Genomic DNA, 72,089 nt, shown 5'->3' with positions numbered 1-72,089 from the left:
AAGAATAAATGTAGGATTTAAAAATTAAAAAAATTAACTCTTTCATTCCTTTTGTCTTTTACCGCCCAAAAATATTAAAAGTAGGGATTTTCGTCCGTTTTGTCTTTATATAAGCAGTCGCCACCAGTACTAGATGAAACAAAAATAAAATAGAATAAAACCCTAATGGAAAACGTGAAATGTAATGAAAATAACTAAAAATTATAAAAAAATACACACTATTTATGTGCAGTATTAAATCCAAAATGTTATGCCATTTTCAAAAAAAGCTTAGAAGGGCAAACTCATGCATCTTGCAAGTAGAGCGTTGACTTATCACGCAAGGGTGAAGCTCCATTGTAAGCCTTTGATCATTGGTCGTTAACCTTAAAAATGGTCCTATTGTCTATATTTTTTATGTCGATAGTTCCATGAGGGTAGACGTGGTGCACATCAAAGGGTCTTGAACATCTTGACTTGAGTTTACACGAAAAGAGACTTAACCTTAAGTTGTAGAGGACCACTTGTTGACCAACATGAAAATGTCTTGGCAAGAGAATTCGATCATGCCACTTCTTAGTCTTCTCCTTGTAAAACTTGGAATTTTCATATGCTTGAGCCCTAAACTCTTCCATTTCATTGAGCTCAAATAATCTTTGCTCTCCAGTTAATTGTGCATCAAAATTGAGCTTTTCGATAGCCTAATAAGCTTTATGTTCTATCTCGACAGGAATATGAAAGGCTTTTCCATACACCAATTTGAAGGGGCCATCCCTAGTAGAGTTTTTAATGTAGTTCGGTAAGCCCAAAGTGCTTTATCGAGCTTCGGGAACTAGTCCATTCTTCTGGGGTTCATCACCTTCTTGGGAATCTACTTAATCTCATAGTTGGAGACCTCAGCTTAGTCATTTGTCTGGGGGTGATATGCCATGGCAATTTTGTTTCACACCTCATACCTCTGCAATGCCTTGGCAATTATCTTGTTGTCAGAATGGGTTCATTTGTCACTAATGATGGCTCTAGGTGCTCCAAATCTAGTGAAGATATTTTTATGTAGGAACTTGAGCACAATCTGAGAGTCATTCTTCAGTGTTGCAATTGCCTTGACCCACTTAGACACATAATTCACGACCAGCAAGATGTATAGATCTCCAAAGAATGATGGGAAGGATCCTATTAAGTCAATTCCCCCACAAGTCAAAGAGCTTGATCTCCAAAATATTTTTGTAGCGGTATTTCATGTCGTCTGGTAATGTTCCCAGTACGTTGGCATTGATCACAGGACTTGCAAAATTTACGAGTGTCTTTGAATAGTGTAACCCAGTAAAAACCCGATTGAAGGACCTTTGCAGCAGTCCTTACACCTCTAAAGTGACCTCCACATGGGGTTGCATGGAAATGGTACAGGATTTCCTTTTGTTTCTCCTTAAGGACACATCAGTGGATAATCTGGTATGAACAATGCTTGAACAAATACATCTCATCGCAAAAATAAAACTTGGCATCATGCTTGAACTTCCTCATGCCCTGGCTATTCAAATCATAAGGCAAAATTCCACTAACATGAAAATTAACGATGTCAACATACCACAGAAATGTCGCGACATATAAGATTTTCTGGCCAGGGAATTCCTCTTGAATATCTAAAATTTCATGGCATTTTGAATTATTTTCTAGCCTAGACGGATGATTTGGAACTTGATTCTCGGTTCCTCTCCTATCTACAACCTCCAAGTCAAATTCTTGCAGTAGTAGTATCCACATAATGAGTATAGGCTTGGAATCCTTCTTGTTCACTAAATATTTTATAGATAAGTGATCAGTGTGAACAATTACTTTGGTTCCTATTAAGTATGGCCTAAACTTGTCAAAGGAAAATACCACAACAAGTAGTTCTTTCTCAATGGTTGTGTAATTCAATTGTGTTTCATTTAAGGTACAACTAGCATAATAAATAACATGGAAATTTTTACCTCAGCATTGCCTAAAGCATAACTCCCACGACATAATCGCTCGCATCATACATCAACTCGAATGGTGAAGTCCAATCGGGGAGACAACAATGGGTGTTAAGACAAGTCTTTGTTTAAGCTATGTTAATACGCCATGACAAAGTTTATTAAACACAAATGGTTAGTTTTGTTGAAGCAAGGTGCACAAGGGCTTGGACATCTTGGAGAAGTCCTTGATGGATCTCCTATAAAAACCAGCATGCCCAAGAAAACTTCTAATGCCCTTGACAGAGGTCGACAGAGGCTACTTCTCAATAACGTCAATTTTGGCTTTGTCTACCTTAATGCACGTATGCGAGATCTTATGGCCCATCATAATTCCTTTAGTCACCCTGAAGTGAAATTTCTCCCAATTAAGTATAAGGGTAGCTTCCTCACATCTCTTTAGCACTCATGTCAAATTGCCAAGGTATTTCTCAAAGTTATCTCCAGAAACAGAGAATGCATCCATGAAAATTTCTAGAAAATCCTTAATCATGTTAGAAGATATATTGTATGCAGTGTTGAAAAGTTTTCAGGCTATTACATAGTCTAGATGACATCCTTCGGAAGGCATAAGTTCCATATGAGTATGTGAATGTTGTCTTATCTTGGTCCTATAGTGCTATGGAAATTTGTTTGTACCCAGAATATCCATTCAAAAAGTAATAATGTACATTGCTCGCCAATCAATCTAGCATTTGATCGATGAAAGTAGAGGAAAATTGTCCTTCATGGTACCTTTGTTCATTTTGCGATAGTCCATGCATATCCTCCATCCTGTGACCGTGCGGGTGGGTAGGAGCTTATTTTCCTCATTTCTCACCACGGTTGTTCCTCCTTTCTTGGGGACGCATTGTACCGGGATCACATATGAACTATTGGATATAGGGTAAATCACCCCAGTATTAAGCCACTTAATGGTCTCTTTTATCACCACTTTCTTCATAATAGGGTTGAGCCTTCTTTCTGGCTTAACAGAATTACCATGGCATTCTTCCAACATAATCTTCTACATGCAAATGGTGGGACTTATCCTCTTCAAATTTTCCATGGTCTAGTCTAATACTATTTTATTTTGTGACAAAACATTTAGCAAACTACATTCTAGGTTAGCAGTAAGGTTAGAGGAGATAATCACAGGCAAAGTATCATTACCACCTAGGTAAGCATATTTAAGATGCTCTGGCCTCTCATAATCTGCCAGCTGTATGAAATTATTGTGGTAAAATTTATCATCTTCCCTTCTATCAATTAATCCACTTCATAAATGCTCTAACATTATTCCATGTCATCAACAAATTTGAGAGTACGAAAGACATTCACAGTCACACATTGGTCGGCCACTTTCATGGTGAGTTCACCCTTTTCACAATCAATAAGGATGCAACTAGTGGCTAGGAAATGCCACTCCAAAATTATAGATGCATTAGTATCAACCTCACAATCAAGTATAAAGAAGTCTAGTGGGAACACAAATTCATCCACCCACACAATGACATCTTCGACTCTCCCTTTGGAACGAACATGGGAACGGTGGGCTAGTTGCTAAATAACAAAGGCAAGTCTTGAATTTCCTATCCCAAGCTTCAAAAATATTAACTTGGGCATTAAGTTAACACTTGAGCCAAGGTTACAAAGTGCCTTTCCAACATAGTTATCTCTTGCGGAACATGGAATGATGAAGTTGTTTGGATCTTTTTACTTTGGTGACAACTTGCTCAATGCATAGTAGTATTCTTTTATTGTCACAATTGTCTCGTACTTCCTAACTTTCCTCTTCTTGGTCACGATTTCCTTAAGAAATTTAGCATAACAAAGCATATGGTCAATGGCCTCCAAGAGTGGAACATTAATAAATAGTTGATTGAGGATATTAATAAACTTCTTAAAGTGAATACCATCATTACACTTCTTCAGTATTTGATGGAATGGCGGTAGGGGTTTGACTTCCTCTATTGAAGGTGTAGGGATAACTTTTGTTGTGGCATTTTTGGTTGCACCCTCAATAGATCTACCTCTTGAACCATCATCCTTGTTCTTCTGCATAATTTTTTTTTCTTGCATCTCATATTCAACTTGCTCAACTATGGAGTTAGAATTATCCTTCTTCCTTCCTCAAACTTATCTTGTTGATTGATATGGGTGCCACTTCTCAGAGTGAGTGCACTATATTTTTCCTTGACATGAGCTTTAGTGACCTCAATGTCATTAGGCAGACATTATGGTTGGCGTTCTTTGTAATACCACGGTAATTTGACCAAGTTAGCCCTCCAAAGCTCTTAGAGACGAGCTATGGATTTGCAGTAAAGCTCATCGACTTTGAAGGGGAACACCTTGATTCTTAATAGTAGTGGCATGTTCTTGTAGTATGGTCTTGGTCGTTGTTATAAAATCTTACATAGTGGCCTCCAAAGAATTTTCATTTGACGAAGATGGCGCCCCTTGTTAGAATTATGACATGGTATGTTCGTTTGATAGGTTGGAGGTTCATTGGAGTAACTAGCATTATTGACTCCTTGATTTCCCCATGAAAAGTTAGGATGCTGACGTCATCTTGGGTTCTAGGTGTTGAAGTAGGGGTTATTAAATCCTCGGTTCAAATTTCCCACAAAGTTGATGGACTCGTGATTTTTTGGGCATTCACTCTCATAGTGATTGCCATGGCATAAAAAAATACTGAACTAGCTACCTTCACTTCTTTCACCTTGTTGGAAAGTTATAAGTTCTTCAACATACTTATGGTAGCTAAAAGTTGGGCTGACATTGATTCCTTAGCATCTAACTCATAGGTCTCAGGTGCCTTCCTCCTTGTTGCAATCCTTGAAGAGGGAAATTGGTAATCATTGCTTGCAATCCTATCCATAATGTCAAAAGCCTCTTCAGGTGATTTGTCTAGAAAGTCCCATTTGTCGAGGCATATAGCATCATCATCGTGTGTGCATTAACTCCACCATAAAACATCATGACTTGAGTCAAATCTTAGAACCATAATTTGAACACATGCGAAGCAATCCCTTACATCGATCCCAACACTCATACATAGACTCGTCATCATCTTGACAAAAATATGATGTCATTTCTAAGTTGAATGTTCATGTTCGGCGGATTATACTACTACAAAACACTATTGCATGGATCAGACCAAGACTCTATAGAACTAGATAAAACTCCACTCAACCAAGCCATCGCTTGGTCACGGGAAAAAATATGGAAATGACTTAGGCTTTAACATCTTCAAGCACTCTTTGTTACCTGAAGGAATCACATACCTCCAAAATGTTATGAATGTGTTGCTTTACATCGTCATGGGGCATGCCCCAAACTGCCTATAGAATTCAACATATTGAACATGATTGGTTTGATCTCAAAGTGTGCTACTTGAATCTCGAGTGCCACAAGACCAGGATTTAGATCGTCTAAAATAGGATTTAAGTGATTGCGAATAGCACGAGGCCTAGCAACATTTCCAGAAATTGGATTTACCTCGACATATTGATATACCTGATCCTAATCTTGGCCAACACTTTGGTTCTACAGTCTATACATATTTTGATGATCACGTATCCTACGTCTAAAAAGTCGTTCAATTTCATGATCAATTGGTGTTAGGCCTTCGGGATGTCCTCTGGTCATACACCAACAAAACCTAAAAAAGGATAAAGGAAATCACAATTAAAACTATACAAAAAAATAAATAAGTAAAATACAAATGCTATGACAAAACTATTAAACTTCCAGTTGTCAATCCCCGACAATGGTGCCAAAAACTTATTCATTTGTAAGTGCTTATAAATTTACAAAAAAATATCTGCAAGTATACACAATCGAACAATTAATATAGAGTGGGTGAGTATCGTCTCCACAGGGATTAGAGGAGATTACTAGTTAAGTCAAAGTAACAAACTACTTTATCTAAGTATAGTTAATGGTATGAACAAATGTTTATGTCGAGGCAAAATGAAATTTGTATAGGTGGGGTAGAAATGGTAGTGTGAGTGGGTGGTAAATGAGAATGTAATGGAAAATGTAATTGTTTAAAGTGCATTGAAATGAAAATGCTAAGGTAAAACAGATTGATAAATTTGGAATTAAATAAGATGACTTGATAATCTTCACACAACAAGCTATTACGGGAATGAATGATGGGGTCACTTAGGAATCTCAATCTCTATATTTTAGGATGATTTAAACTTCTATGTCTTATTTGCTCGATAGAGTATACTACGAGTATCCCTACGCTATCTCTAGTCATGTGATCTGATAGATGAGAATGCCACGACAAATCTTCTCGTCTTGATACAATGACATCTAACCTATCGTTCAGCACTACTCATTTTAGTCGTTGAAATCCTAACCTCATCTCTGAGAGTGGATTAGGCTCTAGTTATCAGCAAAAACCCATTACTTACTTCAATATTCCTTTAGTTTCTCTTGAACACTAAAGATCATTAACTTATTTCTCTCAAACTCTAAGAGGTATACTTAAGAAAAGGCTACTCTCATAGATCCTACAATCTTGAGTAATTAAAAATAATAAGTAAAACAAGTAATAAACATAGAAATACCAACCATCCATTAAAGAAAAATACTTAATCATCCATGATAAACCCCACCAAATAAAGCTATTTCATGGTGGGGTTCAAATAATCCATGAGAATCATCTGTTCCTTAAAACCCATAAGATATGAATGAAAATAAAACATAAGAGTGGAGGAAAAACTAGAAATGCACATTGTCAAGCTCCCTCGGCCAACATGAACCACCTTACCGGTACTAGATCCTCTTGGATGCCTAGTTCGCCACTCCCTCAAACTTGAAAATGGAGGAACGCCACGAAAGGGATGAGAAAAAGAAAGAAAGTTAGAAGCTTGTTGTTGTCTCCCTTTTTTTGTTCATCTCACTTTTCTCCCAAGAAGATCATCCCCCTTTAGTGGTGTCTTAATTTATTTATACCAAGGAAATATAAATAAGGTTTTGTCTCAAAATGATAATGGTACCCTAAGGTACATCCCCTACACATGAAAAGGTGGTAGTAGTCCCCTCCTAGGTTACATGCAGCAGGAATCACATGATGGCTGGACAGATGGCTTTTTTATAAAAATATATTCATCTTTTTTTGTCTTTTTCTAGGCCCATAAATGCCATCCTAGGTGCCGTGAAATTTTCATTATGCTTCATCATCTCAGTTTTCCAAGGCAATTCTCCTCGCACACCCTTTTTCTTTATGACCTGGACATCATCATCCAGACACAAACTTTCCCGTAAAGCGACACCAATATGTCACGGTAAATTAATTCCACCAAATGCAACTACATTATCCTAAATGCATCTATATGGTCCTAAATGTTCCTTAAGACAATCAATAACTTGAGTAAAAAAGCCCTAAATATAGCCTTTTTACGGAGTTATCACCCACCATATTGCCTCATTAACTGTAGCATCTTAAACATGATCGGCTTCAGCTCAAAGTTTCATGCATGTATTGCTGGTCTTACTATGCCCAAATGTAGATTGTCAAGGGTTGGCGCTACATGCTATCAAATGGATCAGTTGTGATCACCCATATTGTATAATTATTGCAGCCCCACTCTATTGCCAGCCGATAATTTCTCTTCATCTCCATGCTATAGCAGTGGCAAAGCATTGTTCTTTTGTCTAGCCATAAATGCTTAATTTTTGGAAATTTCTTTTCGGCGACTTCAAATTGTTTATTTTATCTCCAGATCGAAAGGCTCTAACTCATCCCTGCAACGTGGCATAAATAGATGGAACTAAAAAATTAAGTACCTATAAAAAGAAATAACCAAATAAGTAACCATAAAAGAAACTCTAAAATAAAACCGATGTACCCCAACAACAATGCTAAAAACTTGACGCTACGAATTTGATACATCATTCAACGCAAGTATGCGTGTTACAAATCAAGTAATAAAGTGGTAGCAAAATATTGCTACAGATATTGAACCCACAAGGACCAGAAATTGTTTACAATAGAGTTTAAGTATAAAATATGTAGGAGATAAATTTTAGAATGGTTTAAATGATGAGATGATCGCTCCTATTTTTAGATTGAAGGGTAGTCCTTCAACTAATATTCTTTCACCACGATTCAGGTGATTCTAGAGCCTTTGACAGTTGTCCTCTTTTAACTGTTTCATCTAGAAGGTTCTATAATCTTCCAAATGATTCATTGGATGCTATAAATTAGCTCAACAATCAGCATAACATCGTAGCGTAGCAATTCTTACAACATCAAGTAATGCCCTTAGCATCAGTGCACCAAATCCAATCATAAAACATAAAAATTCAGTAAATATCTACCAACTTAATACATCTGTGAAAATGATGTAAAATAAGTAAAAATGATCTTAATAATATTCATAACATGCTTAAGTTCAAGATTAACCTAGGTAAAAAGATACTAAAAATAACTCTTTTGGAGAGTTATCATTTCCAACATGTTAATGGACTTATTATGACCTCTATAATTTGACATAACACTTTAAAAACATTTAAGGACCTCAGTAGGAATTATAGGAGTGTTGGGGAGGTATTTTATTGTCCAAAACAAAGTATTTATAGGCACGAGTATTAGTACTAGAAGAACAGTACCAATATTGTTCTTCAGACTTTAAAAAATAATAGGGTTTTTAGGTTAGAAGTATCGATACTCATGCAATGGTTATCGATACTGCAGGTGAGTTATCGATACTTGTAAGGTTATATCGATACCAAGTTCACTCAACAGATTCCAGTAGCCATTTTTTATATCGATACTCATAGCAGTATCGATACCAAGGGTAGAGTATCATACTCTCCAATAGGGGTATCGATACTTCGGTATTTTTCAAAACATCAAAGCCAAATTTGGTTATAATGCTCAGGAAAGTATCGATACCTTAGACCATGAGTATCGATATTAAAATTAGAGTATCGATACCATCCCTTTTCTATCAGCCTTTAGTAAGTCAGTAGTATCGATAACCAGAGGTTACTATTGATACCCAGAGGCCAATATCGATACTGAAGGGCTTAGTATCGGTACCCACGAATAGTTTTTGGTAAGAAACCCAAGGGTTTTTAAGGGATAGATTTGAGGGACCTAACAATATCGGAATGCCATGAAATAAAACTAAAAGTGAGAATAGTAATAAACCTATAATAGTTAGAAACAATAACAGCTAGGATGACATAAAACTAGTCTTGCATGATGCTGAGAAACGGTCAGGAAAATCGAGTTACTTTAGCAGATAACGATTGTACAATTTGGATATCCCAGTCAGTGCTAAGGCATTTCAGCTGCCAATTGGGCTCAGATGCCCCAGGACCCGAAGGAGTAAGTTGGTTTGGTATACGTTTTCGATTTAGTTTTGAATCTCACCCCAGACACCTGAGAGTATTTTAGAAGGCTGGAGGGTGTGTGAGCTCCGAGATGTAGAACTTCCAGCCACACCATGATGCATATCTCAGTATGGCATATCATTATTTTCTTATCTTCATACCTATACCACTAGAATGATCATTTAATGAATGCATGTAGTATAGTACATTTATTAGTGTGACGTTGAGCTTGTAAGCGCAGCGTTCAGAATGTGTTTTCGCGCATAGGTTTTTAGGAGGTCGTATGTGGAGCGTTATCGTCACCAGATATTCCAGCTCAATAGAGATCTTCAGAGTATGTCTTGATTTTTATTAGAGGGAATATTCTATTGTAGACCCTATTTATATTCTATCATAACTCTATTTTTATTTAAACTCATTGTATTGTTTTGGATTTGGGAGCTCACTAATATTGTAAAACTCAGATTTACTATGTTTTATTTTATATCACTTTGAATGGTTATTTTGTAAGGTTTACAGTTTTTTTAAAAAAGAAAAATTTTAGTTTAGCCACTTCGATGGTCTTGTGTGACATCATAATCTATAGATCTTTGGGTGAGAATGGATTAGGGTGTTACACTCGTCGATAAGTCAGTCAGTAGAGGAAGAAGCTCATGTAGTGAGGGAGATATCATTCAAGGGGGGAGGTCGTCTTGGGGAAGGTAAGGGAGATTGAAGAAAATGCCAAGAGGAACATGTACGTTATACTCTTGGTTTCCAAGCAATTCTGGGTAATTAGTGTGCTATGTAGGATTGATTTTTAATAGTTACCTGGAATGTGAGGACATTAGGAAGGAAAAAGAAATTGAGAGCATTTAGAAGGGTGATCTCTACCTAAAAACAGATAATAGCTCTTCTCTAGGAATCAAAGTTATAGTAATATAGATATGGCATTTTCCGGAGGCTTTGGCATAGAGCTAATTGTGGGAACATCTGCTCTCGTCTATTGGCTTGTCTAGAGGACTGTTATGCTTGTGGGATGAAGAAAGATTTGGGGCATTAAAGTAGTTGATTTTCCAAAGGTTTATAGAAATTGTTGGCATTATGAAACCCGGGAATTTCATATGTGGTTTTGTGAATGTGTACGGACCCTCCGTGGAATCTCATAAGAGATTCTTTGAAGAATTACTAAATTTATTGGACAATCTAAATGTTCCTCTGGTGTTAGGTGGAGACTTCAACGCAGTCTTATGTTTGAAAAAAAAGAGATGCCTAACTATTAATTGGGCGTCAATGGAGATCTTTAGGAAATTTATACATGATGCACACTTAGTAGGCCTCTCTCTCAAGGGCGGAGCCTTTAGTTAGAGCAATCAGCGTGTCCCTCTCACTTTAGTAAGACTCAACCGTTTTTTAGTAAATGGGCAGTTCTTATCAACCCATCCTAAAATCGAACAGATTCTTCCCGCAAAGTCAATTTTGGACCACAATGCCATTACTCTGGTAAACAATGGGTTTGATGGGACCCCAAACCAATCAAGTTATTCAATTACTTGTTAGAAGAGAAAGGTTTTGTGGAAATGGTTAGCGAAAGGTTTAATAGTCGAGGCAATCAAAATGATAAAAAGATAATGAAACTTCTCAAAGATACAAAGAAAACAATAAAAGACTGGTGTGCAATAAACAAACATGGAGGAAGAGATGTGATTTCAAACCTAGAAAGTAATATTGAAGTTGTATAAAAGAATTTTTAGATGGGGGTGGTGGATTATAACTCGCTAAGTACGCTAGCTAATTTGAGATTCGAGTTATGGAAGAAATTGAGAACTGAGGAGAGAATCTAGCTACAAAAGTCTAGATTGAGATGGTTCAAAGAATGAGATTGTAATACAGGGTTCTGCCACCTCTCGGCTTCAAATAGACACGGGAAATTCGTTGAAGTCCATCCAGGTGAATGAGACTATCATCTATAATCCAAAGGAAATTAAGGATTATGCATACTATTTCTTTGTTAGAGCTTACAATACCAAGATTGCATTAGAAATTGATGAAATAAATTTAGATTTTAAGAAAAATTTACGAGGATCAAAGTGTGTTGTTGGAAAGGGCCTTCTTGAAGGACAATCGATTCATCAGACAATAATAAGGCCCCATGGTCGGATGGGTTTAACATGTTCTCTTAAAAAATTCTGGCCCCAACTCAAGCCCGCAATTTTTAAGTTCTTTGCATATTTATTCATGGAAGAATATGGGAAAAGGGAGTGAACCACTCCTTTATCACCCTTATACGAAAAAAAAAGATGAACCCGAAGAACATTGAGGACTATCAGTCAATTAGTCTAGCTAGGGAAGTCTACAAAATCTTGTCAAAGGTGTTAGCCAGAAGGCTTACGTGTTGAAACTATATCAGCGATGTTTAATTTACCTTCATTCTAGATAGACAAATCCCAGACTGGAAGTTTATAGAAAACGAATGTATTGGCAATCTTATTAAGAGAATGGCGAAAGGCATAGCGTTCAAAGTGGATTTCATGTGAGCTTATAAAATTTTTGAAATGTCCTTAGTCCGAGTAATGAAAGAAATAAAGTTCGGTGAGAGATGGTGTGACTGGGTATTAAGATGCATATCCTTCAGTTCTATTGTGGTTTTAATCAATGGAGCCTCATCCAAAAGATTATCAATTTACCGAGACCTTAGACAAGGATGCTCTTTTTCCCACTTCTTTTCAACATTTTGGGTGAAGGATTAAACTATATGCTTAGTAAAGATTCCAGTGAAGGCCTATTTTCGGGGTTTATGATGGGGAATAGTGAGGGTTCAACAACTATAACACATCTTCAGTTCACGGACGATTTGTTAATCTTCTGTGAAGCTTCACTTGAGCAAATTATAAACCTAAAATGGATACTGAGGGTCTTTGAATTGGTATCAGGCCTCCAGTTGAACATGAGAAAAAGTTAAATCTTTGGGATTAATCTTCTGGTAGAGAAAGTATCTTCTTGGGTAGGTGTAATAGGCTGTGACATTGAGAATTTTCTGGTAGAATAATTAGGTCTATCTCTTGGGCCCAGTAGAAATTCCCTTTCATTATGGGAATCGGTAATATAGAAGGTAAACGATAGATTAACAAGTTGGAAGGCGAAAGTACTCTCAATGGGTGGTCGTTTGGTGTTAATTAAATCCGTTTTAACGGCTCTCTCAACATACTTCATCTTAATGTTCAGAATGCCAGAAAAAAGTGAATAGGAAACTATCATCACTGTTGTCAAATTTCTTATGGGGTGATTTATCCGAGAGAAGAAAATCCACTAGATTAAATGGTCTGAAATTTACAAGCTGAGGAAGCTAGGAATTCTTGGAATCTCGAATATCACAGTGTAAAATAGAGCTTTATTAGGGAAATGGGCGTTGAAATTTGTAAATGAAGGAAGTTTATGACAGAGGATTATATATAACAAATATAAGTATAACCCCACTTGTATCTTTCCACCCCTTCCAGGTAGAGTCGAGCATTATGGGTTTAGAAAGGAGTTGTAAACTCCTTTTACGCTAAAGATGAAATTGGGACACACCTTAGGGATAATCTTCATTAAAAGTAGGGGATGGGAAATCTATTTTATTCTGGGATGACCCATGGCTGCTTGATATCCCTTTAAGACTGAAATTTTCTCGGATTTATGCACTTTCTGCTTAAAACAAGGATACATTACAGATTTGGGCTCAAAGAATAGATACGGATGGACATGAAACGTTAATATGAGGAGATAACCTTTTGACTGAGAACACTTTCAATGGTCCGAACTTCTTGCTGCACTGAATGAATTTAAGGCGGTGCCATTAAGTAGATACTAGGTTTACTGGAAGGGATCAGATGACGACAAGTTTACATCAAATCCTTCATAAATTGATTGTTCAGTTAGTAAGCTATGGATTGCGAAATAATAGTGTGGCTCTAAATCCTAGTGAAAACTGAATTGATTAAGAGAGGAATTTTCTCGATTTCGAAAGCTTTATTCCCCTTGTGTGGATCTTATTTAAAATTGGTACCACATCTGTTATTTTCCTGTAAGGTTTCTTGGTCCATTTGGATGAAATTAGCAAATTACTAGAAGTCGTCCCTTCTGCTTCAGGAAAATCCGAAAGAGTTTCTACAGGCCTAGTATGAGGTTAACATCTCTTTCTCTGCATTGTCATATGTCATACTATCCCAGTTGCAGACTTATGGTAAATTTGAACCCTTAGGAATTGATTAATTTTTTAAAGTAGCAAGTTGGATTCCCTCTAACTTTTCTTTGTAAGGAAATGTTGTCTAGCTGTTTGGTATAAAGCTAAGCACCCTGAGGCTAAAATCTCCTTGGAAGATTTAATCGCAAATCCTGCACTGGTTGATGATGTTTCGGAAGACAATAAAGGTATTCAATTGAGACCTGGGAAGCTCCTTATGCGGGCTTTATCAATTTAAACGTAGATGGGAGGAATTAGGGAATATTAAGGAACGAGAGAGAGGAAAGTCTTGGTTCTTTCTCGGAAAGAATTGGGCATGGTCCAACGATATTGTTCAAACTATTGGCGTTAAAGCACGAGTTAGATTTGTAATTTTTTCTTAATAGTGGAAACATTTGTCGTCTGGTTGTGGAATGTGATAATAAGGTAGTAGTGGAGTGGGTTCAGAATTGTGAGTCTTGCCCTGCGTTCTTCATGCTGGAAATAAAACACTCACACAAACAACTTTTATTAAAACTCAAACAAATATTACAAGAGCACTCTCACTCAAAACCAAGAACTACAACTCACTCTTATAAGACTTTGCTTCTTCACTCACTTAGAAGCTCTTAATTTTTCTTGATGCTTAAAACTAAAATGGGGAGGGGTATTTATACTACTCAAGAACAATCCTACACCACATAAATAAACTAATTTAAACCATTACAAATTCAACAAATACCTAACTCTTACCTAACTAAATTGATGTAAGCAATGACGACATTACTTAAATGATGTAAATAATGACATCAATTTAGTTTGGGTTTGGGTTTAGGCTCCCATAATGGATCAAGTTTATGATCCAACACCCCCCTTAAACTTGATCTTGTGACCCCTAGTAAGTTCCTTAATCTTATGAAGTCTTTACTTTTCAGTGCCTTGGTAAAAATATCGGCAACTTGATCTTGTGACTTCACGTATTCAACTTCCACATCGTTTCTTGCAACACACTCCTTATATAGTGGTAGCGAATGTCGATGTGCTTGCTTCGATCATGGAATACTAGATTCTTTGATAAGGCAATGGCTGACTTGTTATCGACACAAACCTTGGTAGGCTCTTCTTGTATCAAACCTATATCCTTCAATAGATTTCTAAGTCAAATTACATCAACATATTCCGCTTCACAAGTAGGCAATGTGACAATCGGTTGTTTCTTGGACATCCATGTGAACGCAATATCTCCCATGAAAAATACGAATCCAGTAGTGCTCCTTCGATTATCTATGTCTCCACCCCAATCACTGTCGCTATATCCAACACGCTTGTAATCACTAGAAACTAAATAGAACAAGCCAAAGTCAATTGTACCTTTCAGATAGCGAAGAATTCTCTTTGCGGCTTTAAAATGAATGGTTGTTGGAGATTCCATGTAGCGAACCAATCCAACTGCGTGAAGAATATCGGGTCTCGTGCAAGTTAGATAGCGTAGACTTCCTATCAAACTTTTGAAGAATGTTGGATCTACACTTTTGCCTTCTTCATGTTTGGTCATCTTGATCCCGTATTCTGTCGGTGTGCTTATTGGGTTACAGTTCTCCATCTTGAACTTCTTCAGTATCTCCTTTGCTTAGCTTTCCTGTGAAATGAAAATTCCATCCTTTTGTTGCTTAACTTCAATGCCAAGGTAGTACTCCATGAGCCCCATGTCTATCATCTCAAATTCTTTCATCATCACATCCTTGAATTCAATAAACATGCTTGGGTTGCTTCCGGTGAAGATCAAATCATCCACGTAGAGGCACACGATCAAAATATCTTCATCTTTGATCTTGATATATAGAGCATGCTCGTAGGGACATTTGTTGAAGCCATTCTCTTGGAAGTACTTATCGATTCGGCTATTACATGCCCTTGGTGCTTGTTTTAGCCCGTAAAGAGCCTTCTTCAACATCAATACCTTGTCTTCGTGCCCTTTGACTTCAGAGCCTGATGGTTGCTGAATGTAAACTTCCTCTTCAAGAACTCCATTTAGGAAGGCATACTTTAAATCCATCTGTTGTATCTTCCACTTGTTTTGAGCTGCCAAAGAAATGATTAGTCTGATAGTCTCCAATCGAGCAACAGAGAAAATACCTCATCATAGTCTATTACAGCCTTTTGACTATAGCCTTTAGCAACTAGCCTCGCCTTGTGCCTTTCAATCTGTCCTTTGGCGTTTTGCTTTGTTTTGTACACCCATTTGACACCTATCGCCTTATTCCTTTGGGAAGTGAGGTAAGTTCACATGTGTCATTCTTCTCGATGGCCTTGATTTCTTCATCCATTGCATCTCTCCATTTCTTTTCTTGTACCGCTTCTTGAAAGCTCACTGTTTCACAATCGGCAAACAGAAAAAATAATGTAAGATTATCTTATCGTTCAGTTACCTCATAGAGATCTCTAAGGCTTCTTGTGCGTTGCACAACTCTTTCACTTTGACTCCCACTTGACGATGACGAAGGTGATGAGTCTCCTTGAGTGGTTGATGTTGGTGAAGTGGGTGGAGTTGCAAGCTCTTGTTGAGATTCATCTAGTTTTCCCTCATTGTCTGCTAATCTTCTTTAAACTGATGAAAGAAATTGAAGTCATTTGTATGAGAGTTAAAATCCCATTCTCCTTCTTCGTTGAAGACCACATCTCGACTAATCAAAAACTTCTTATTGTTTGGATTGTACAACTTGTAGCCCTTCGAATTAGCATCATAGCCAATGAAGATAAAACTCTCGCTTTTATCATCAAGATTCGTTCTTTTCTCGTCTGGTCCAAAGGTTCTCAAGTGGGAAATGTCAGGCTTTCTTCCACTCCATGCTTCTTGTGGTGTCTTTCCCTATACACTTCTTGTTGGAGATCGGTTTGTCAAGTAGACTGTACACATTACTGCTTCCGCCCAAAATTCCTTGGGTAGTTTCTTTGTTTTTAGCATGCTTCGTGTCATGTCGAGGATTGTTCTGTTCTTTCTTTCTGCCACACCATTTTGCTGGGGGGATCTAGGAACTGTCATTGGTCGACGAATTCCATTTGCTTCACAGAACTCTTGAAACTCCCTGGAAGTAAATTCTCCACCTCGATCAGATCTCATGGCTTTGATCTTTCTACCGCTTTCTCTCTCCACTACTGCTTTGAACTTCTTGAAGACTTCAAAAACTTCTGACTTCTATTTCAAGAAATATACCCAGGTTTTTCTTGAAAAATCATCAATGAAGATAAGAAAATAGTTATGTTACCGAGAGAGCTTGGCTTGATCGGTCCACACACATCGGTATAGACGAGCTCAAGTGGCTTCTTGGCTCTTGTCTCTGACTCCTTTAGAAAGTTTTTCCTGAATTGTTTCCCGACTAGACACCCTTCACAAAGCTGGTCAGGATGGTTGATGCGAGGTAATCCCTTTACCATCTCCTTCTTAGATAACAACTCTAGACCTCCAAAATTGAGATGCCCAAATCGAAGATGCCAAAGCCATGATGCATCTTTGTAGCAAGCTTTCAGGCACTTTGCAATATCATTTTGTATGTTGATCAAGAACATTCTATTCTTTGACATTGGCGCTTTAGCAATGAAGTTATTCTTATCATCTTTTATAGAAAGATTATAATTATTCATATGAATATCATAACCTTTCTCTACCAGTTGCCCTAAACTTAAGATGTTACTTTTTATATTAGGCATATAGTATACATTTAAAATAAATTGATGTCTCTCATCTTTCAAACGGATAAGAATGTTACCTCTCCCTTTCACTGCTGTTGTGGAATCATCTCCAAACAAAACATTTCTGCTTACTGACTCATCTAGCTCCACGAACATGTCTTTCCTTCCACACATGTGATTGCTTGCACTAATGTCAAGATACCAGGAATTTTCTTGGCCATCATCAGTTTCCTTTCAAACTAGAAGAAGAGTTTCTTTGCCATCTGTCTTTTCCTCCACGTAATTGGCCTTCTCCTCAATTTTGTTGTTGGGAGCTCTACATTCTGAAGCATAATGCCCAAACTTCTGAAAATTATAACATTGAACTTGAGATTTGTCATGCCTTGAGTTCGGATTGATTCTTCCACGGCCTCGTGTTGAACTTTCTCCTTTCTCATAGTTTTTGTTGGAATTGTTGTTGCTGTAATTCTAGCCTTGTCCACGACCTCGACTTCCACCTCGTCCATGACCTCTACCTCTGCCTTGGCCACGTTGGTTTCTATCATTGCGTTGGCTTTCATGCATATCATTGAGTTGCAGCTTGAGGAGTTGCTCAGTAAACTCATGTTTCTTCTTATGCTTCTCTTTGTATGCTTGCAATGATCCTTGGATTTTCTCGATCGTCATTTCTTCAAAGTCTTTAGTTTCTTCAATCGTCACGATGATGTGCTCAAATTTGGCATCCAACGAATGGAGTATCTTCTCTATTATCCTCACATCTTCTAACTTTTCACCATTTCTTTTTAATTGATTAGAAACAACTACTACTCTTGAGAAATAATTTGAAATAGACTCAAATGATTTCATGTGTAAGGATTCGAATTCACCTCTTAATGTTTGGAGATGAACCTTCTTCACTTGCTCGGATCTTTTGTAAGAGGTTTGTAGCTTCTCACATGCTTCCTTGCTACAGCTTGCACTTGAAATCTTTTCAAAACCATCATCCTCTAATGCTTGATATATAAGGTAGAGAGCCTTCTTGTCTCTCTTTCTTGAATCCTTCTAAGTTGTCTTTTGATCTGGTGTAAGAGTAGTAAAAGCATCATCATCCACAGGCTTGTTATAGCATTTCTCTATGATATCCCACACATCTTGTGATCCAAGAAGTGCCTTCATTTTGATACTCAATTGTCGTAGTTGTTGTTGTTGAGTGTCGAAACTTGAAATGGTGCCATGCCATTTTCCATATATCTCAATATAATGACTAGATTTTCTGGCAGCATTCTTTCAAATAAAACACTCTCTCTGATGCCACTTTGTTGGAAATAAAACACTCACACAAACAACTTTTATTGAAACTCAAACAAATATTACAAGAGCACTCTCACTCAAAACCAAGAGCTACAACTCACTCTTATAAGACTTTGCTTCTTCACTCACTTAGAAGCTCTTAATTTTTCTTGATGCTTACAACTAAAATGGGGATGGGTATTTATACTACTCAAGAACAATCCTACACCACATAAATAAACTAATTTAAACCATTACAAATTCAACAAATACCTAATTCTCACCTAACTAAATTGATGTAAGCAATGACATCATTACTTAAATGATGTTAGCAATGACATCAATTTAGTTTGGGTTTGGGTTTAGGCTCCCATAATGGATCAAGTTTATGATCCAACACTTCAATAACCTGGTTTATTCCATTGCAGACTACATTCGAACAAATAATATTGTTCCTAGACATATTTCTAGGGTATGTAATATTGAGGCAGATTAGTTAGCAAAGAAATGAATAGGGTGAATAGGATGCTGGGGATTTTGGGTAGGCATCCGAGAGTGTATGGGTTAGCATTAGGGAAGCGTTAAGTTGGTCATATAAGGTTGGCAACATTGAAGGTGTTGCTTATTTTCGTGTACTAATGTTAAATTATAAATAAATATTAGGGCACTTTTGTCCTCCTTCCACTATCGGGTATTTCTCGATATGAAGGGTGTTTTTAACGAGGCCACTCTTTCTATCAAAAAGGGGGCAAGTCTTAAACCTATATTCCAGAAAAAACATAGCAAGAAATCATAAAAATACTAGCTTACAAGAACAAGTGATAGCGGTATTGAAATGACCTCAACGGAAGTGATTAAGCTGTCGACTAAAACTTCTGCAACAACTCACAATGTGGTTTCTCACGAATAAACCCATATTCCCGCTCCTACAAACTCAAACCTATAGTTCTATGCCAAAACGAAATAATATTCTCTCTCAACAAGCTCCTCGATCCTTACACACTCAGGACTATTAACAGGATAATCTTGCTCAAAATTAGTCGATCTCACATAATAGTTAACACCCTTTTGAGTTGTGAACTTGTACTTATAAGGATACGACCTGGACAGCGAAAAAACAGGCTCAGAAGAGGGCAAATAGTTCAACAATAGAATTAATAGAACATGCAACAGATAAATCAGCGTACGGATATTGAATCCAATAGATCCTTATTCCCCGTTCTAGCTCCTATTTCAGGCCCAAAATGGAAACTACGAAATTGAGTATTTACAGGAGCCATTCCACCAAAGAAGCTTCTAAATATCAAAATCGGTATCATAGAAGCCACTAAGTCCATTGCCTCCACCACAATATGCTAAAGCTCTCCTTTCGTAAACTGGTTTATTTGATCCTACAAGATCATAGGTTTTCCTACTTTCTTAATTGCTTAATCATTGAAACGCTTTTAAAACCACCTTAAACGCTTCCTCGGCTCTGGGAGCTTTGTACTTATCAGGGTAAACTTTCAAGGAGAGTTTTCGATAAGCTTTTGGAGCGTCTCCAACGGAACAAGTTTTCTCTAACCCCAGAATTTCATAATAATCCTTCTTTTTCTTGATTTGTTTCACAACGCGATTTGCTCTTCAGTGTAAGAATCTGCAACTACTGCCGTCGAAGAAGAAGAAGTAGCTAATCCATTTGATCAAAACCTATGGCGAATTGAGGGGTTGATCAAACAGCATTTGAAGACATCATCTTTGTTTCCATCCATCCTTGATTTTCTTCCCGAGAAAGACAAATAAGAAATTGCAGGTGAAAACTTGATGAAAGAAAACTCACCTTAGGAGAATTGAGGAGTTAAAACGAGAATGAACTAATTAGGGTTGATTTTGAAGGGACTATGTTTTCATGTTTTTGAGGGAAATAAGTATAGAAGAGAGTTTCCACGAAATTGTCGGTCGGTTGTTTTGGGAAATATTTGACCTAACCAAAATCGAATTGAATTTAATTGAACATGTTAGATTTTTTTTAAATATAAATATAATTTTTATGATTATTGAAAACAAATTTATATTTATAATTAATTTATAAAAAAATGAAAAATAAATAAATAAACATCATATAAATGTAAATAAATTTATTTTACTACAAAAATCAAAGAAGATGAAACTAAAAAATAATTATGAAAATTGTGAATCGAATCAAAATAAAATAGATAGTCTAGCAATCTAATAAATTCGATCAAATCAGTCCCACTTTAGTTGTTTATCTCATTAGGATAAATCATTTTGTATCGCTCAATTTTTTATATATTTATTTTGATCATTTTAATGTTAACAATTTTAATTTCATCTTTTAACTTGTGAATTTTGCTTGTTTAAAAAAAACTTAAATACACCATTGTTCTCTAGAGTATATCATTTATACCGAATTTCCTCCTAAAATATTTTTCAGGACGTTTTGTCCACTAAAATTTAAATCTTTACTCAATTTATCCCAAATTGTTAATTCCGTTAAAATAAAATATTGATGATCAATCAGAACACGTCATATCACCCTTAATTTTAACTTTTATTATATGAATAAATGAAATTTAATTAAAAAGTAAAAATAAATAATATGAAAAATATACCCTTTCCTCATTAAATAAACTCAGTCGTGCTTCTGCTTCCTCATCTCCACCATCATAGCCAATTCACGTATCGGCTATCGTGCTTTGGTAGCCATCCTACACTCTAATCACCCTCAACTTTGCCTGGTGGAAACCAAATAAAACCCCAAATGGCCCAAAACTCTAATTTCTTCTCATTTATCTCTTTATCTTCTTCGACTGAAGCACCCGTTACCTCACCAACGCCTTACGTCGGCTTTGTTCGTCCTTCCGACCACCACCACCAGTGGTCGGGAAAATCAAGACCTTAAATCCAACAATCCCAAACCTCAGACTTCCCATTCTATCCCAAATTGAACCTCGAAAATTAAAAAACACAAACTCTAAAACTCCGACAGAGGTGAGACCCTTAAGCTCATAAGTATTTTTTTTATCAAGAATAGGGTTACTTGGTATTGATTCATCAATGTATTCCTTTTTATCTTGATATTTGGTTTTGGTTTTAGAAATCATTTCACATTTGAAGAAATATAATTTGAGCAACATTCAGTTGTGGGAGGTTCAAGGTCTCATTCAATAGTGTTATATGACATGGTTGTTATTCAGAGTCGATTATATTGCTCCATTGGTGCTAACCATGTCTAAATTTTGCATCTTTTCTTGATTTAGTATCTCGATCGGCATATTCTTTGTCTTGGTTGTTTATGGATTAAATATAACAAACTGAAACCCGTAATCAATGAAGATGCTTATGACATTGAAGATGCCTCCATTTTTCCTATGGTTCTAGTCCAGATTCGAATGTACGATAAAAGAAAGGTGGGGATTTTATCCTTTCAAATTCAATCATTCTCATTGTTTATTAATTTGTTTTTGAAGTAATTCTTATTTTTTTTCTCCAGGTATTTACGCAGAAATTAATGGAGTTGAAAGGTGTGATGGAAATAACACTACACCAAAAAGCGTTTGTATACAAACGCCGCTAAATACTCGTACTGTAGTGGGTTTTTATACAAACGCTGCTATAAACTCATATTTTCGTGGTGTTTTTATACAAACGTCGCTAAAGACTCATACTTTAGTGGGGTTTTTGTATAAACGCCGCTATAAACTCGTACTTTAGTGCGTTTTTATAAAAACGCTACTATAGACTCGTACTTTAGTGGTGTTTTTATACAAACACTGCTAAATACTTGTGCATTAATGGTGTTTTTGTAGAAACACCGCTAAATACTCGTACTTTAGTGGCGTTTATGTTTAGAAATGCCGCAAGTTTACAATTTCTAAGTCTCGCGCCTCTTTAACCCTTTTAAATTTCCCCACTTTAACCCTAAGCCATCTGCAATTGATAAGCACTCCCCTTTTCCCTCTGCCATTAAACAAAAATAACAAGTAAAAGAACCGTAATCCTAGTGATACATGCATCACAAGGCTCACATCAAAGGAAGAAGTAATAACTCTTCCAAATGATCCACTCGTCCAAGCTTTGGAAAAGAAGGCCAGAACAACAGTAGACTTGCGATGACTTTTTGAATGGGATCCTGATCTTATTTGGTCAACATGTATCTGAAGATACGACCATATGTCTCTTAGCTTTCCAATGGTTATTGAATCACATCAATTCGATATCGAGAACTCAAAATACGTCCATTTTAGCGAAGACAGCGCACATAGAAAATTCTATACGAGATTAATACGTGATTTTGTAATTGTTACGAATTTTCAATATTCTTATTGATTATTTGTAATATAATTTAATATAAGATGATGCATTATCTTTTAAGATTAGATTTATTATTTTATTAGGAATTAAGGTTGAGTTAAAACATTTATTTTATTAGGAATTAGAGTTAAGACATGTTTAGATTGTTATTATTTTATTCATTAGTTATTTAGGACTTTTAGAACTCATCCCCTATATAAAGGAGGCTTCATTCAACTTTGTAAAACATATTTCTTTGATTAATAATACAACGAGAGTTCATTTTTGCAAGTGTTGATTGCCTTGTGCCTTCGAAGCTTCTTCTCTTGGAGTTCTTTCAAGTTATTGTGAGGGAGATTAATTTTCACACTCCAATTTGCCTTTTCATCGCGACTAGGAGGGTTGGTTAGAGTCATATTATCGATTTTACCTTTTCATTACGACTATGAGGGTTCAATAGAACACTTAGAGCCATATTATCGAGTTTGCCTTTTTCATTGCGACTAGGACGGTTTGATAGGACACGTATCCATCTATTTTTCACAAATCCATCCTCACCATCATTATCTTTACTATTCACCTTCATAAGGGAGCCACCTTCTACTATCCATCCCCCTTTGTTCTTCATCGAATCTAGAGCTTTCTAGGTTTGATTCATCAAGAAGAGCAACATTCAATAATTTGTCACCGCTTACCTATCAATTGGTATCAGATTTAGGTCGATTCTTGGAAAGAAGCAAGTAATTTTGCTTATTCTTGCACACAAAACTGTCAATGTACCCCAACGGAGCTAGTTCGCAAAAGATTCATCGTTTCAGGTTCTTTTTGTTTAATTTTAATTTAGATTCAAATCATTCTTGTTAGTTTGCTGTTTTTCATAAAAAAAAGGCTGAAAAATAAAAAAAAAAAAAAAAATCACAAATATTCAAAAACTAAAAACGAATGAATTTAAGTATGATTTTATCCAGATCTCATATTCATCCTAAGAGTAATCTCCATTCCAAAATTTACCCCATTCAAAGTTCATTAGAGCCTTCAAATACATCGTTCAAGTTTCATCGGCAAATTCAGTCTAGAATCTTGTCGAATTTCTTGAAAATTCTATAAGAGGAATTTTGTGGTGAGAATTTCCAAATTGAAACTAAATATATTGAAGATCATTCACACAAAAAATCAGAAGTTTCAAAGATCAATAACACCTTCGAACAAAGCGATCATGAAAAATACACTGTTTGAGGACTCACCGTTCAACAGAGTCTACTGGATAATACTGAAGGTATTTGGTTCTGAAATTTGCAAGTGGTTTCTAAACAAATCGAACGACATTCAAGAAGTTTTCCAAAATTTTTCGACATCGGTAATCCCCTCAAAAATGTTGCTGAAGTTGACCCAGCGTTTTCTAGGTTTCTAGTTTGTTCTTTTTTTCTTTGACTCTTAGTGTTTTAGGTTCTTTTGTTTTCCTTTTTATTTTTCTTTTACATTATTTAATACATTATCTTCTTGTGTTAGTAGGACTGAAGAGTTTGTATAATTCTTCCTTCTTTGCATTCTCATTCTCTTGGAGTCTAACCTTTGTTTGGCCTCTTAGAGCTTTTAAGTTTTTCTTATCGCCTTTGCTAGTAATCAAACTCCGATACAAACTGTGGAAGACTACTTGGTAAAGTGAGCTTTAAAGAGTACATGATCGACTTACTTGCTTCTCCCTATGTTACTTTCTTGGAGAGACTTGTGACGTTTCTTGCTTTGTTAAATTTTCTTGCTTTTATTTTTATTTTACGTTAAAATTTTCTTTTGAGTGTTATAATTTCAAGATGGGCGATAATAACAACAAGACACTTACGACTATCTTAGCCACACTTGCAAGACTCACGAATCTGTTTGAAACAAGATTTAATGAACTTAACAATACCATGAGAGAAAGACAAGAACCACAACTGGATCTACCAAACCAAAATCCAAGACCAGACAATGTTAAACTTTTGATACCCATACGAGCACAACCACACTTCCAAGCACCAGAACTCTTTGCAAAACTAAAGTTCATGATCCCGTCTTTCAAATGAGATAATGATTCGGACAAGTATATTGATTAGGAAGGAAAACTTGATCTCTTTTCACATTGTTGGGACTGTCGGCGCACCCCATGGCGCAGCAGAAACAAAACTCGACGGTCTCACCAGCAATCAAGTACGAAAAACTAAAATCGAGAGGAAGAGATACAAATACTTACAGTGGGTTCCTTGAAAAACAACAAAGACAACAGTGAATACTGGTGGTGTAGATCGGTTCGAATCGTAAGCCTCCACGAAATCACATCTCAGCCTCTACTCAGTTCACCCGATTGAGAGCAATTTTATTTTCCCCCAAAACTGTTTTGAGAGAAAATGGCTGAAGGTTTTTGTGTGTGTTCTCCCAAAACGACTGCTAGACCTAACACACCCTTTTATAGCCAAGTTACCCTAATCATATTAGGTTTTTTATTATTTCAAATTAATTAAATCTATATTTAATTAATTGGAATTTAATAATCCTTTTTTATCTAAGTTACCCTAATCATATTAGGGATTTTATTATTTCAAATTAATTAAATCTATATTTAATTAATTAAATTAAATATTCGGGATTATTAAAACATATACTTATCAATCCTAGGGTGTGACCCTGTAGGTTCTTGTAACGTTAGCAGTAATTATTAGAAAAATTCTAATATTACATACAATGAGTGACATCTAGCAATATATCATTGTCACCAAAGTTACAAGAAAATATGATTCGACATATCATCTTGGTGATTAACTCTTTTATGTATTACATCCTTATGTCCTTTATATCTAGAATAGGCACAAGTCTTGGAATAGTCACACTTGTATAGCACATCTATTGTTTCTTGATATCTAGAGTAGACTTTAATTAACGAATAGTTTATGATATCTCATATCAACTTATTCGAGCATGGCCATGCGTTTCTAGTCTTACTCAATCAAGTGGATGTGATATATTTCCTATTATGTAGGAAGGACAAATCCTATCTTAATCATACACACCCACTACTTATATTGAGATATATTCAATAACAGCCTTTATAGAGCAACCATTTACGGAGTTTGTTTAGCTGCATCAAAACATACAACAATATATGTTAGGATAGTATTGATCTTAAGTCTGAGGATCATACATATAGTCATCACCATGAGCAATGTTATGACTGTCACATAATAATCCAAGACATATACTCATGATGGGTCAATCCATTACATTGTTCTCTAACAATATAATCATGTATCAATTCTGACATCTCTATGTCAATGACAACTCTTGTCATCAATCAATAACATGCTAGTCTTAAGCGTATTATTATTGTCCATTCCCATAATAATACTTGACTAGGGATCTTTTAATAATAACAATTATGTCATTGTATGGACTTTATTATCTTCCAGTTTATGTTAAACACATATATATAACTGAAAATAATAGTGGCAATGCCTTTATTCAATAAAATCGGTAAATAAAAGTATTATTACAATCATCATATGATTGGTCTTTGGGCATACTCTAACACGCATACCATGACTGCCCCCAAGCTGAACAACTTCCGCTCATCACCATGAAATTCAAGGATATGCTCACACTTGGTGGATGCAAACAAGGAAAAATATCGAGAACTTCCAAATTCAAGCAATCACTTATTGGACCAACCTCAAACAAACGTGAGGAACCAATTCCTACTGATACATTATACACGATAAGTTAAACTACGACTACAACGACTTCGACAAGGTAGAAGTTCAGTTGAAGACTACTACAAGGAGATGCAATCCTTACTCAATAGGGCTAACATAACCAAAGAAGAAGAGGACACCTGGTCAAGATTCGTCGTCGGCTTGAACTTAAACATCACTGATTGTTTTTACCTTCATGGTACGAAAACCTTGAAGATACACTAAAAAGGAAATAAGAATCGAAGAAAAAATCCAAAAAAGATTCCGATTCAGAGAACATTACCAAGGTAATTCATCCTCTTACCAAGGTAATCTTTCAAATCCTTCCTCATCTTCTACTCCATCTTCTCTAAAAAAGACGACATATGACAAATCAGACAAGAAAAAACAATGACCTGCAAATAATGACACACTTTCAGCACCTAAAGATCAAATGAGAATTTGTGAGGAGGTAGGGAATGTAAAAAAAGAAAAAGCTGAGAAAGAGGCAAAAGCAAAAGAGGTCACTAGTTACAAAAGCCAAAAGAATAATGGCTCATGGGAGGTAAGTGAACCTAATTGTGAGAAGAAAATAGTGACTCAAAAAAATTGAGAGATAACCTTCTTTACAAAGTGCCTTACATCCTTGTTCGCTTGAGGGAATCAATTGTTTCAATTTCTAACATTAACAAGGATTTGCCTAGTGTTTTTTTATCTTTTTTACAGGATTTTTGAGAAGTGTTAGGTGATCCACCTGACGAATTACCAATGGAAAGAAGAAAACAACACCAAACCAATCTAATTCAAGGTTCTATCTGTAATACCCCCAACTCGTATCCGACTCAAATCCGAATTTGAGGTGTACCATCAACTTTCAAAATCTTTACTTATACAAAATAATGGAAATTTCCCATTAAAAGAAAATTTCATATTATTTCAAAATAAAAGCTTACAAACTTATCAGAGCATATACAATTCAAATCGTTTATCTTACATGTCAACTACATTTCAAATAACAAATACATAAATTATTGTTCTGATCTGATATCCATAAGGGAGAAGCTGACCTGTCTTGCTCCTCTAAGCTTCTCTTCTTGCTTCTGAGAGCCTAATTCATATAGCTCATATAATTTCATTCATAATCACATAATTCAATTATATCATACCCACATGCATTCACATAACTTCCTTTAAACATACCAAATATATCATTAACTCATCTCACTCAATATCATTTCACATGTAGTTTCCTAACTTATCCCTGTATAGATTATATAACATAAACAAGTAATCTCATAAGTCCTATAAGTAAATATTATCTTGAATTTATACCGATCATGTAACTTATACCCTCACATATAATTTGTATAACTTATTTCACATTATTCATATCACTACTAGAAAAAACCCCTTTAATGGCGCGCATTGTGCATCATCTATGGTGCATATGACACACAAATACACGTCATTGAAGCCACCATCATAAATCTCAGATGACACGTAATTGTGTGTCATAAATCTATGACGCGCATTTATGACACGTATTTATGACGCGCATTTATGACACGCATTGTACGTCATTGAAGCCCCCGTCATAAATGAAGATGACACACATTTGTGTCATAAATTTATGACACGCATTTATGACTTGCATTTATGACTTACATTGCATGTCATTGAAGCACACATCATTAAAAAAGATAACACACATTTGTGTGGCGTGATTGTATGTCGTAATATATATATATATATATATATATATATATATATATATTGTAGATTGACAAATAATCAAACTAAATCACATTTAATGTCTCATAATACTAAATATATATATATATATATATATATATAAGCAATCCATTTGCATACAATATATTAACATTAAGTTATAAAAAATATTGTAATCATATATCGATACAAAATATCACGGCATAATAAAGTTTACCACATAAGATACCCATTCTTTGCGAATATCATAAATGTCATCATCCGTGTATTCTTCCTTCCCATCGCCAACATAAGTAAAAAATATGAAATAAGTATATAATTTATACTTATTTAAAGTGAAGTATATAACTATCAAAGAGTACTAAAATGACAAAAAACGGCCAAGAATCCCAAAAAAATGAGAAGCAGGTTCAACATATAGCACATAAGCTTCCAACTACATATTGTAATTATTTTTCAGACAGAAATGTAACCCAAAAATGTGTTGATGCCTGAACCTTTGAGAGATATTCAATAGTAGCCTTCCCTGGCCTTATATTTGGTATCCTGGCACCCATCTTATTCAGTAATCTGCTATTTCATTTGGGAAGTTGGCCTGCACAGGAGTTTCCACACAAACAGCAAACAGAAAGAAGCAATGAGTAGTGGATAAACTAATAGAAGCCAGAATTGCAGAATTCTTCAAAAAAAACACATCATATAAACAAATTCAACGATTGATTATTATATTTAAAGATTAGTCCAATGTATACAAATAGGAAAATGGAAGAAATTTAGATAGCAATAGCACACAATAAGCATGTAATCATCAGAAACTTAGAATCACAGAGGTTCAAAAGCACTTACAATGTCAAAGATATTAAATAGAAAAACAAAAAACGCATATATTGAATAGTAAACCCATGGTTCTGCTCTAACAGATGTTGCAGGGTTCAATATCTCCTTAACATGCTCCTAAAATGGTGAACCAAGGATACTGCTAATAATGCAATGTGTTAAGATCATTTTGGGCATTCAAAAAAAAGATAGCTTTAAGGTAAGTCCGTAGGATAAGACAAACAACAAACCCAATATATGTAATGCATCAAAAAAATATTGCCCCAAAAATGTGAATAGAATAGATGATTCAAAATAAGTTTTTAAATCACATCAGGGAACAATTACCTTGCAATAATACTTGGAAAAGCCAATAGATAAGTGGTAGTGAGAACAGGTTGCATTCTTGATGGATTAATAATAAAAGGAATATAGGGTTCTACTTTAGTGATTGGGGTATCTTCCCTGTCCAACACACAAAACAAAGAAAATACGACATTGAGAAAGAATATATAACCATTATTATAAGTTAATAAACAAACACTGAAAGTTAAAAATCTCCTTAAATGAATTCAACAATAGTCCTAGTTCATATAAAATTAGTTACTTCTCCCTGCTCGGATTAGCCATGAAGTGTATTATCTATGCTGCACAAAGAAGAATTGAAACCAAAGCCTATGTCTCTCCACCAAATGCATCTAATGTCTAGGTAAGTGGCACTAACTTTACCTTGCAGCAGATGCTAGTTTAAGCCCATAGTATTGCAGCTTTATTTTCCTATAACCCTCAGTTACAACAACTACCACATGGTGACTATAGTAAAAACACCTAATCCAGTATGCATGTACGACCACCAACTCATGACACTTCCTGTAGATGCAAGAAACCAATAATGATGCACATTGAAAAATGCAGAAGACGCGTATAGTTAATGTCCACATCTACAAAAAACCAAGGTCGTTGTAGTTGAGCAAATAATCACTAGTGTAGAGATACAATTTTCACACCACTTTCCTCACCTTCCTATGACCCATATACTGAATTACTTTCATTAAAATAGCTACACAATGTACTCTTTACAATGAAACCAAATTTTGGCACCACAACTTCAGGCTGCCTACCTAATCAAACTTAATTTGTTAATTAACAACCGCTTAGGATATTTTACTTATTACTAATAAGAATTTTGCATGGAAAAAAGAAATTATGAAATCATTTTTTTACTTTTAAAACATGACAGTTTTTGAACTAAAAAGTTATAATTCTGACAAAAGCTCCACCCAACTTAAGAAGGCGACCTTAGTCAGCACATATGGCATACCTGAGAGCATACCTGAGAGTTGAGTCAACATCTCATACAACGTATCTGTGTATCCAGTCAATATTCCAACACATATAATTAGAGATGAACCTTGACCTGAAACACAAAAGCAGTGAATTAAGAAGGCCACATTACTCAAAACATCGCAGTAATGTGCAGCTTCATCACTTTCAAAATGTAAGAAAACATGATCTTTAAAAAGCACGCCAATTTTATATGAACTTTCCTTGACTTTGGACAAGGTGAAACGCTGAAACTTTTAATGAATTTCTATAACTTCTATAATCATGGATAAAAGCATATTTCTCCTCTCAAGGTGAACATATGAGAAGAATATCACAATTTCCTATTATTTCCTCCAATCCAACATAAGGTCTCTGCACATCGAATAAAATCTTTTGCTTAAAGCTCTATTTCCATAGTTTTCCTCATTATAGATTCTAGAGAAAATAACCACTAGCTTTACATTTATTCGGTCAGTTACTCAGTTGTTCTTATTAAATAAAAAACTTGTATGTAACAATTGAAATAAATAAGGAGTAAATGTAATAAGAATGATACCAAATTCGGATTCTGATATCGTATCACATATCTATGTCATAGTCATTGCACCATAAACCAAAAGTAAAGCAGTCACCATCACATGCTTAACCCTACAAAAACCATAAGAATTTATTTTACAAGTAAAAGCTCAAATATAAATGTTTAAGTTTTATTCCAGGAAAAGGCTGAATATGCGTCATATCCTGCCAATTTCTTGTGAGAAACAAAAGCATCAGAAATTGTTGTTTTCATGTTTATATTGCTAAAGTACCTGCAATTGGCTGCATAAATTGAACAAGGAAGAGAATAGCAATCAACTATAATAGCTTCTAGTATTGCAAAGCCAAGTGAAATCCGCCATCTGCAATGAAAGAATAATAGCATGCTTTGTAAACGTCAAGTAATATTTTCAAGAATTATACATGTAGCAAGGACTCGTCTCACTGCTTAAAAGGAAAAAATAGACACACATATATCTCTTAATCTTCTCGTGACCATCCAATCCCTTCTTCCGCAACTTCACTAAGGATGGAACAATATGGCAGAGTACATATTTTCAATCAATTCAAGAGAACACACATGAGAATGCATCAAAAATAAAATAATTCATAAAACAAAAGAAATTTAGGCCAAAGGCAAGATTTAATGGAGTATCTTTCCCTTGGCAAGAAAAGGTCTACACATCTTCTTTCTTTCTTTTTTTAATTTAAGTTAACAAATATGTCTACAAAGATCCTAGACATTGGTTTCCAAGACTAAACGAACAAGAAAAGTTTACAACCACTCCTAAATACACTACAGAAGACCAACACCACATAATATGAAGTGATTCCTAGTCCCGTACATTTATCCAATAACAAGGTAGTAATTTTATTCCAACTAAAAGAAAGTAACTACAGAACCCTAATGGATCATTAAACTCTAGAACATTGGCCAAAGAAGAACAACTAGACACATCATATAAGCTTTTTTAATACAGGAAATAACTTTTGGCCATTTTTACAATCATTTCGTCTTAAAAGAACATAGCAACCATCCTCAACATTTATCTATCTATCTACACTTAAACATAAAACATGAGGGTGGCAAATAGATTTCATAGCATGAAGTGTAGAAAAAAATATGGAATTTAAAAGTTTACACAATCATGTAAAACAAATCTTATATGACCAAAGAAAAATTACAAGCCTGCATAATTATAGATGCAATGATCTGAGGGTTGATACCAAGCTGAAAAAAATGACAGTTTAAGCTCCGCAGAAAAATCACCCAGATCATCTACCAAAAGTAAAATAAAAGGCCACAAATTTGTTATAGACAAAACTTAATCAACACTTACTACAAATGAAGATAAAACTCCATATAGCTTAAAATGAATGGAAAATGGTGCAAGTTTTTCTTCTAGATTGCAGAACTTACCAACAGACCCAGAGACAAGGCTAAGATATTCTTGAGGTATCAGCCTTCTATCAAAACCAGGTAGAGGGATGAAATATCCAACACGACTAATTACAAGAAGTACAGCTGTCACAAATAACCTCCGCCAATTCTCACTCTTAAAGAATGATTCCACCGCATTATTTAATACAGAACTCAACTGTACAAAGTTTAGAAACCTATTTCTAAAATATTTTGGTCTAACACGTGAAGTATCAATGTTATTAACAACATTGTAATCTGAAATATCAGCCCCATCATCCAAACTTGAACGAACATGTTCCAGATCTAGAGACTCAAGATGATGATTTAACATTGACATAGTCACTTCGAAACTGATCTAAAGAATTGCTCGATCATTCACTTCTTGTTTTTGAATGGAACAACATATTTGGCAGCACAAAATGGCTTCTACTTGAGTCTATAAATTTCATCTTAAGCACGCGGTGGGATCTGGTGTGCAATGGATGATAAAACCGTAGGTCACCAGCCACATATCCATCTGCGTACCAAGTATCTTTCCCATTAACACATCAAATTTAACATTGTATCTATCCCGCCAGCTCATTTCAGCTATAGATAAGTGCAACCAATTTAAAGATAGAAAAATTAAAATAAAATATTCGAGCATGCCTAACAACTCTCTGTCTCCATCAAAATTGTATTGTGGCTATTATTCAGCTTAAACATCACCTATTCTCCCGCCCCCCCCCCCCGGGAAATACTCAAGCTAAATGAAATTCCAAAATGGAATATAATTAAACAAAATAAAGAATACATATTTAGAAGCCTATAGTTCAAAGCATTTTCCACCTAAAAAATTATTAAATTCCTAGTTAGAACATAATCAACGAAGAAACAGCTCCTATTAACCAAAACCGCATTTCTCAAACAGAATACAAAAGCAAGTTAACCAAGTTCTTTCGAACTAAAGCCCAAATATCAATAATCTGTAAATTAAATCACTTAAAAGTCATCCACATATACCAAAACAGCCAACTGACAGAAACTCTCAAAAATCAAAACGGTACTCAACACTTCTTTGTTAATGTTCACTCATTTAACTTCTAAATTTTTCTAAAGAACCAAAAAAAGGAAGACTAACTTGGAATTTTAAGGGGTTTTGGCGATAAGAGGCTAGGGCTGAGGCGATGAAAGCCGAGAAGCATGCGTGCGTGATTTGATAAATATGAAAGGCGAGGAAGACTAATCGGAATGCAAAGAGAAAAAGGGGGGAAGCATACGTGCGTGAATTAATGGAAAGAGAAAAGGGAAACATAGGTTTAGTGTGAACTGATGATCGAGGAGGACTAGAAGCGGGAAAGCAAGCGTACGTGATGAAAATTATGGGGGGAAATTAAAAGATGACTTTTAAAGATGACACACAATGAAAAGTGTATTCGTGTTTTTGTTAAATTTTTTGGATTATGACTATTAAATATAACACATTATTTTAAGTCATAAATCATTCAGATTTTAAGAAACATGACATTTTTTATGACACATTTTTTACAAGTCATAAATTAGCGTGTGTCATTAAAGGTATATTTTCTTGTAGTATATACTAAGTTAATATATTTATTTAGTTCAACTTCCCATGACTCCTATATCATAGTTTCCTAAGTATATAAATCTTCCCTATATCACTTATCTTATAGGTTCGTATCATCTATTATGCTCAAGTCTCCTCATTAATATATTATTCTCATATTATCTTATAGTTTAATCTTATTTAATTTATCTCACTTCTCATTTAGTCATATAATTCTATTATAATGGTTCATATAATTGATCACATCACTATAAACTTGCCCAACTCATGTTCCTGTTGTGTATATAGCCTTTACACATGTTTACCTAGCTCATAATCACCTGCTTTATCTCATAATCATGTATTTATATAATCTTATAATTTAATATCATATGGTTTATAGATTATCCTCTTATGTTCACATATATCATGTATCATGTAAGGTCACCTATCATATGTTCATACAATTCCTTATGTCCCTATGGTCATATACATATTTATCATATCGAATAGATTCATCACCTTAATATGTATTTTCCCAAATCATGTAACAAATATAATCATATATAGCACATATGCTCATATTTATGAATTCATGCATACTACTATAAGAAGTAGACTCATTACAAGTCCTATTTCCATTAAACATCATATACTACTAGCATGCACTCACCTAGCCTCACTAGTCAATATCGTTCTCTTATCTTTTTCTCGATGCCTAATACTTGTCGACTTGTCTGAACTTTTCTCTCGATCGATATCTACACAATCATACATATTATATACATATCAGCATTCCAGTTATCATAATTCGATCCTTAATTTCTTAGACCAAAAGAAAGGCTTAATTTCATTTCCACTTGGAGTAGTATCGGTACCCCCGTAGGGTATCGATACTTCCCTAGCTGTGGTATCGGTATCATGCCTAGGTATCGATACCTATATTGCATTCTGAAATTCTCGTTTCAAAGATGGTATCGATATCGTCCTTATGGTATCGGTACCCCCTTGGTATTGATATTGTTCTTCAAGTATCAATACAACATGAATGCAATCCCTATTTTATTCTTGAAGTATCGGTACCTGGTGAATCCATACCGATACCCATTGCCTAGATTTTCCTTTTTAATCCTGAAAATTAACTCTTATTAGCTTAAACACTTCATGCTTTAATCCCTTTCATACTCTTAACTCAATTACACATACTTTAACCAATTTTTATTCATTCAATACATCCTTAACCTCAAAATCCCCTCTTCCATATGGAAACCAATAATCAAACCAAATTATCAATATGTTTTAATTTCAATTCTATCACTCCATATCTCTTAATTCCACTACTGACAATTCAAATTTAGTTTCAAATTCTACTTATCAACTCTTTTCCAATATTTCATTTAAAAACTCCTCACTTTTATCTCTCTAACTCCTTCATTCTTTGATTTAAAGTTAACTTAATCTTTCCTTTAGCTTAAGTATCACATAAGGATCATAAACAACCCTTAAATTCAACAAATAATCTACTAACAAGAAAACTCACCTTTGCTCTTAAAGTTCACGGCTGAAGAAGATGAATCAGAGAATTCTCTAGAAAAACTTTCCCTTAATCCTCCATTTTCCACGTGTATATAGCATAACCCATACCAATATTTAATTCATTAAATGGTCAAATGACCATTTTACCCTTTAATTCTTCTTTCTTTGATATTTAATCCTATACAAAATTTACAATATAAGTCCATACATTATTCAATTTATCTACTTTAATCACTAAATTCTAAAGTTTTATAATTTGGTCACTAACCCTGGTTTTGGGATATTACAAATCTCATCTCCTTTAAGAAAATTTGTCCTCGAATTTTCACTACACTAGTGGATGAAGATATTGTCTACACATATCTTATTCATATCCTCATGTTACCTTCTCAATTTAATCTTTCGTATTATCATTAATAACTTGACTTTCATTACTTTAATTTTTCAACTACCTTTTTCTCTTATACATCCATATTATGTCACTTATCATGTAGATAGTAACATCAATTCTTATCACTCAACATCATAATCAATCAATTTCCTCATCAATCTCTAATTGCCTTGCAATAATAACCAAACTTTTACTCCATCATCATTTAATTGTCTCTTAAACTTCCTTAATACATATAAATTATTCTTTATTTCTCTTACTACATCTACTTGAATAAGAAACATAACCTTAAATCTTCATCCAATATGGTTAAGGCATATACTTTACGAAATTAAATAATCTTTCCACATCACCTTACACACTTTTCTTATTCTATCTCAAACTTATAATCTATACTTCCATATAACCTTGTCATATCTGATTCTGTAAACTCCATTCTTTCATTTACTTATTCCATTATTTTCCATAAATCAAAATCTCCTTATAACATCGGTCATATCTTTTCTTTCATACTCTCATACTCTTTTAATTATACTTATCTCTAATTACACATTTTTATCATGTCATCATAACTCTGATAATCCTCTCTTTTGCACAAATCTTAATTCTTGTAAAATCCTTGTTCAAATCACAACACCAACATCTTTTTTTATCACCTTAAACTTTTCTATCAATCCTCAACTTACCTCAAACATACGGATCCTTATCTTCTTTACTATATCACATTCATATGATCAAAATATACAACCATATCTAAATCATTCCATACTTAATTAATTTACCCTGATATCATCTTCTAATCCTTTAACTCAAGTACACTTACTATCACATAACTTCGTTAATCAACACCAGTTCTTCCAATCTGGAACGTAAACCTTCATCGAACCTATTATATACATTCTTTTCATTCGAATTAACCCATCAATAATTTATTTAACTTATCAAATCCACATCCTTTCTCATACACTATGCAATTTCCTTTGCTCAAACTCAACATTCCAACTTCCTTTGTCTTGTAAACTAATCACCGATGTACACATTCTTAAACTCTTCCGAAATAATATCCACATTAGTTAATCCATTTTAAATATTTTTTCTTCTTCAATTTACATAATTTCTAATAGAACTTTTAATCCATTCCACCACTTTCATATCTTAATTTCATATCTATCTTTAACTCCTGATTTAAGTGAGTCTGACTTTCATCAGATTTGATCTTTCAACATGAATACAACTAATTGAAACCAAGTTTGTAGTTGAAAATCCTAATCTATGTCTCTCTTCGATAGTAATGATTTCTACGCAATACTAATTCTCTTAATCCTTCTGAGCTCTCTAGATCTTTAACACAATTAATCACTTCTTGAAAAGGAACAATTTCAACACCAATAATACTATTTTAGTCTAAGAGCAAGCCCTCCACACATCACTTACATATTATTTTCATTTAGATTAGCTTCACAACAATTCACTCAACTTATCAAACTACACTCTTATTAATACACATTACAATTCTCCTGTTTGAAACTCTAGCTTCATTTGTCTTATACATTTTTCACTGATGTACTTATTTTTTAATTCTTCTAAAAATTCTAACAACATCCTTTGATCTTTTAATGTTCTTATGGTGACATTTGCCACTATATTCTATTTTATCCATGTAATAACGAAACTGCTTCATATAGCTTTTCCGATTCAAAACAGTAGAGACCCTCTAACGCTATTCTAACTTGTTTTCAACTTTTCAAAAATAACCTTCGATCTTTAAGGCACTTTATGATGTGTCTGCTCTTCATCCTACCTTCCAGGGCAGGTGAATTGCTACCACCATCAGGTTCACCTCTGACTTTTCTTCGAAAATTCTCATAATCAATTTTTACTATGTCATACTAATCTTATTCTATTAGCAAGACAACATACTCTTTTCACTATCATATCAGAAATTTTCCACTTTGTGTTGGCATGTACACATTCTAAAACTCATTTGACTTTGGTTTAAGCCTAGAACTGGCTAAACCTAGAACCGACTAAACCTTAGCTCTGATACCATTAATATAACACCCCCAACCTGTATCCAACCTGGATACGAATCCAAGGTGTCACATCAAGTTTTAAAATCTTTACTTGTTCAAAATAATGGAAATTTCCCATTAAAAGAAAACTTCATATTATTTCAAAATAAAAATTTACAAACTTATTAGAGCATATACAATTCAAATCGTTTATCTTACATGCCAACTACATTTCAAATAACAAATACATAAAATATTTTCTATCTGATATCTATAAGGGAGAAGGTGGCTTGTCTTGCTCCTCTAAGCTTCTATTCTTTATTCCGGAACCTATGAGTGAAACACTCACACGCTAAGTCGATGACTTAGTGAGGCATATAAACTTATAATTGAAACTCTAGTTTCTGACAATGCATGAACACTTAATACGAGTATATCATGCACACATCTATCCTTTTATATTACAAGTACACACATACACATATATCATAATATTTATACTTAGCTTTATTATTAATCTTTTTATTATATGATCTTGTATTTACTAGGTGTGCACATCATATATCATATGGATCAATTCGTAAAGAATCAAACATATCATCATACAGTTTCTATAATTCATCTCACATCACATAAGCATATACAACATATATATATATATATATAAGATATTTATTGTTATCTCTGTCTTAGCCCATGTACACATGTGAGAACTAAAGATATGTGAGTACATTAAGGTTGTGCACCTATGTTGTCACCACATCTCGTATAATTTCACTGAGTGGCATATGAAGTCTATGTCCCGAAGAACCTATCCATATATGTCCTAAATGACATAGGTAATCATGTCCATATGTCCCGAAGGACATAGGTAATCTTATTCATATGTCCCGAAGGACATAGGTAATCCTCGACTCTTGGCATGTCAACTATACCTCTAGCTCTCATTTCACATAACATGGGCATTTGCTTTCATATCATTTCCCATATTCACTTATACATGTCACATTGCTTATTACACTTATTATGTGTTCATATAACATGTATGTCATTACCATCTCTTGTTCACTTGTGTTTCCCATATATCACATATACTTTCTCTTTCATATCCTGTGTACATTATATAACATAAACAAGTAATCTCATATGTCCTATAAGTAAATATTATCCTGAATTTATATCAATCAAGTAACCTATACCCTCACATATTACGTCATATAACTTTTCTGTTTCAAAACAGTAGATACCCTCTAACCCTATTCTAACGTGTTTTCTACTTTCAAAAATAACCTTCGATATTATAAGGCACTTCCTGATGTCTCCGCTCTTCATCCTGCCTGGCCAGGGTAGGTCAATTGCTACCACCATTAGGTTTACCTTTCACTTTTCTTCGGAAATTCTCATAATCATAATTCTATTATATCATACTAATCTTATTCAATTAGTAAGATATCATACTCCTTTCACTATCATATCAGAAATTTTCCACTTTATCTTGGCATGTACACATTCTAAAACTCCTTTGACTTCAGTTTAACCCTAGAATCGGCTAAGCCTTAGCTCTGATACCATTAAATGTAATACCCCAACCCGTATTCGACCCGGATCCGAATCCAAGATGTCACATCAACTTTCAAAATCTTTACTTGGGTAAAATAATGGAAATTTCCCATTAAAATAAAACTTCATATTATTTCAAAATAAAAGTTTACAAACTTACCAGAGCATATACAATTCAAATCGTTTATCTTACATGCCAACTACATTTCAAATAACAAATACATAAAATAATGTTTGATTGATATCCATAAGGGAGAAGCTGACCTGTCTTGCTCCTCTAAGCTTCTCTTCTTGCTTCCCGGAACCTACGTGTGAAACACTCACAAGTTAAGTTGATGACTTAGTGAGGCATATAAACTTATAATTGAAACTCTAGTTTCTAACAATGCATGAACACTTAATATGAATATATCATGCATAAACATCTATCATTTTATATTAAAAGTACACACATGTACATATATCATAATATTTATACTTAGCTTTATTATTAATCTTTTTTATCATATGATCCTTTATTTACTAGGTGTTCACATCATATATCACATGGATCAATTCGCAAAGAATCAAACATAACATCATAAAGTTTTTATAATTCATCTCATATCACATAAGCATATACAACACATATATATATAAGATATTTGTTATTATCTCTGTCTTAGCCCATGTACACATATGAGAACTAAAGATATGTGAGTACATTGAGGTTGTGCACTTATGCTATCGCCACAACTCGTATAATTCCACTAAGTGGCATACGAAGTCTATGTCCCAAAGAACATGTCCATATGTCTCGAAAGACCTGTCCATATATCCCGAAGGACCTGTCCATATGTCCGAAGGACATAGGTAATCCTTAACTCTTGGAATGCCAACTATACCTCTAGCTTCATTTCACATAACATGGGCATTCTCTTTCATATCGTTTCCCATATTTACCTATACATGTCACTTTGCTTATAACACTTAATATGTGTTCATATAACATGTATGTCATTGTCATCTCTTGTTCACATGTGTTTCCCATATATCACATATACTTTCTCTTTCATATATCTCATGTCATATCTCACATCTTGTGATTATGTAAACATATTACTTATTTTCATATAGATCATATCATTTCATTCATAATCACATAATTCAATTATATTATACCCACATGCATTCACATAACTTCCTTTAAACATACCTAATATGTCATGTAACTCATCTGACTCAATCTCATTTCACATGTAGTTTCCTAACTTATCCCTGTATAGATTATATAACATAAACAAGTAATCTCATATGTCCTATAAGTAAATATTATCCTGAATTTATATCGATCATGTAACCTATACCCTCACATATTACTTCATATAACTTTTTTGATTCAAAACGGTAGATACTCTCTAACCCTATTCTAACGTGTTTTCAACTTTCAAAAATAACCTTCGTTCTTATAAGGCACTTTCTGATGTGTCCACTCTTCATCCTGCCTAGCTAGGACATGTCAATTGCTACCATCATCAGGTTCACCTCTCACTTTTCTTCTAAAATTCTCATAATCAGATTTCTACTATATCATACTAATCTTATTCTATTAGCAAGACAACATACTCCTTTCACTATCAGATCAAAATAATCCACTTTATGTTGGCATGTACACATTCTAAAACTCCTTTGACTTCGGTTTAAGCCTAGAACCAGCTAAACCTTAGCTCTGATACCATTAAATGTAACACCAACCCGTATTCGACCCAGATCCGAATTTGAGGTGTCATATCAACTTTCAAAATCTTTACTTGTGCAAAATAATGGAGATTTCCCATTAAAAGAAAACTGCATATTATTTCAAAATAAAAGTTTACAAACTTATCAGAGCATATACAATTCAAATTGTTTATCTTACATGCCAACTACATTTCAAATAACAAATACATAAAATAATGTTCTGGTCTAATATCCATAAGGGAGAAGCTGACCTGTATTTCTCATCTAAGCTTCTCTTCTTACTTCCCGAAACCTACGTGTGAAACACTCACAAGCTAAGTCGATGACTTAGTGTAAACTTATAATTGAAACTCTAGTTTCTAACAATGTTTGAACACTTAATACGAGTATATCATGCACAAACATCTATCATTTTATATTACAAGTACACACATGCACATATATCATAATATTTATACTTAGCTTTATTATTAATCTTTTTATCATATGATTTTTATGTACTAGGTGTGCACATCATATATCACATGGATTAATTCGCAAAGAATCAAACATAATATCATACAGTTTTTATAATTCATCTCATATCATATAAGCATATACAACATATATATATAAGATATTTGTTGTTATCTCTGTCTTAGCCCATGTACACATGTGAGAACTAAAGATATGTGAGTACATTGAGGTTGTGCACCTATGCTATCACCACAACTCGTATAATTCCACTGAGTGGCATATGAAGTCTATGTTCCAAAGGTCATGTCCATATGTCCCGAATGACATAGGTAATTCTCGAATCTTGGCATGCCAACTATACCTCTTGCTCTCATTTCACATAACATGGGCATTCTCTTTCATATCATTTCCCATATTCATCAATACATGTCACTTTGCTTATAACACTTATTATGTGTTCATATAACATGTATGTCATTGCCATCTCTTGTTCACTTATGTTTCCCATATATCACATATACTTTCTTTCATATATCTCATGTCATATCTCATATCTTGTGATTATGTAAGCACGTTACTTATTTTCATATAGCTCATATCATTTCATTCATAATCACAAAATTCAATTAAAACATACCCACATGCATTCACATAACTTACTTTAAACATACCCAATATATCATGCAACTCATCTGACTCAATCTCATTTCACATGTAGTTTCCTAACTTGTCCATGTATATATTATATAACATAAACAAGTAATCTCATATGTCCTATAAGTAAATATTATCCTGGATTTATACGTATCATGTAGCCTATACCCTCACATATAATTTGTATCACTTATTTCACATTATTTATATACTAAGTTATTCTATTTATTTAGTTCAACTTCACATGACTCATATATCATAGTTTCCTTTAAGTATATAAATCTTCCCTATATCACTTATCTTATAGGTATAGGTTCCATGCCTAGGTATTGATACCCATATTGCATTTTGAAATTCTCGTTTCAAAGATGGTATCGATACCATCCTTATGGTATCAGTACCCCTTGGTATCGATATTGTTCTTCAGGTATCAATACCTCATGAATACAATCCCTATTTTACTCATGAAGTATTGGTAACTGATGAAGTAGTACTGATACCCAATGCACATATTTTCCTTTTTAAGTCCAAAAATTCATTCTTATTAGCTTAAACACTTCATGTTTTATTCCCTCTAATATTCCTAACTCAATTACACATACTTTAACCAATTTTTATTCATTTAACACATCCTTAACCTCAAAATCCCCTCTTCAATATGGAAACCAATAATCAAACCAAATTCTCAACATGTTCTAATTTCAATTCTATCACTTCATATCTCTTAATTCCACCATTTACAAGTCAAATTTAGTTTCAAATTATACTTATCCACTCTTTTCCAAGATTTCATTTAAAAACTCCTCACTTTTATTCTCTCCTAACTTCTTCATTCTTTGATTTAAAGTTAACTTAAGCTTTTCTTAAGCTTAAGTATCACCTAAGGATCGTAAACAACCCTTAAATTAAACAAATAATCTACTAACAAGAAAACTCACCTTTGCTTTTAAAGTTCACGGCTGAAAAAGATGAGGAAGAGAATTCTCTGGAAAAACTTTCCCTTAATCCTCCATTTCCCACGTGTATATAACATAACCCATACCAATATTTAATTCATTAAATGATCAAATGACCATTTTGCCCTTCCATTCTTCCTTTTTTGATATTTAATCCTATACAAAATTTATAATATAAGTCCCTATACTATTCAATTTATCTACTTTAATCACTAAATTTTGAAGTTTTATAATTTAGTCACTAACCCTGATTTTGGGATATTACACCATCATACCTCGTCAAACATACAATCTCAAAGAAACCAAAGAGTTAGATTTGTTACAAAAATGCTACATACAGGAAAGCCTTAGTCGTGACGCCATCTTAATGACGAATCATGATTTGAACAACTCCACAGGCTTTATAGTTTGTGCAGAGGGAATCCATGTAAATGATGAAAAAGTGAAAGCAACACGGGACTGGCCCATACCATCTTCCATCACCAAGAGTTACCGAGTGGTGCTAGTTGACCCTCCTGACAGGTTACCACCTGAAAGCCCTAATCACTATGCCATATCAATCAAGAGTTACGATTTATGAGAGTCCAAAGGTAAGTATTTTATTACTTATTTTAATGATATTGTAACATACTTCTTCTACTTTTTACAAGGTAAGACTCTTGAAGTTGTCACCCATACTAAACACAACTCCTTTAAGTGCGTCAAATACAGAGGTAAGCAAAGCACAGTAGACGATGCACAAACACGAAGGTTCTGCAGTCCATAAATCTCCTCCCGAGACTTCTTAATTCATGAACCACACTTAGGAGACTTAAAGGATTACTTTAACAAACCAGTCGACATGTTTTTTAAACATTCATTCTCACCACACACGAGTAAAACCATGGAGAGAATATCTGAAGCAACCATAAAGAAAGCCAACAGTAGCCGACGCCATGTTGAATTTCAACCTAAACATCATATTACAAGACTTGTATGCAAAAGAGGATTTCAAGACTACAAGAAATAAGTTCCTACAAAGAAGAAACCTCGACTAAAATGCATAAAGATACATCACATTGATCCTGGTAAATGTTTCACGAGTTTTCCTTTCAACACATCTAATTCTCTTTCTCTTGGATTTCTATATTCGAGGATGAATCCTTTTGAGGAGTGGGGGAATGATACATGCACTAGAGTCCATAATGATAATACATGCTTCTTTGGACTAATGTTTCTACTTGAACCTATTAGAAGAACAAAGTCTCGAAGATTCAAAGCATATATTCGGTAAGCATAATGTGAATTAATCATTAAACGATTCTAATGTTGCTCCTTTTAATGTTTCTGATTCGATGTCGAATCTTTTTGAAGAAAGAAAGGATGATACATGCATCACAAGGCTCACATCAAAGGAAGAAGTAATAACTCTTCCAAATGATCCACCGTCCAAGCTTTGGAAAAGAAGACCATAACAACATCATACTTGCGAAAACTTTTTTAATGGGATCCTGATCTTATTTGGTCAACATGTCTTCTAGAGATACGATCATTTGTCTCTTATCTTTCCAACGGTTATTGAATTGTATCAATCCGATATCGGGAACTCAAGTCCATTTTAGAAAAGATAACGCATGCAAAAATTCCTATCGAGATTAATACGTGATTTTGTAATTATTATGAATTTTCAATATTTTTACTGATTATTTTTAATATAATTTAATATATTTTATTATAAATTAAGGTTGAGTTAAAACATTTATTTTATTAGGAATTAGAGTTAATACATGTTTAATTTGTTATTATTTTATTCATTAGTTATTTAGGACCTTTAGAACTCATCTCATATATAAAGGAGGCCTCATTCAACTTTGTAAAACAGATTTCTTCGATTATAATAATATAGGATGATACATTATCTTTTAAGATTATATTTATTATTTTATTATAATTAAGGTTGAGTTAAAACATTTATTTATAGGAATTAGAGTTAATACATGTTTAATTTTGTTAGATTTTATTCATTAGTTATTTAGGACCTTTAGAACTCATCTCATATATAAAGGAGGCCTCATTCAACTTTGTAAAACAGATTTCTTCGATTAATAATACAACAAGAATTCATTTTTGCAAGTGTTGATTGTCTTGTGCCTTCGAAGCTTCTTCTCCTAGAGTTATTTCAAGTTCTTGTGAGGGAGATTAATCTTCACACTCCAATTTGCCTTTTCATCGCGGCTAGAAGGATTGGTTAGACTCATATTATCGTGTTTGCCTTTTCATTGTGACCAGGAGGGCTCGATAGGACATTATCCATCTATTTTCCACAAATCCATCCACATCATCAATCATCTTTATCGTTTACCTTAATAAGGGAGATCTTTTGATTTCTTTATTATCTTATTTCATTTTTCAATTTATTTATCTTTTGTTTATCTTATTCTAATCTTGTTGCCTTGATTCCAGCACCTAAAAAACCCTAAAGAATCATAGTTGTTGCCACCACCTTCCCCTGTTCATTCCTTTGTTCTTCATCGAGTCTAGAGCTTTCTAGGTTTGATTCTTCAACAAGAGCAACGTTCATTAATACACCATCGCTTCCCTATCACCTAGAAATTCAAAAGGAGAAGGATTTATATTCCACATCGGAGTTGGATTTCAAAGCCGGTTGATGCTGAGTTTTGGTGAAGTTGAAGAGGATCAAAGAGAGGATTCTTCCGATAAATGCTCTCTCTATATCTCCCCTTCAAATTTGCTTCCTTTTTCATGTCTTCTCCCTCTTTATTCTCTCCCCTTCACTCCCTTTTATATCTGGGTTTTTATTAAATGTACGTAATATAACTTTCCCCTTAATCATGTGATAGGTTTACTTTTGTTTCCTTGTTAAGCATATTTTCTTATAGTTTCTGCAGCCTTATCATTGAAAAACTGGGAACAAGATAAGCATCGAGTCTTTGAAGGTTGAACTAGCTGGTTTATACTATTTGTTGCTTCCTCTAGAGAAGAGTTCAACATGTAGGGTTTATTTGTCAAAATTTACTTGTTTCTTAGTTTAACAATTTTGGGTGGGTGAGCACAGTAGTTTGCTAGAAAGTATTAGTTCTCTACATTAGAGTTATTGAGATTGCTACCTACCATTACTTTTTCCCTTTACTCATCATTGGTCATAATAACTGCATTGTTCCTCTTATTCAATTATGTTTTGTTCTTTCCAGAACGCTAACTGTTCAGTTAATTGTCTTATTAGGTTTGTTTCCTATCATTCAAAACCTGGAATGTGGCGGAAGACCTCTAGAATCCTTTGAAAACTTTGACTCTCTTCGGAATCATCTGAGGAAGCTTCCAGTTGATGTGCTGACCAGTGGTATGTATAGCAATTGGTTTTCGTTATCTGAAGCAATGACCTCATCTCATATTTTCTTATAGTTCCTGCAGCCTTATTTACTGTTGCATGAATTATGGTGCTTCTGTGTTTAAACTAATTATTTCAGTTTTGAAGTGTGTTTCGTTCATATTCGTCACATTGATAATATTTCTCCTGTGGAGTAATTTCAATCAATTTATCTGAACATAATTCCACCTTTTTAGCATGGCAAAGTACCCTTTAGATGTTTAGTCCTATATTGTTAATCTCTATCAAATGGTTAATATTGTGCATGCTTCTTTGAGACGTTTCTGAATAAAGGTCATTCAAATTTCAAACACTTTCACCTAGCTGAGTTATGATCTTAATGTTCTACAGTCGACACATGTTTAAGTTGCTTAGAAAATTGTATGTTTCTGAGGTAAGAATGAAGGTTAAACAGTAGTTTGTTGCTGATGCTATATTTTCAACAAACTGCTGCAGGGTAGCCTGTTACATTACCACTGGGAAGCCTAAATGGTTTTATTCTATTTTCCACTCTCTGTTTACCAGATAGAGGATGAAGTCAACGTATATGATTGTGGACTGCCAGATATTTCAGTAATTCCATTGTTGAATGCCTTGCATACACACACAGGGGTTTCAATGCTAGATCTTTCTCACAACGCGGTAGCTGATAATATCCCATTTCTGTTCCATCTTCCAAATAGTTCCGAAGTTTTGTTCACATGACAAGTTGTTAATATCATGTGAAGTCCTAGCTTTTCTTAAAAATGAATAAACCAGCATTTCTTTTGAACTTAGTGTTTCATTTGATGGTTCTATTCCAGGAAATGGAACAATGGAGAAACTCCAACAATTTTTTTAATCATCGAACCAAACATATGGTGATTTGACTTTAGACTTGCATTGAAATAGATTTGGTCCAACTGCTTTATTCCAGGTATGTAGCCTATGTTATAAGCATCTTTTTTCAGCAATTGAGAGCTTCGTGTTTTCTTTTCACACTCTTTTGAAAAGAAACATCATTTCTTTAATATTGTTTCTCTGTTTGTATTGGTTCAATTTGTATTGGGATAATGTCATAAATGACTTGACGTTTGTCAAATATTTTACAATGCAGTTATCTGCTTCAATAAAATTTCAATGCACTAATTGTATTATCAGATTGTGCATTAATGTGGGACTTAGACTTAATGTTAACTAGAGATGAAGTAACAATTGCCAATAATATATTAACATGTGGAATTAATTTTTAGAATACCGATTCCAGTTTTAAAACCATTGATATCTAAAAACTTTTTAAGAAGAGAAAAATTATCTCAAAATTTTTAAAGAATATGTGATAAACATCTGAGTTTTTAAAGAATATAAAAAAGAATTATTTATTAGAATATTTTCTTTCTTTCCTCTCCCCTGTTGATCTCTCCATATTATCTATTTGAGGTCGAATTTGGCATTACTACGACAGATTTAGCCTGAAAATGTTGAGATGAGAGGGAGAGATCGGGAGGAAGGGGGAAAACGAAAGAAAGAAAGGAAAAACTAGAAAAGAAAAGCAAAAAAAAAATTAACAGTTTTTTGCACTTCTTAAATATTGACGAATGCTGATTTTCTTTCACAGAAATATACTTCTAATTTTCTCTTATGGCAGTTAGAGTAGCCCACCCCTCTGTTTGGCATCCTAACATGTTTACATTTCACTCTCATAATTAGATTTATCACAACACATTTAATTTCGAGCCAAGACAAATAATTACTTTTTGTCATAATTTATGTAACCCCTCATATCGATACGGGTAATCCGATTTGATATGGAGTGTCATAATAGGGTCACCGGAGCGACCCACCGTAAAAATAGCGGAAAATTTAAAACTTTTATTAAAACATGTAAACTCATAAAATGATTTATCAATTTCAGAAATAAAACAGATTTTCAAATTCGTATATAAAACAAAATGAATTACATACCCCATAATCACATATACCATACTCTGCAAGCAACGCCGGAAAAACTCCTTTACTGAAGAGGATAACTGCACTGGTACAATTCTTTTAACCTGCAATGGTGAGTAATAGAGTGAGCTTCGAAAAGCTCAGTAATACAGAACTACCAGATAATGCTGAAGAACGTGCATATACAGATAACTATATATTTCCTTATTGGTTCAGATATCTACAGATTTTTAGGCTGAGGTCCCATTGATATCTCAGGTAGTAACAAATAATATTCAGTTCAAATGGAAATATTTCAGATGTCTAGGTTCAGGAGATCGAATAAGGTTATCTAGTGTGTTCCCGTAAAACCAGTAAAAAGATACAAATCTTTTAAAACATGCTTTTTTTAAAAATTCAAAAATCCTAATAATCCCTCCAACCGCTACACATCATAATGTGTAGGTTCCCCAGAACCATACACCCCCTGCACAACAATAAGGCTCTGAGCACAAAGCCGAGGAACCCTATATATACTTCCTCCAACAATACCCCAAATAAAACATTTACCATCAATAAACGGAGATATCATAAAACAAAACATAATTCATATCATATATCAGAACATAATCCATATCACGAATCAGAACAGATTACAAATCATATGTCAGAATAAAATTCAAATCAAAAATCAAATAAAACATTCATGTGATTAGGGAACACACTAGTGTTTACAGATATTATTTAGAGATATTGGGTAATCTTATCAGGTAGAGAAACGCAGATCTTCAGTTTACCGATAGAATGTCGGAAGTTAGAATCACTATTGGAAGAGTTCATTAACTGAAAAAATTATCAGTTATTCAGAATATGATTTATCAGGATCATCTTATTCGAACATTTTTCGGAAGCTCTACGAAATCAGAAGGGTATTCAGAATCCTTTACATTTGAGTTACTTGTGTTTTCATACATGACCAGAGTGATTTGAGCTGATAAGGAAGAACGAAGATTCATGACCTTTACAATCTATGTCAATTGATCAGATTATCGAACAACTCTTAGATGAATAGTTCCCATAACTAGGGGTGTGCAAAAAAACCCGATCCGATCGATCTGATCTGATCCGTTGATCTGATCCAAAAATTCGGATATCCGATCCATTTTTCAATTTTCGAATAGTTCGGATCGGATATTTGAATTTTTTTTGGATTATCGGATCGGATACGAATCAAAAATATAACATTTTTGGATTATTCGAAAATCCGATTTTTTTTTTTTTTGCTATTTTCTATAATTCGAAACACAAGTCAATGAGAGAAGTGCTTTTCTTGCTGAAGAAGAAGACCGAGGAGAGAGACAGAAGAAACTGAGGAAAGATTGTTAATAAAATCTGGGTTTAGAATATCGAATGATGGGTTTGCAGAAGGTAATGCTCAGAAACGGTTTTCGGCGATACAAATGATAAATTTCTTGATGAAATGGTTAGATCCGAGGAGTATATACTCTATTATCTGTTTGTTTAAAAACTGCATTTCCATGGCTACTTTATGTGTTACAGATGTCTAGTTCTCGAATTAACGTAGACAACCTCTTTACGACTCCTGAACGTCTACATACATAATTCCTAAGTAATTTTTGATGCTGATTTACTTTCCTTTTCTTTTTCTTTTCTATTCTGGATCTGAACTTCAAGTTGGTTTTATCTTGTGCATGTAGAAGTCTAATGCTTAAAATATACTAATTAATAACTAGTTTGTTTATATTCTATATATGAATGATTCTATAATTATTTATGGTTGATGGTTTTTTGTTGAGCAGTACAATTTTCTTTTGATACTCTTGAACTGATGATAAAAAAACAAGACTAGTTATTTGCAACAAAAAAATCAGATCGGATTCGGATATTTGGATATCCGATCCGAAATTTCAGATATCGGATATTATCCGATCCGAATTTTTGAATATTCAATTTTTTCGGATCGGATACGGATCATTACTTTAGGTATTCGAAATTTTCGGATATCCGAAAATTCGGATCAAATAATATTCGATATCCGATAATGCACACCCCTACCCATAACTAATGCTTGTTGATTGGTCAATTCATTGTTCTTCCAGGGTATTTACTCTTTAATACCACAAATGTTGTCCATAGATCATCTTCGGAATCATCGTTGAATAGATCTTCCAATGTCTTTATTTCAGTTCCACGCTTCCACAATATCATGAAATGATGACATGCTTAATTTGTAGTTCATGACCCAGAAGGACCATACATCATGTAAGTTCATTAGCATTCCCAGACTCATCCAAATCACTTATTTAATCCTCAGGCCTTAAGCTTACTCAGTACACTTAGTAGTCAAGTCTATCCCGGTTACTTCAGAGTTTTCCAGAGTAATTCAGATGTTTCTGAATTTCGATACATATTATACTTCTGTTCAGTTCAATTTGGTATTCGTAGTTTATTTGTCTAACGAATATCAACTTCTTAGTACCAAGTGCGATCTAGAGTTGAGTTGAGCTGAGTACTTTTAGAATTTTCATCGATCCAAACTTGAGGAGATGAACCAGGATTCGAGTGGTATCTATGTTATTTAGGTAATAACATAGCATTAGCGTTGGTCAACTCACTTAAGTTGAGTTCCATAACTTTTAAGGGTAGTACAACACCCATATTTACTTGGATTCCTTAATTAATCCAAAACATCAACTTAGTCTAGGCCATAAAGGTATTTTGGTCATTCTGGTGCTCAGTCTTGAATTTGGTGGTATTCTTGGTCATTTTTATTCTAGGGTTATTTTGGTCATTTTACATAACTAGTGTATTACAATAATTCATTCCGTCTGATCTTATTATTAAATTCAAACATATCATTTATGTCATTCCCTTCGAACTATTCTGACAAAATATCAGCCTCGATAAATTATTATTCAAAACTCACAGATTTTCGGTCAAGTGCCTTCTCGGATGTTACAACAGGTTACCAAGAATTTTCTATACAAAGACAGGATCTTAATAATGAAATCTATAATTTATCGAGTTAAGTACGAATCCTCAAAGTACTTTCTCGTTAATGGTCAACTCGGACTATTTTTACCTCTCAAGGGCATTTTCGTAGTTTCCTAACCAGATAATTTCAGTATTAAAACTCTTAAGATATAATTATAACTTAAAGATTCTGGGGTTAATCGATTTCTCGGATAATCTCTAAACTTTAAATTATTCCTTAACAAAACTTCTAGTATCTTGTACAAGTCATCTTGGATTTAGAAATCGGTTATCCAGATTTCCTAAGCAAAACCAGTATTTTCTGTACACATCAATAGTTTCATCATATCAATATACAACAACAACAACAACAACCAAACCCTATTCCCATATGCAATGGGGTAAGGGGGAGGTAGGGTAATAGGCTGCCCCCAACGCCAGGTTGAGAGCAACTTCCGTGGAAGACCTCCGGCATTCAAAAAAAAATTACAAATGAAGATAAAATGCAATGCATGTATAAATAAATAAAAAATAAATACTTAGTTGAAAAAGTCTTCAGATGCAGTGAACATATGTGCGTCTGTAATGGTAAGTAATCCCTGCAAATAAATCCTTGCGTAAAAAGCTATGCATATAGACAGAAGCGTAATATCCGACTAAAATTAAACAGAGGAAACAAGAAGAGAAAGATACACAGACGTCAACGATAGCAAGCAACGAGAAGGAAATAAGGGTAATTGGGTTAAAGCCTAAACTAAGGCAACACTTCTCTGCTAGCCTAGTTCTAAGTCTTCATAAATTCCAATGACAGAAACGTATAGGAAGTAGAAGTCATGAGAATTTCTACAGAGGCATTAAAAGAAGACAGATATGATACACCCTATGGATGTGACCAGCACTACTCGGCTACCCTGGTCTTAAGTCTCCATACTTTCCTATCTGAGGTCATGTCCTCGGTAAAGGCTAAATCCTTCAAATCAGTTCTCAAGCAGTCTTCCCACTTCCGCCTTGGTCGTCCTCTCCTTCTGGCACCGTCGACTGTAATCGACTCTACCCTCCTGACCGCATCCGACGATTGTCGCCTAAGGACATGTCCAAATCACCATAGTCTTCCCTCCCTCAATTTTTCTGATATAGGGACAACCCCCAAGGATATCCTAATAGCAGAGTTTGGTTTCATGTCCCATAGAGTCTTACCACATGTCCATCAAAGCATTCTCATTTCTACGGCTTCCATCCTCCTTACGTGATCCTTCTTAATTGCCCAACATTCTGATCCATACAGCAACGCTGGTCTTATTGCCATTCTATAAAATTTTCCCTTAAGTTTTTGAGGCACCTTCTTGTCACACAAAACTCCGGTAGCAGCCCTCCACTTTAGCCATCCCACCTTTATACGATGTGTGACTTCATCATTCACACCCCTATCTTTATATAATATAGACCCTAGGTACTTGAAACAATCCTTTGAAGGAAGAATGTGTCCTTCTATGCATACCTCTACATCTTCATCGTTTTGGTTCCCACTGAAGTTTGAACATAAATACTCTGTCTTAGCAATATTGATCCTTAGACCTTTTTCTTCCAAAGCAGTCTTCCAAATAGCCAGTCTACTATTTAGCTCAGTTTTTGTTTCAGCAACTAGGATAATGTCGTCAGCGAAAAGCATACACCATGGAACACCGTCTGGTGTAGCACTATAGATGTCGTCCATAATCAAGGCGAAGATGTAAGGGCTAAGAGCCGACCCCTGGTGGAGTCCGATTTCCACCGGGAAAGCCTCGGTGTCACCAACTGTAGTCCTAGCATATGTATCGCCCGTATGAACTATCATACCTCCATAAGCCGTCGAAGTAGATGAATCGCCTCCGTAGTAGACCTGCCTGACATAAAGCCAAATTGGTTTTTCGAAACCCTAGTAACCTGCCTCAACCTAGCCTCTATCACCCTTTCCCATAGCTTAATGGTATGACTGAGTAGTTTAATACCTCTGTAGTTGTCACAACGGTGGGGATCTCCTTTATTCTTATAGATTGTATCACCGTAGACTCTCTCCACTCCTCTGGCATCTTGGCAGTCTCTAGAATAATATTAAAGATGTTGGTCAACCACTTTACTCCCTCTTCTCCTAGGGCCAACCACACAGTGATAGGAATTTGATCTGGTCCGACAGCTTTGTCCCTCCCCATCTTTCTAAGTGCCATTTTGACTTCCTCAAACCCAATCCTACTTGTAGAGCATTCATTAGCCGTAGTATGATGGTAGGGTGACCTATCAACGATAATATCTCTACAGGGAGATGCACCGTCATTAAATAAGCCAAAAAAATAACTACCCCAAACCCTCTTAATATCATGATCTTTCACTAAAAGAACATCATTGTTGTCCTTAATATCAATATGTCTTTAAAAATTCTTATCCAACTTTCAGAGTCAATTATTGTCCTTATTACAACATAAGGGTATTTTTCGTAATTTTACCTAATCGAAGTATTCTCATAATTTATCATCCAAGTACCTTTAATGAGATAAATTATAATTTACAAATTCAGGACTGATTCCTTTATCACTAAATCACATGACTTGTAATTCAATATAATCTTAACTAATTTATCACTTAACCCGTATTCGATTTGAATCCATCCATAATCAAACAGGCATAATAGACCCAATCATATACATTCATGCATTTATCCATTATCAACATGTTCCATAAAGCATAAAGAGGTAGTAATGTATTACCTCGATTTCTGTGCTATACTGATCGATCATTTAAACTCCATTCGAACATCCTCGATCTTGAAATCAACTTCCAATAATTCCTCAGATACATATCAATAAAAATTTCATCAAAAACGGAGCTTAATTACAAAAAACGAATCGAATCGGAGGATAAATCAGTGAAAAATAGTTTACCGGGTTTGAATTTGACGAAACGGACTTCCCATTCGGATTCATGAAAAACATAAAATATAACTTTTTAAAATTTTTGGACTTTTCGGTAAAAGTCAACGGTCAACGGGTTGACTCGGTCAAAGTAAATGAGTTGACCCAGTGAGTTAACTCAGTCGAGTTAACTCAGCGCATGTTGACTCAGTCGGCTTGGCTCGGCTCGGCTCGGCTCAGTGGCTCGGCTCAACTGTTCATCAAGTTACCAGACGAAGCCCACTCGCAAGGGGTGGCGCGTGGGGTACGTGAACAGTGCTATGGTGTCCGAAAAATTCTCAAAAAGTTTCTAAAAAATATTTTATGGCATTTTGAGACACTTACCAAGCTCGGTTCAAATTTTGAACGGTGGAGAGCTCGATTCCGAAACGTTGGAAGCTTTGACTTTCTCACCCCTCCATGCGTCGGTGATGACGGAGACACGGAGGACACCGGTAGACTCGGAACGATGCAAGGAACACGATGGTGCGGGAGGTGTCGAAAACGGGTGATCGGATTGACTTGAATCGATGAAAAAGCAACAGAGATTGAGTTAAAACCGACGATACTTCCTGTTGAAATTTACGACAAACGACGCCAATTCACGACGAGAGGTTTGAGGGGTTTTGTTCATCGGTTGACAATAGTTGTTTCGATTCGTCGAACGGTGGCCGGACGGTGGAGAAATCGAAGGTTAAAAGAGGGTTGAGGGGAAGAGAAAATGGAGGAAAATTTACAGAAAATATACGGGGAAAGGGGGTTTATAATTCTCATCCAAAGAAAAATGGGTAAATTTAGGATTGGGTCATTGAATTTCCTTCACTTTTTAAAATGATCTGCCAACTTTACGATTTTATAATTTAATCCTTAATTTCTTCCAAAATACCAATTAAATCCAATACTTTATAATTTCTAAAATTTAGCCCCTAAATTAGGGTGTTACAATTTATTTGATAATTATTTGATATATTAGTTGTGAGTTTTAGTTTGTTGTGATATGTTCTCAATTGTGAAATTAAATGTAATGCTTGTGTTTAGTTGCTTACTTTCTCTATAATGTTAGCAATTAACATTTGAAATTGATAATCTAGAAATACAAAATGGATAAGAGTTTGATGGATTTGTCAAGGATAAGCGACGAATATCGAAATGGAGTCAAAATTGAAGCAAGGGAAGCAGAGAGAAACAACATATCAGTAAAAATGTGAAGACTTTCAAAATCAACTTCAAGCTATGATGCAGATGATACGACAAAATCAACCCCGGAGTCCACCATCTTAGGCGCTATTATTGTTTATTCTAGTTAACAATGTTGAACTACATTATATTTTACGTTAATCTAAACTTTGATTTATTATTGTGGATTTCAAGTTTCGTGTTATGGATTTCAAGTTTGTTGTTATAGATGTCAAGTTTATTGGATAATGCTACAGATTAAATTTGGGTAACAAAAGAGTAGAAAAACCAACATTTGAAAAATTATTTAAATTCGTGTCGTTTGTATAAAAAATGCCATTAAATACATAGTCAATACCGGTGTTTTTAAGGAACAAATGCCACTATATGACATAACATTTCGGCGTTTTTGGAAACAAGCGCCACTATATGTCAGAATATTTAGCGGCATTTTTGGGACAAAACGCCACAAAAGAATAGATAAATTGTGGCATTTGAGAAAATGCTGATAAATATCATAACCTTTAGTGGCGTTTGTAAAACAAATGCCGCTAAATATCATTACCTTTAGCGGCGTTTGTAAAAAAAAAGTCACTAAAAAACATAACCTTTAACGGATTTTGTGAACGAAAAATATCGCTACCTTTTGCGACGGTTGTTTCAGTGGTACTTTTTGCGCGTTTGTTTTTATGCAACAAAGGTTTTTAGCGGCGCTTAAAAATGTCGTTATATGACTGAAAAACGCTGCTAAAAATTTGTTTTGCTGTAGTGTAATAAAAGAAGCTAGAGAGATATTGGATACACAGTGGGGAGAAAAGGAAAATAGAGGTGTTGGAGTCGGGGAAAGAGATGGTGTTACGGTGAAGGTGAGGTTGGGGGAAGAGAAAAGAAGAGAAATTTTGGTATATTATTTATTTTATTAATTGATTTTTATTTATTTAGATAAAAAAATAAAAAATAAGAGGTGACATGTGTATTTTGATTGGTTATAAAGATTTATTTTTAACAAAGTTAACGGTTTAGGGTAAACGGGATTATAATTTAAACTTCAAGTGCAAAACGTCAAAAAAATACTTTAAGGACCAAATATTATACTTTGTGCAATGGTGCATTTAAGGTTAATTTTTTTTACAAATGATACCTAATCAATCATAATTTTATGAATTTATCCTAAAAGCTAATAGTGTTAAGAAAAGTTGGTCTACAATTGTCATAGATAACATCATCAATCATCTATCACATTCTTATCGACTGAAATCATTTTTTTAATACCATTAGCATTTTTAGATAAATTATAATAAATAATAGTAAATAGTTTAAGTACTGAAATGGTTATCAAGCTATAATTTAGGGACCAATTTATCAATAAATCCATCAAGTTTTAATATTTTTTTATTGTAAAACCTCGACTGGTTTTGCTTTGCACGTTCAGTTTTGGGTTTTGAAAAGCAAAACATGTTAATGATTTAACTAAAGATTAATTATATAAAAAAATATAACATCATATGATAAAACTATCTCATCTTAATTTTAAGCACTATATAATTATGAACTACATGGTTTTGCATGGGACGTAGGCCTTGTAACCAGCGCAACTACAAGCTAAATGCTGGACGGAGCAAATTGAACCAGGCTAAGCACCGAACGAAGTTTTATGCAAACAAAAATGGGAGTGAAAGGACAGTCTTCTGCATCATAACCTTAATCTTAATGATTGAAATTATATTTAATCCATAAGAAAAACAACACAATCATATAATATATATAATAATATAATATATTTGAACCAGGAAGAACCTTCACCCCCCTTTCCTGGCTCAAAGAAGTTGTTCTTAAATATCTCATTTGCACCGAAATCATTGTCGTAAAAGCTGTGGAATACATTGCCGCCTCCACCACGATACGGAGAAGCTCTCGTTTCATAAACAGGGTCGTCCGATCGAAAAAGATCATACTTTTTCGTTGCTTAGGCACTGGAACGCTTTTGAAACCACCTTAAACGCATCTTCAGCCCCCGGAGCTGGGTTTTGTCAGGGTGAACTTTCAACGACAGTCTTCGGTAAGCCTTTCGAACATCTTCAACGCTACACGTTTTCTCTAACCCCAATATATCATAATAATCTTTCTTTTCCTTGATCTGTTTCACGGTTGTGATTTGCTCTTCGGTGTAGGCAGCTACTGTTAAGAGGTTGTCGAGGAGACGGACTTTTCTCAGGATTTTGAGCGCACCGGCTCCATCTCCGGCGTCTAACTCATTTTTCCTCGTTTTCAAGCTTTTCAAGGCATTAGCTTTGTTTACATCCATCTTTAATTTCTTTTAACCATGAGCAACGATGAAATTAAAGGTGAAAGACCGGTGAACTTTTATGCAAACTAAGGTAATTAATAAAAAAAATCATGTCTACACTAAAAATGCAATCAAGTTTTGAGGAAAAATTTACGCCGCCATAAATATTGGCTTACAAAGGTAAATGAAGGTAATAAAAGTCACGTCATTTACTTTTATTAAAAATATTTCCATTGAAATCGTCGACGGTATAATATAAATGTGGAACTGAGTACTCTCAATATCCTTTTATTTATATGAAGATGAAGTCTAAATATTGTATAAAAAATAATTAAATTTTATGTTTTTGTTTGTTTGGGGAGGGGGGGGGATCTACAGTGTAAATGCTCTGAAAGTAATTTTGTTAAAAAAATTATGGCTATAAATATTCTTAATTTCATTTTGACTTATTTGTATTAATTTATACTAAAAATGTAAAGTAAATACAAATATAGACGTTATAAATTTGAATTAAGATATTAATGTTTATATATTTTATTTAAAGTTTGTTCTTTAATTAAGCTAATGTTGATCCATAGATATTACCTATTTCAAAGACTCTCGACCCATTGACAATGTGCACTAAAAAAACCTCTCACATACAATGTACTCAAACTCAGAATCTTTAGAAATAATAACAATTTCATTAACCGATGAAATAACTTGGTTCGTATGATTTAAAATTTATTTTAATTTTATACGTTTTAAAATGTTAAATGAGTAAAAATAGAAGAATATGATTAACAATAAAAAAATCTACTAAAATAGTCTTCCATATGAAGAGAGATCTAATTAATATAAAAAAAATATTGTACCAAAAATTATATATTAAAAGAATCCATTAAAATCATTCTTAGATTTGAGTTTATTATTTTAACTTTAATAAGATATCAATTTCGTCTAAAATGAAATTTAATTCTATACTCAAAAGAAATTTCCTTTTACTAAGAAAATTCTTTAATAATTCATTTTAAATAAATAAAAAACAATTCAATACTCAAAAGAAATTTCCTTTTACTAATAAAATTTTCTAATAATTCCTTTTAAATAAAATTTTCATCCATATTTTATTTTTTTCTTTAAACATAATTTATTTTTTTAATTCAATTTATAAAATAAAAAGAATCCACATAAATGGTACAAAAAAGGGAGAAAACAGAAGTAACCGTGGGGCGTGGGCTCTTTATTGCCCTAAGGCCCATAAAATGGCTGGGTTTTTTATTGAAGCTTTTAGAACTGCTTTCTTCCCCTTCCGGCGTTAGGTTTTGAAAAGCCGAAGCAAACCAAAGCTTAGCAGTCACCAGCATACAGCAAAATAAAGTGGAGATGGAGATGGAGACGGAGACGGAGACGGAGACGGAGACGGAGACGAAGAGCCAGAAACCTTTTCATGTAGACGTGGGAAATCTTTTGGCTTTCAACCCTTTTCATAACTTTCCTTCGCTCCCCGCTTCCAGGTTTACCTTCCTTTTCCCTTTATGATTGTACATGTTTATCTTCTCTATTTGGTTTTATTTTTATTAGTAGTATGAGAAATTTATGGGGGACAATGGAGATTCGGATCTGATGCTATTAAATGCAATTTACTGGACATACTGTGGAATTTGCGATATTGGTTTTCTCCCAAACTAGTTTAGTTGGTCTTTTCGAAGCATAGACTGTCGGTTGTGTAATTCTTATTTGGCTTGTATAGAAGCTGTTCTTTGTGTTCCTTGTGTTGATCTTATATGTCTGCTGGTCAATATGTTTAGGGATGAGCTAGTGAAGGAATGTTTACAGGAGGGTACCAAGTTAGTTCAATCAGTAGCAGATAGTCTTTTTAACTTGCCTTCAACTGAAGATGTAGATGGACCTCTTGTTAAGCTGCCTACCCCAACAACAAAACTTCCTAGGGAGAAGCATGTAAGCCTAGCCTTATGCTTTATTCATTTGCATTGAGGAATCTAGTATGCAAGTTGCTTTGAAACCTGAAATTCTTTGTTGTTCTTCTGTTTTCAGCTTCCGAAGCCTAAACCTCCCACAAAATGGGAGGAGTTTGCTAAAAAGAAGGGTAAATCATCAGACCTAGCATCTGAAGTTTACATGGCTATGTTAAATTTTGAGTTAAATCTTGTTCTGAAGATTCTTTATTTTCACATTTTCTCTTTTGAAATATCTTGTAGGCATAAAGAATCGTAAAAAGGACAAAGTTGTATGGGATGAACAGACTGGTACATGGAAACGTCGTTTTGGTTATGATTGTGCCAATGATGATAAAGATATACCAATCATCGAGGCCAAGATGACTGATGGTGAGTATTTTTAAGGTATTTTTTTACTTGGAAGAAATAATTACTGGTGCAATTAAAAATACAATGTAAATGGTAGTAGAGATAATAAATATAGAAATAGTTTTTATAAGTACCAATAGGGCATAGTGGACTCATTTGAATTTGTTGATCATGATTGTTGCCTTTTGCAGAGCCAGGAGTGGATCCTTTTGCTAAAAGACAAGATGATAAGAAGAAACGAGTTGAGAAACAAGAGAAGAACCGCCTCCAGAACTTGAAACAAGCTGCAAAAATTGGTGCTTTGCCAAGGTTTTGCCTGCCCATTTTAGTTCACTATATATTGAATAACAATTGTTATCCTCATAAGAAATTGATATCTTAATTATATTTAGTTAGAACTGGTATAAATAATTCTCCTCTCTTATTCTTTATATAACATTATAATGCCGCTTTAATCCTTGAGTGTTATTCTTTGATACCATAGGCAACATTTTCATTCAAACTGCTCTATTTCTTCACATGAAAACTCCGGCAGTTAGTTTAGCTTGAATAGGACAAACTAGATCGTTGGTTGGATTTCATTTATTTGCTCCTCGTCTGATTCTTGTAATGTTTTTGTTAAGTTGATTTTAACTTGAAATGGTTTGCTGCAGCCATGTTCAACTTGCTGCTACTTCGCTGCCCATAACAGGAACACAGGCTCCACCTAAGAAAGTTACCAAGGATGTATTAGGGAATGTAGCTGGAATGGCTGCTACTTCTACAGCTAGTGGTGGGAAATTTGATAGGAAATTGCCGGGAGAAAAGCCTGCGAAAAAGAAAGGGAAGCATCGCAAGGTATGCGTCCTTAGCCTTTGCTTTGGTGTAAATGTTTCTCATCAATTGTATAATGGCATGCTCTAATATGGTCTTTTCTACTCCTGTTAGTTCTTACCTGTTGTCGAAGGATCAGGGATAGGCTCACAAGAGAAGGAGCAAACTGAGAACGTCCTAAATAAGCTTATCTCTAAGCATTCCCATGAGATACTCAATGTTGGCAAGGTAAGAATGAGCCATGGAATTCGGCTGGTGGTAAAGTTGATATTTCTAATCGAAATTGGTTGTTCATGTGAGATTTTTTTTTCCTGAAATCAGGCTGTTACAATGTATAATGTAAAGAAAGAGAAGAAAGCTAGGAATAAAAGGAATCAAGAAGGGAAGTTGTCATCAGCCACAAACAAGTTGAAACCAAAAAAGCAACTTCATAAGAAGACTGGAAAGAAAGGACCAGGATCTTCAAAGAAAGGAAAGGCAACATAAAATTATTGATGCGCCGATGTTTCAGTAAGGTTGTAGAGAGAATTTGGTTGTACAATCTCAGTTTTGTTTACTGGGTAACAAGAGAGTTTTATGTATCAGTTCAAGTATTGCTTGAAGACAGGTTTAAATTTTACAGTATTGGTACTGCATCATTCTCTTCATTTCCTCGTTGCAAATGACTGCCAGAAATCTCTCTGTGATTTGAATTAGCAGAAGGATGGTGATGCTGTGTTAGGGTTCTTCCAAGGAAACAATCATTTGTTTGCAAGAAATGCAGTATCACTTGTTTTGAGCTTCTTTGAAAAAATAGTCGACATTTTTGAGTTATTTCCTTAGTACGGGCGATTGATGCAAAGTTGCCAACCTTGATCGCTTTTCGAGTAAATTACACCAGTAGCCCTGATTAAGTTTGCGTTGTCTATTCATGGAAAATAATTCTATTCATTTACCTTAGGATGTTCTTCTATGGATGTTATTCATGAAGGTACATCTGAGAGAACTTAGCCAACCAAATCACAACAACTTTGAGAAATTGATGTTTTGAATGTTTTCTTTACAACCTTGTTGGTTTTTTCAATACCATTGTCCTCTATCATAAAAGTTCTCCAAGTTTGTTGGAGCATTGATGTAGGATGAGTTCACCGGTTGGTTCCTAAACTCGACAGGATGGGTTAGGAACTTGTAGTTTATGGATTTTAGATTAATTTCAAGTAGTCGTAAAGTTTAATGTTGCATACCCTTGTTATTCGAACACAAGGGTTAAGCACGGATTTATTCAATTCTTAGAATATATTCCCGTGTATTTAATTGCAAATATGCAACCAGAGAATTCTGAGAACATTATTTAGATTCCACCGATTTTACTCATAATTGTTTAAAATTTTAAAAAATTTCATCCAATGATTTCCAAAAATGAAATTCAAGTAAACTAATAAGAATTTTTAAAAGTAAATTCTGATAGCCTAGAAACATTATTCAAATCTCTCCTAAGTAAATAAAAAATTAGTTCCTCTCAATCTTATTTCACTTAATACATATGGTCCTACTATAAAATAAAAATTATAAAATTTAAAATGTAATTTTAATATGTTTTCATATTTTATATTATTAAAATTATAAATATGATTTTATAAGTGTAATGCTATTTATATTCTATATTTTTTAAGGGTTAGGATCCACTTTCACAATATAAAACTCTTTAGTTTACACAAACTTAGAATTGTTAGACGAGTGAAGATAAATGGATGAAATTAACTTATTATTTTTTCAGTGAATATATTCGCATTTCCTACAATTAATCTCAACCATCAATTTTCACTCATACAATGATCCTCAATCTGTGTCAAACTAAAAGAGTTTTACATTATGTAATGAGATATTGTCCCATTTTTATATTATTTATTTTTAGTACCATTAATTCTTTAATAACTATTTTTCAAACTCATAAAATTTGAATTAATCTAATTTTTTAAATGATTATTTATTCAAACAAAATAAATTTTTATTAACTAGTAATCACCTTCATTCAGAGTTCTCAATAAACTAGGGTTGGAACCTGGAAGCAATATCAATTTTAGAAATAAAATTTTTGGTAGCTGACTCGACTGGACAGTATGTTGAAAATGAAAGTTGAAACCACGGATTTAAAAAGCGTTCACAGCTGCGTTTTCGGTCGCATTGCGTTTATCGCGGTTGCGGACATAACGGATGACATCGCAGTTATGATTTTTTTTTAAATTCACACAACTTATCCTAAAATAAAATAATTATAGTTATAATTTTAAAGAGTCATTATTATTTAAAGAAATAAGACTATCAACATAGAAAAACTCTAAAAAATTAAAATGGATAAAAAGTAAATTACCCATTATGACATTTACGAAAATAACATATTATAACTTACTAAAATGAACATGTGTAAAATAAAATATCCAAATCAAAAGATCGACAAAGTCTCAAAAAGTGACAAAATTGCAACACACATAAAAATTGGAGACCAAATTAAAATACATATAAGTCTCAATCAGGGGACTAAACTGAAATTGAAACAAAATTATAAGCTTGAATAAAAAAAATGAAATTTTCATTTGATGACTAAAAAGAAAATTTACAAACTGAAAGGGTCTCATCGAATGATTTACCCATGTGTCAAATTCATGAAACCTCCTATAAAAACAACGTCGCACGTATGGTTGTTTATAAGAGAAAAGTTGGGTTTTGAAACCCACATTTGATTTCTTCATTTTGCTCAAAGCCAAGGAAAATTTTAGAGACCCCGTGGCCATGTAGTTCATCGGTCATCGACACCAACGACGACCAACCACGGTGGTCAGGATGGTCCAAGAGTCTCAGAAAACTCATCTCGTTCTCCCAAACTCGAATCTAAAACCCTTTTTTCCTAAAACCAAACAACAAACTCTAGATCTAAGAATTTACCTTTCAATGAAGGTGAGTTCGCTTATCTTTATTTTTATTTTTTTAGTTTTAAAATTATCCTTTTTTGTTGTATTCGACTAATTTGATGTAATAAAAAATAACGGAAATAACAAGCCATTACCGTTGCGATAGGCCATTAACGTTAAGTTACGCGCTATAACCACTATTAGTGTGATTCCGTATTCATACTAATATTTCGGGCAATAACGGCCACTATAGCATTTTATTCCGCTATTTTAAACCGTGGTTGAAACAACCCATTTGAAGAGGTAAAATGATCCTTCAACATTTAATCTTACTACTCCAAAAATAGTTAAATACTTTTGAGTGAAAAATCATAGAGCGAAGAGTCCAAAGCGATAAGTTTGGTGCTAGGACTACCAAGACCGGCGATGAGAGGACGACGTTCATCGACAACCTCAGCAAAATGGTATCTAGATGGACTATGAGAGAGGTTTTCAGTCACTATGGAAAAGTGACTCAAGTTTTCATCCCCCAAATTATTTGGAACACTAGAGATTTGAGATCGTATGCTGAAGCCCTCGTGGGGAGGGAGAAGTCAGGGGAAGTGGCCGGTTTGGGAATTTTTCCAGAAGCTGATCAGGAAGATGATCCGGTGAAGGTCGAAAGTCTACAGGAGTTTCAAATTCCTCTAGAAGATACATAGTGGATTGATCATTCATTAGCAGGGATGATTAAGGATAGTTTTGATTTGGATTTTGTCCAAAAAGCTCTGACAAATGAGGGGATTAATGCCAAGCTTGCTAAATGGGAAAACATACAAAGCTCTTGCATCATAATTTTTGGTTCATCGAATGAACTGGAGGAAGCATGGGAAAGAAAGGACAATGGTTGGGCTTTCTGGTTCAAATACCTTGCACCCATTAAGGATAAGTCGGATCATGTTTCAACGTTTTTCTCCTGCCTATTAAAAGGTGTACCCCTCCAGCTATGGCATGAAAGCTTCTTTTCGGCTTTGGGGAACATGTAGGTTTTTTTTTTGATTTGGATAAATCCACGAGAAAGCTAGAGGACCTATCACGTTGAGAATGGTAGTAAGGAGTAAGGACTGTAAGCAGGTTCGATATTCCTAGCTCAATAAGCATTCAGTTGCAAGGTAGAACGTTTCTAATTAAAATTGAGGTTCCTGAGGCATCGAATGATTCGTTGAATCACATATTCGAAGAAAAGACATAAAATTTCACAGACGTTTGGGATTTGTCGGAGGAAGTGGGTCAAGGTTTTTCGGTTTCTGGTGGCAGTGATGTGGCAATGGATATGTCTCTGGCAAACGGAAGGGGCTTGTCGGTCAATCCAGAACAGTTAGAGAAGGGTCATAACAGTGATGCTTCGATTTCTCTTACAACACTATTAGGAGTAACGAGGAAGGTATTTCGACTATAGAGGAGTTCAATGATAACGACAAAGTATGCCATTGGGGGCGACAATTAGTGTATGCTGAGGTGGACTTTTCTGCTCTCTCTTGCTGCCCCTCTTTTGGGTCGAATGAGAGAAGTTTTAGAAACGTTGGGTCTTCTAGTCTCATGTTTCAATTGGATCTGAATATAAATGAGTTAATCGGACTTAGCCCAGATTTAACTGATTCTGATCGAGGGCCTGAAGGGAATCAGTTTTACGGATCAGTTGATATTGTCCCAGACAGTATAGTCAACGGTAATAGCTCTCACAATAACATGATTACTTACAGTGCTAGGAAAGGTAGCTCACAAAGGGTCTCATCTCAGATTGTTCCTGATTCCATCCTTGTATACACGAGGAGAGGAGCGATGGGTTCAAAAGTGGTGATTAGAAGAGAGGCACGTATACAGATTAGAGAAGCTCTCGAAGGGTTTGCTCAAGTTAGCGAGAACAATCCTGATAGCAAACGAGATGACGGTTTAATTGAGAAAATAGAAGTAGTTTGGGAAGTGAGAAATATACTACAATTGTCGTTCAAAGGAGGCAAGGATGCGGTTATCAAAATGGTTCGAGCCTTGGAAGTGGAATTAAGGCGAGTGGTCTGATCAATTGAAGGCGTATTTTATTTTTGAGGGATTTCTACTGGCATTAATGAATGTCACTGGAAGCATGGAATATTAGGGATTTCTAGAGCAACTAATAATTTACTTAGGAAGTCAAAGGTTAGGATGTCTTTTTTCTAGGAAGTTAAATTGGCCGAAGTGAGTCAGACGTTGTGTAGGAAAATCTGGGACAAAGGATTTTGAGTGGGTTTTCAGCCATGCATAAGGCTCGGTTAAGGGATTATTGTGCTTATGAGATTTAAATTTTTTCAAAGAATCGAGTAGGAGTATCAACAGAAGGTTCATTGCTGTTATTGGATAGATTTCGAGTAAAAATCTCAATTGTGGCTTTATTAATGTGTATGGTCCCGCTACATATGGAGAAAGGATTTTTTCCGATAATATTTTGAGTTCATGTCCAATATCCAATCTCGCGGTGTGTGGGAGAGATTTTAATGCTTTTATCTTCTCGGAGGAGAAGATTGGAGTGTCCATCAATTACAGGATTATTGGCTGGTTCAGGAATTTTATTCAACAAACTGGTTTGGTTGATCTTTCGATGGTGGGTGGTCCATTCACTTGGTCAAACAATCGTGAGAATACCACCTATGTCAGAGTGGATCAATTCCTCACCTCTAATGGTTTTCTGTCGAACCTTCCCTCGGTTGTTCAGAAGTGTATGCCAAAGTCCTTATCTGACCATAATGCAATAGTGTTAGAAGAGGTCGAGGTAAATTAGGGTCGAAAATCGTTTCGTTGTTTTAACTTCTGGCTGGATGAGATTAATTTTGTATCAACCATTAAAACAACCATTAAGAAAGTTTAAGGGGGTATCATTAGTAAGAAGATTTAGAGAGTTGTGAAGGCTGTAACATCTAATTGGTCTAAGGACCAGTGCTTTGACTTCCAAAAGGAGATACGTAATCTGGAATTAAGAATAAACGAGATGGAATTAGATCTGCAGGCAAATGGAAGAAATCATTCCTCTATCGTGGAGATCAGGAGATTCAAATGCAAATTGTGTGAGGAATATAGAAAGGAGGAGAGATCGTGACTCCAAAATTCAAGTGAGATGGATTTCGAAGGGTGATCGAAATACAAGCTTCTTCCATCAATATGCTTCATCTAGAAGAAGGTTTAATTCAATAACCTCTCAACTTGAGAACGTGGTGAAGGTTGAGGAGCCGACAAGAGTGAAAAAGATCATTCAGTCGTACTTTAGAAGATTTACAATAATATTTTGGCTTTGGATGCGGTAAATGATGCTACGTAAGATGCTATAGAATTAACGCAAGTCTACGTATCGTGTCAAGTAATAAAGTGGAAACTAGAAAAACTTCAAATATCGAACCCACAGAGAGCATAACAAGTTACAATAGAGTTGAATGAAAAATGCCTACAAGAAATATGAATGTAATGGTGATGTAAAGCTAATAGTATTTAAAGGAATCAGATGAATAATATCAGGTAGTGTTACAAAATTAAGGAGAGCATTAAGTCAAGAATCAAATGGGTTGGGAAGGTAATTGGCCGCTCTTACTATAATTATACATACACCCCTACATTCATGTATCAAGCAACTATTAATAACATTTAACTAACAAGAATCGACCCTCGTTCATTCAAGTGATTAAGCAATTAACAATGCTAGATTATTGGCAGTATACATCTCAACATGCAAATTTGCTTCTCATCAAAACCAATGTTGAACATATGTAGTATGAAATCTTAATAAAATTTATTTCTAAACATCATCAATAAGACATACATGAAGATAAATTCATTTCTAAAATTATCTTAAAAGTATGACAACACATAAACATAGAGTTATACATAAATCATAAAAAGAACATTTAAACACACAACAAAGTTTAGTACCAAAATAACATCCCAAATTTTAACAGTAAATCCCAAATGTACTTTATAATGACCTATCTCAACAAAGAACAAAAGTCAATATAGGATAAGATCTTCTTGATCGCCGCTGCTACACGACAAAGCTTCCCTCAAGATGTTTCACCTCTCTCTAGCGACGAGTGTAACCAGTCATGGCTGATAGGAGATAAAGATGCATGGAGAAAATTCTTGGGGAGAAAAGTTGATGATTAAATGATGCGGAGACCCCTCCTATTTATATGCTAGGATAACTTGCCCTTAACCAATAATAGTTCTCTACATTTCACGTGATTTCCATCCATTTAACAACTGCCTCATCAGTTGTCCATTCCTGAAGATTCTCATAACTACCTGGTGACTCATCAATCGCTGCAGCTTCATCACAACATTATCTGCAACTTCAAGGAACATCACAACATTAGTGTATCGGTTTCTAATAATAAAAGTAAAATAAGCCCTAAGTTTCTCAACTAACACTCATGATGCAAATTATGCAAAAGCATGTACAAATGATTCTAATATATTCTTAATAATGCTTAAGTTCAAAGTTAACCTAGGTGAAAAGATCCTGAAAGATAACTCTTTTAGAGAGTTATCACACCCTAAACCTAAGTGTTTGCTTGTCCTCAAGCAACAACATGTATGAAATGCAACTATAGCTAATAGTAATGCCACATGATAACATCATGAAATCAAGTCAGAATTTAACTTTCTTTTTCAAACCTCAAATTATATTGTAACAAAACTTACATCATTTATATTATCTCAAATTAGGGAATACAATGTCAACGTATTTAAATCAGAATCCTATTAGTGTGCAAGTTAGGTGTATCTAATCAATACTTAATGAAATTAGAAAAATTGTTCCTACTCAATTAATGATTTTCAATGATGTAGCAATCATTCTAGACTAATGTTCTACCATTCCAACTTATTCAATTCCCTAAAAACTATGTTAGAGAATTTCAACTTATTTTCTAAAATGTTGGAGCTATTATCAGCTATTACCAGCTTTTCCAACTTATTCATCATTTGATTTAGATTGCCATAACATCTAATAAAGATATGAGATTTAAAGTTAAAAAAATTCTAATGTCTCTAAGTATTGAGAACATACACCTATAGTTTTAATAGATTTTTGTGGATCCTAACTCTAGCAATTTTCGAAAACATTCTTAGAGTGTTTCATAATTTAATATTCTCAACATTGGAAATCATCAAAATTCTTTTAAAGACATCATTGATTTTATAATATTAAGCCTATAACATTACTTATGCAATTCTTAAATGTTGTAACAGAATGCAATACTGTATTATCCTAATATCATAAGTACACATAATATAAATAACATCAATCAGGCAACACACCCCAAACCTTAGGTTTATATTGTCCTCAATGCATGCAAATATAAAAAGTACATAAAATAACATAAACATGAGGGGGGAAACGAGACTCCCCTAGTTGAGGTTCCTTGGGCTATTTCATGGGCTGACTAAACTGGGCTATACTCTTTTGGATGTCACCTTAGCCTTAATTGGGCTATCGCGCTTGTGATTGGTTGATGTTGATGTAGCCTTAGCCATAGCAGCATCAAGAACTGGAGTAGTAAATGCTTCAGCAGTATTTTTTGGCTTTGGTGTAGGGTTTGGGGTTTACATGATTGGCTTCTCCATTTTAGCCTTAGCGTCGTCAAATTTTTTAGTAGTAGAACTCTTGGGTAAACTAGCCTCAATAGTTTTCTCAATCTATTCAACAACATCGCTGATGTGATTCCCGATAGTAAAGATACCTAAGTGGGCCCATTACATGTGCAAGGGCCAAAAGATTCCAAGTTGCCATGGAAAGTTTTTTTATATCAAGCATGTGACGTGAGGAAGGAAGAATAACAACATGTGATGAACACTTTATTTTACTTATGCATGAGATAATTAAAATTTTCACAACATTAATTGAATTCAATAAACATGTTGTTCATTAAAGCATGTATTGAATTTAAGTTTATAATTCATTTAGGGAAGTAGTTCATTCTTGCATATTAGTTCATTTAATAAGCTACTTTATTTATAGTTCATTCATGCATTAAGTTCATTGAATAAATGTTAGTTCATTGATTAAACTAGTTCATTCATTAAACTAGTTCATTAATCAAATTAGCTCTTAAATTGTTTCATGCATTTTTTTTTAAAGTTTGAATAAAACCTACCTTTTTGTTTAGGTGCATGAACGTGTGGATGAAGTTTGAACCAAGGAGGAGTCTTTTCATCTTCAACCAAGAGAACAACAATTGAAGGCATTTTTAATTCACCAATTTAAGGCATTCAAGGTTGATTTTATCATCAAATTTCAATGAATGTTCATATTCTTCAAGGGAGCATGCAATGAAGGCTGAATTATTTGACTTATTATTACAATTTAGTGATGAATATCAACATGAAGTAGGAATAGACATTCCAAAGTGGATGGCAAGGGTGTCTACATTCATCCCCTTTTTTATTTTATAAGAAAGCAAGACAAGGCATCCCAAGAGCCTTCCACCTTTTGGATGAAATTAAGGCTACATTCATCCTAAATTAAGTCCAAATTCATCCCAAGAACACTATGATAATCAACCACATAAATAGAGAAGATAAGACGAACTAATGAAGTGCATTCATCACCATTAACGTGAAACATTCAACACCATTTGTAAGACTCTTAATATGGTTCCTATCAATACTATAAATAGACACATCCATTGTATTTGTAAACATACCTTTTGATATATAAAATACTTCTTGAAAGTTTTCTTTCGTTCTAGTTCTTTTGAAGAACTCTATCATCTCTAAGACAGTCTTGTAGTCTTCACCAATCCCATTTTATTATAGCATTAGTTCCTAGCTCATCTATAGCTAGTGGGTCATGTTCCACCTACTAACACTTCGTTTCCATTTACTTATATTGTTGGTTCCTAAATTTCATATAGTTAGACGGTCACAATCCATCTTCCTTAAAAATCACCTACCCTTCGCCAATAGCATTCATCCGTCACCATTTTCATTCACCTTCATTAAACCACAACAACCATCACTCTTCCATCACCTTCAAACTATTTCATCGTAACTTACAACCTTTTTTTTCAATTTTACATATAACAATTTCCTTCTTACAACATTGTTTGTACAATTTTAGAGTTTAAGCAAAGCACTATTGATTTCTTACTTGAATCAAGATCGAGCAACAACATATATGAATCGGGCCACACAACCGATATCATATCAATTGTTTATGATCTGGTCATCATCCACTTCATTTGAAATATCATGTGCAACTTTGTCATCTTTTAATTCTAACAATTGTTATGCTGATTATTTCTCTTTGCTTACCTCGGATTCAAACTTTTCTCCTTTTATTAGTGGCTGATGTGCTCCTCGTCAACCTTTAGGTTGTTGCATCCTCAGAGTTGACAGCATGTATCTTAGTATATTTTCGAATCAACCATATATTCTTCCTCAATATCAGTTTCTTCAACTTTAATTTTCTCCTCTTCCTCATCTGTCTCAGTATTCGTATCCATAACCCCTTATTCCTTATCTGTCTTTGTTTTCTCTTCTTCCTCAGTGCTAGAAGAACTATCCACAGTATCTCCATTGCTGGTGGAGCCAAGTCATCCATCACTTGTGTTGGAAAAGCTAGAAAATAACCACCAATTTCTTGAACTGTTTGGCTATGACCTTTTGGACTGTCTTGTCACACTTTTAGGCATACTGCTAGTACTGAACCTGGGCATTATGTATTTTTGATTGATTTTGCAAGACATTACTGAACAACGATAAGAGACTCTCCTACTTTGTTGCCACTAATGTTAGAGTACTCTACAACTCTAATATGGTAGGGTTTATTATCGGTATAGGAATATGCGCAACATCAGGAGCAGTAGTGCCTTCATCACACTGTTCTGTATCCAGTCATTCTCACAACAAAGTTCTTTTGATGGATGCAGGTGTGATAGCACTTCGATTTTCAAAAAAATTATCAAAAGACAAAATAACCTCTTGTGCTTGTTTGCATAGTGAAGTGATTATGGAAGGAAAAAAATATCCTGAAGTCTTTTGAGCACAAGAATATAATTCAACAGAAATGATATTTCCCACATTAATATACCGACCAAACATTTTAGAATGCAATAGTAAAATCTTATCCTTAGTAATGGAGGAATAATTCATCGTGGGCATTAAACGGGTTATGAGGAAAATGAACCATACCTTTGCTAGTCGGTTAAGGTTCAACCTCTTAATGGTGTACACTCATGTTGTTGATTTGTCCCAAGATCGACCATGTAAACAAATATCAATCCCTACTTCATCTCATTCGATAGTGTG

General features: G+C 34.4%; 1 protein-coding gene and 3 pseudogenes across 1 annotated transcript; 1 reads left to right on the top strand and 3 right to left on the bottom strand.

The window, feature by feature from the left end:
* Positions 1–19,395: 19,395 nt before the first annotated feature.
* On the bottom strand, positions 19,396–21,389 carry LOC120176811 (annotated as a pseudogene).
* Positions 21,390–28,630: 7,241 nt separating this feature from the next.
* On the bottom strand, positions 28,631–46,498 carry LOC120176801 (annotated as a pseudogene).
* Positions 46,499–57,084: 10,586 nt separating this feature from the next.
* LOC120176789 lies at positions 57,085–57,787 on the bottom strand (annotated as a pseudogene).
* A 1,244-nt stretch (positions 57,788–59,031) lies between these two features.
* Positions 59,032–61,525, top strand: LOC120176922 (ribosome biogenesis regulatory protein homolog). The gene is made up of 9 exons (XM_039183211.1): positions 59,032–59,265; positions 59,560–59,710; positions 59,807–59,858; positions 59,971–60,099; positions 60,270–60,387; positions 60,732–60,915; positions 61,006–61,119; positions 61,213–61,406; positions 61,456–61,525. Exons 1-8 carry the CDS (start codon positions 59,135–59,137, stop codon positions 61,375–61,377), a joined length of 1,044 nt encoding a protein of 347 aa, XP_039039142.1. The 5' UTR covers positions 59,032–59,134; the 3' UTR covers positions 61,378–61,406; positions 61,456–61,525.
* Positions 61,526–72,089: the final 10,564 nt, after the last annotated feature.

Source organism: Hibiscus syriacus, unplaced genomic scaffold (assembly GCF_006381635.1).
Source record: "Hibiscus syriacus cultivar Baekdansim isolate YM2019G1 unplaced genomic scaffold, ASM638163v2 tig00003403_pilon, whole genome shotgun sequence".
Taxonomy (NCBI): Eukaryota; Viridiplantae; Streptophyta; class Magnoliopsida; order Malvales; family Malvaceae; genus Hibiscus; species Hibiscus syriacus.
The sequence above is the reverse complement of the archived record's forward strand: the minus strand, read 5'-3'. Positions and strand labels throughout refer to the sequence as shown.

Excerpts from the sequence above, each read along its gene's own strand:
- LOC120176922 (XM_039183211.1), top strand. The coding sequence starts at position 59,135 with ATGGAGATGGAGACGGAGACGGAGACGGAGACGGAGACGGAGACGAAG. Across the intron at positions 60,100-60,269 it reads CGAGGCCAAGATGACTGATG|AGCCAGGAGTGGATCCTTTT; the intron begins GTGAGTATTTTT and ends TGCCTTTTGCAG. Across the intron at positions 60,916-61,005 it reads AGAAAGGGAAGCATCGCAAG|TTCTTACCTGTTGTCGAAGG; the intron begins GTATGCGTCCTT and ends TACTCCTGTTAG.